The sequence below is a fragment of the Diospyros lotus genome, chromosome 14 (genome assembly GCF_014633365.1).
Source record: "Diospyros lotus cultivar Yz01 chromosome 14, ASM1463336v1, whole genome shotgun sequence".
Taxonomy (NCBI): domain Eukaryota; kingdom Viridiplantae; phylum Streptophyta; class Magnoliopsida; order Ericales; family Ebenaceae; genus Diospyros; species Diospyros lotus.
Window position 1 is genome coordinate 8,798,744 of NC_068351.1, and position 72,089 is coordinate 8,870,832.

Genomic DNA, 72,089 nt, shown 5'->3' on the forward strand with positions numbered 1-72,089 from the left:
TTATCGCAGAACCTTTATTTTATATTTTTAAGTTTTATTTCATCTCTTTTATTGATATATATATGTGTATACATACATATATATTTAATAATTTATCGAGTTAAACATGTTTCAACTCTACTCAAAAAATGAATTCATCATTTTTTGTATTATACACTAATACCCAAATATCGATTAGCTTAACTGAAGATCATTTTTTTTTTTTTTTACAATAATTCCTCAAGAATCGATTTTGAAGAATTAATTGCTACAGGATTTGTTTTTTCCTAATCACTCAAGTCTCATAAATTATAGTAATTATACTAATATCTAAATTTTCAAATAAATCATTAGATCATTCATTTAAAGATTTTTCTTTCAAAATTTATACTCTAAAATCTTAAACAATTTTGGCAATCTCATAAATATAAAGATTTTCAATTTATTCGTTCAATTGATTTTCCTTATGATTTAACATTTCAAATTTTGTAAAATTTTGAGATGTTATATGTTTGGCCCTTTAAAAAGTAAGAAGACCAGATTTTTTCACACAAATATCTAAAAGTACAATGTGTTATTTGACTATTTAAAAGTATGAGAGCTAATTTAGCTCCCAAACCAAAGTTTAGGGGCTAAGGGCTTATTTGGTATTACCAATGATATATTATTAATTCTTTAATATGTTGCGTTGTAAAAGTAATATCGATAAAATATATAGTGTTTGATAAAGTGCATTGTGTTTGTTAATATTAAAAGAAAATAAAAAGTGTTTGGTTAATATTTTGTTATTATATTTTATATGTTAGTAAAATGAATAAAAAAGATACTATGATATTAAATAACTACTTTGAAAAGTAATATAATTATCAAGAAAATAATTAATGTATATAAAAGTAAATAACCTATTAATGATTGTGTGTCTCATTAAAATTATGTTTTTTTTTTTATAAAATTATAAAGGTTCCTTGGCACAACTCTTAACCAAATTACTGGATCGGGATCATAAAATGGGAAATTGACACGATCCAGTTCCTTCCCAATTAGTCCAAGCCATTTTTTTCTCTTGTTTTTAATATGAATTTGAAAGAAAATATACATATATACATGAGAGTCCATACAAAACCAACTTAATTTTATTACTTATTTTTCTTTTCACGACACAATATTTAAAATTTGGGTTTAATAATAAGATATTATATGAATAATTCAGTTTTCAATTTTGGATCGAGATCGAACTGGATTGAAAACGAAATCCTTTCAAATCTTGGACAGAAGACTGAATAGTAATGTGCATAATCTTATACCAAACTGCAGGTTATTTCAGTTTGATTAATTTTTGGTTTAAACTGGGATTTGAACACTCATAGAAAAAGTACTTGTGCTTTAAAAGACATAACAATGTTTTACTAAATATTATTTTTTTTAAAAATACTAATAAAAACTTTTTGTGCTTAAAAAATATATAATACTAAAGAGGTTCTAATTTAGTACTTTGCCTTAGAATTATACAAGGTTAACTATCTAACTCTCATCTAACTGACCAACTAACTCTACTAACTTTCTAATAATTTTCTATAAATAACAACTAATGATGTAACGCCCGTATATGGTAATTAAATTAATTTTGGGGTAATTGGATTTAAAAGAATTATTAAAATAAGTTGTTGGGATTAAATAAAAATTTAATTATATGATTTTATGGAAATAAGAAGTTAGGATAATTAATTGTGTTATTTTAGGAATTTTTGGGATTTAAAAAAAAAATTAAAATAAATCGAGTTGTGTGATTTTTAGAAGTTTTGGGCATAACTGTAATTAAATTAGGGGGCGAAAGTGTGATTTTCGAAAGTTGGAGGGAGGCTGGCGTGAATCGCGGAAGAGGGAAAAAGTCACCTTAAATATAAGTTAAAACCTATATAGGTTGAATGAGCATGCGGGCGCGAGCCGTCGCGCGCGAGGCAGGCATAGGCGAGGTCGAGGGATCGAAACGCGGGGGTGGGGGCAGCTATGCGCGAGGGTTGATTTTTAATCAGCCAAGCACCCCAAAACGACGTCGTTTCGGGGTGAAGGCGGTGGCCGCGCGCTGGCCACCCATTTTGGCCGCGATTTAAAGCCCGATTTCGGGCATTCCTTTTGCTCAATCAGTGAGCAAATTTTGACAGAAAGAATAGCAGCTCGCGAGGAAATCTGAGAATTTTGGGGCTTAAAAAATTGGATTAAACTCCGTTTAATTCCTGATTTAATTATCCGGGTATGTAATTAAACTAGTAATTAATATTCTCTGCGGTTGAAATTTTATTTGGAGCCCAATTTTATTAATTTTGTCAATAAATGGAATATTGCAGTTGGTATAACTTTGACCGTGTTTGGTCAAATTGAGCTTAAGGCTATCTCCGGAAAGGCAAGTTCTATATGCCCTCATTGTCGATTCTTTCGATGTCAATTTATTTGGCCTCCCTTCGTTAGATTTGGCTGTTAATAAATTATGGAATTTAAACGGTGTGTTTAATAATTTAATTTATTAACCTGGTTTCGAGGGTATTAATTGTTGGTTGCCTACGGGGGTTTGTATCACCCCCAATCCTATGGGAATGATGTCGTACTCACCCAGGGCTAGGTTCTTAGCTGTCGGGTATTATTATGGATTTTCGGTTATTTATTGGCTAGAGCGGTTGGGCAGTGGGGGCAAGGGTTAGCCGTTCGGTGACGGTGAAACTGTTATATGGTCTATTTTAGGTCGTCAGATGGTCTCTCCTGGTCACTAACCGCTGACCGGTATCAGGCACTGCTAACCTACTCTACCGTTATGTGATTATAGCATGCCTGATTATTTCATTTTTGTTGCATGGTTTGGTATGCACATGGGTTCGGGCTGCATGATGGGATCATCATGATTTGGTTATGCTTGATCACGGACATTTTAGATTGGTCAGGTTGCATCCAGCACGGGCATATGCATCGCGTGTGATTTACTACGTGGGCGGAGCATGGCTTGATGCCTGGATGTATGGGCGCCTTGTATCACGTTGGTGCTCATTACGCCTTGCATTTTATATGCATTGCATGGTTACTGGTAGTTATTAGTTCTCGGACGGGAGTACCGTTCCGAGTGAGCCTTTGGCTCGGCTGTCGGAAGTACTGGCAGGGATACGGGTGACGAGAGTACCGACCCGGGACAGTGCGCACAGGTTTGTGGTGATTTATGTTGCCTTTCAGGGCAGCGGCAGGTTGGTATGGGACTTGGGTGCCAAGTGTTTTATGTGGGCCCCAAGGACCGGTATATGTTTTATTATGCGGCACTGTTGCGTTGTTGCGTCACATGACTTGTGTGTACATGTGGGTTTATATTTGGGGTGATCTCCTCTTTTGTTTCGTTTACAGCCTTCCTTTTCATATAAACTTGCTGAGTCTTGCGACTCACCTTGCTTTCCATCATTCCAGGTAAGGGTAAAGCAAAAGTCGAGGGTGAGGATCGCGCTACCTAGCAGCCAGCCGTGTCGGTAGGGTGTACAGTTAGCTGCCCCCGTTTTCTCTGATTTTTTGTTAGGAGTTCTGACTCTCATTTTTGACTGTGCTCGGTTGTTCCTTGTATTATTTATCGTTGGCACAGGTGTCTGTATATTTTTATATACTCCTTGACTGCTGTTCCAGCAGGGTACTTGTAGGCGTGCATGTATATTGTTTTGCTTCCACTATTGTATTTTTCGTATGTATGCATGCCAGGGTATTTTTGTCTTGTGTTTGTTTCTCTTCTCTTATGTAGGCGCTCTCGTTCGGATAGACCGGGCGGTTGGGATATCCGGGCGGGGGTGCCTACAATGTTGGTATCAGAGCGTCATTGAGTCAATTTGGGGGACAAGTAACTGTACACCAAGGCTGTTAGGTAGAGTTAGAGTGTTAGGTCGTGTCCTTAATTTCGAAATACGTTCTAATTAATTTTGATTGTTAAGGACTCATGGACGCACGACGTGGGCGAGGTCGTGGTAGACCGCCAGCACGAGGTAGAGGACACCTTGTCCCTACTCCTGAGGTACAGGAGACAAATACAGGAGATAAGAGACAGCCAGGGCCTCCGGACATGCAGGAGACATTGGCAGGTCTTCTACGGGCCGTGGACGTACTGGCGGCATCTCAGTTACGTCAGAAGCGCAGTCATGATGGTAGCTACGGCCCAAGCGTCACATTCAGGTACTCCGAGAGATGGGAACAGTTCTGGTGCTGCATTGCTTAAAGACTTTATGGCCCTATGTCTACCGGAGTTTAGTGGAGGCGTCGATACGACAGAGGCCGAGGATTGGCTACTGGCTGTGGAGAAGCATATACGATCTATAGGCTGTGCAGAGGCCCATAGAGTTCGACTGGGAACCTTCCTGTTGCGAGGAGACGCCGAGCAATGGTGGGAGACCACCAGACAATGATATGGTGATGGGGGGCCCGACATGGGCACAGTTTGTCGCGGCATTCAATGAGACTTATATACCGGGTTGGGTCAGAGAGTAGAAGGTGTTCGAGTTTGTTGACTTACAGCAGGGAAGGCGTTTGCGGTGACAGCCGCCGAGGCAGCTGAGGGCAGTGATACGGTACAAGGTATACTTTCTCTTCATGGCCACGATGTACGTGCTTTATTTGATACAGGTTCTACCCATTCATTCATAGCACCCCATTTGTTGCATAAGATCCCAATCCCGTGTGCCCCCTTACCATATGATTTATCTGTTTCAACACCGGGAGGGATGGTATTGTTGGGGAGTGAGATGGTCAGGGATTGCGAGATAGGGATTCATGACCAAGTATTTTTAGGAGATCTTATTGTTTTGGCGATTCAGGATTTTGACTTACTGTTGGGTATGGATTGGCTCTCACGGCACTATGCTCGAGTTGATTGTCGTCGGAAGGTAATTTCATTTGAGCATCCGAGGAGACCAGTTGTTACATACCGGGGTGTGAAGCCAGTGGTGACTACGCCGATGATATCGATTATGCACGCCGAGAGACTTATTCGACGTGGGTGTGAAGCCTATTTTGCATTTGTGACCGTGATAGCTGGGGAGAAGAAGGAGTTGGCTGCCTATCCTGTGGTGCGAGACTATCCAGATATGTTCCCAGATGAGTTACCGGGACTACCGCCGCACCGGGAGATTGATTTTGCAGTCGATCTGTTGTCAGGTACGCAGCCTATTTCCAAGACTCCTTACCGTATGGCTGCTAATGAATTAAAAGAACTTAAGGTGCAGTTGCAAGATCTTTTGGAGAGGGGGTTTATTCGACCGAGCACATCGCCATGGGGGGCTCCAGTATTATTTTTGAGTAAGAAAGACGGGTCTATGCGACTGTGTATAGACTACCGGCAGCTTAATCAGGTAACAATTAAGAATAAGTACCCCTTACCCCGTGTGGATGATTTACTAGATCAATTGCGTGGTGCATCAGTATTTTCCAAAATAGATTTGCGGTCAGGTTATCATCAGGTGCGAGTCAGAGATGAGGATATTGCGAAGACCGCATTTCGTACACGTTACGGCCATTATGAGTTTGTGGTCATGCCATTTGGGCTGACCAATGCACCTGCGGTATTTATGGATCTGATGAATAGAGTATTCAAGGAATATTTGGACTCTTTTGTCATAGTTTTCATTGATGACATCTTAATTTACTCACCGAGCCTTGAGATACACGAGGTACATCTGAGCGTGGTTCTGCAGAAGCTCAGAGAGGAGCAGTTATATGCCAAGTTTTCGAAATGTGAGTTTTGGCAGACCCGAGTTGTTTTCTTGGGACACGTGGTCTCAGGTGAGGGTATCTCAGTAGACCCAGAAAAGACTAGAGCCGTGATGGATTGGCCGAGACCGATGACAGTGACGGAGATTCGGAGTTTTCTTGGCCTTGCCGGTTATTATCGACGATTCATAGAAGGCTTTGCACGGCTTGCATCACCCATGACGAAGTTGACGAGGAAAGGCGTCAGATTTATTTGGGACGAGTCTTGTGAGAGGTCTTTCCAGGAGTTGAAACGGCGTTTGACTTCGGCGCCAGTACTAACGATACCCAGGTGTGGTGAGTTATTTACTGTATATAGCGATGCCTCATATGCAGGGTTGGGATGTGTTTTGATGCAGGACGGCCGAGTGAATGCTTATGCATCCAGACAGTTGAAGAGGCACGAGGAGAATTACCCTACACATGATCTGGAGTTAGCGGCCGTAGTGTTTGCTTTGAAGATTTGGAGGCATTATCTTTATGGTGAGAGAGTCCAGATTTACACTGATCACAAGAGCCTTAAGTACCTCTTTTCACAGAAGGAACTCAATATGAGACAACGCCGTTGGTTAGAGCTGCTTAAAGATTATGATTGCGAGATCCTCTATCATCCAGGTAAAGCCAATGTAGTTGCAGATGCATTGAGTCGTCGTGGAGCATCAGCTGCAACTATGATGGTGCAGGAGTGGTTCTTATTGGAGCAGATGAGTGATCTTACTATCTCAATGGCATCAGATAATCCTACACTCTATTGTGCTGCCATGAGTATCCATTCAGATCTTGAGGATCAGATTCGCGATCGACAACGACAGGATGTGGAGCTTGACGCGATTATGGCTGATATGGAGAGATTTGGTCCATTGGGGTACAGCCAGAGGGACGATGGTTTGCTATTGTTTCGTGGGCGGATTTGCGTGCCGAGTGATAGTGATATTAGGCAGAGGATCCTAGAGGAAGCTCATCGTTCTCCCTATACTATCCACCCTGGGGCGACGAAGATGTATCAGGGCTTACGGCGCCAATATTGGTGGAGCGGCATAAAGAGGAGCGTAGCAGAGTTTGTATCTCGATGTTTAGTGTGTCAGCAAGTCAAAGCTGAGCACCAGAGGCCCGCGGGATTGTTACGACCTTTATCTGTGCCGGAGTGGAAATGGGAGCGCATAGCTATGGATTTTGTCTCAGGATTGCCACGATCTATTCGGGGATTCGATTCGATATGGGTGATTATCGATCGATTGACCAAATCAGCGCACTTTCTACCTGTCAAGAAGACCTATCCTATTCATCGACTGGCCACATTATACATTGACGAGGTGGTGAGACTGCACGGAGTCCCAGCTAGCATTGTGTCAGACAGGGATCCTCGATTTACCTCACGATTTTGGGAGGCGTTGCAGAGTGCTATGGGGACCCAGTTGACTTTCAGTACAGCTTTCCATCCTCAGACTGACGGGCAGTCGGAGCAGACCATACGGACTTTGGAAGATATGCTCCGCGCCTGTGTATTGGATTTCTATGGGAGCTGGGATGACCATTTGTCGCTAGTGGAGTTTGCCTACAATAATAGCTTCCAGGCCAGTATTGGGATGGCACCATTTGAGGCGTTGTACGGGCGACCATGTAGATCACTGCTTTGTTGGACCGAGATTGGGGAGCGAGCATTGCTTGGACCGGAGTTGGTAGAGTAGACATCAGAGAAGATCCAGTTGATTCAGGCTAGGATGAAGGCAGCTCAGGACCGTCAGAAGAGTTATGCTGACAGACGACGCCGGGATTTGGAGTTTGAGGTGGGTGATCATGTTTTTCTTCGGGTTATGCCGAAGAGGGGTGTTCGACGCTTTGGAGTATCTGGCAAGTTAAGTCCTCGCTATGTGGGACCGTTTGAGATATTTGAGCGAGTCGGACCGTTGGCTTATCGATTAGCTTTACCCCCTCAGTTAGCCCACGTACATGATGTCTTTCATGTTTCTATGCTTCGTAAGTATGTGGTAGATCCCGGGCATGTTATTGATTATCATCCTCTCGTGGTGCAAGAGGATGCGTCATATACCGAGTTGCCTGCTAGCATTGTGGATCAGAAAGAAAAAGTGCTCCGTAACCGTACGATTCCCTATGTGAAGGTCCAGTGGCAGCGACATACCCCTGAGGAGGCTACTTGGGAGCTAGAGGAGGAGATGAGGCAACTTCATCCTCAGTTGTTTGCCTAGCCAGGTACGAATTTCGAGGACGAAATTCTTTTTAGGGGGGGAGGATTTGTAACGCCCGTATATGGTAATAAAATTAATTTTGGGGTAATTGGATTTAAAAGAATTATTAAAATAAGTTGTTGGGATTAAATAAAAATTTAATTATATGATTTTATGGAAATAAGAAGTTAGGATAATTAATTGTGTTATTTTAGGAATTTCTGGGATTTAAAAAAAAATTAAAATAAATCGAGTTGTGTGATTTTTAGAAGTTTTGGGCATAACTGTAATTAAATTAGGGGGCGAAAGTGTGATTTTTGAAAGTTGGAGGGAGGCTAGCGTGAATCGCGGAAGAGGGAAAAAGTCACCTTAAATATAAGTTAAAACCTATATAGGTTGAATGAGCATGCGGGCGCGAGCGATCGCGCGCGAGGCAGGCATAGGCGAGGTCGAGGGATCGAAACGCGGGGGTGGGGGCAGCTGTGCGCGAGGGCTGATTTTTAATCAGCCAAGCACCCCAAAACGAGGTCGTTTCGGGGTGAAGGCGGTGGCCGCCTAGTGCTGCCACGTGGTCGCGCGCTGGCCACCCATTTTGGCCAATTTTGGCCGCGATTTAAAGCCCGATTTCGGGCATTCCTTTTGCTCAATCAGTGAGCAAATTTTGACAGAAAGAACAGCAGCTCGCGAGGAAATCTGAGAATTTTGGGGCTTCAAAAATTGGATTAAACTCCGTTTAATCCCTGATTTAATTATCCGGGTATGTAATTAAACTAGTAATTAATATTCTCTGCGGTTGAAATTTTATTTGGAGCCCAATTTTATTAATTTTGTCAATAAATGGAATATTGCAGTTGGTATAACTTTGACCGTGTTTGGTCAAATTGAGCTTAAGGCTATCTCCGGAAAGGCAAGTTCTATATACCCTCATTGTCGATTCTTTCGATGTCAATTTATTTGGCCTCCTTTCGTTAGATTTGGCTGTTAATAAATTATGGAATTTAAACGGTGTGTTTAATAATTTAATTTATTAACCTGGTTTCGAGGGTATTAATTGTTGGTTGCCTACGGGGGTTTGTATCACCCCCAATCCTATGGGAATGATGTCGTACTCACCCGGGGCTAGGTTCTTAGCTGTCGGGTATTATTATGGATTTTCGGTTATTTATTGGCTAGAGCGGTTGGGCAGTGGGGGCAAGGGTTAGCCGTTCGGTGACGGTGAAACTGTTGTATGGTCTATTTCAGGCCGTCAGATGGTCTCTCCTGGTCACTAACCGCTGACCGGTGTCAGGCACTGCTAACCTACTCTACCGTTATGTGATTATAGCATTCCTGATTATTTCATTTTTGTTGCATGGTTTGGTATGCACATGGGTTCGGGCTGCATGATGGGATCATCATGATTTGGTTATGCTTGATCACGGACATTTTAGATTGGTCAGGTTGCATCCAGCACGGGCATATGCATCGCGTGTGATTTACTACGTGGGCGGAGCATGGCTTGATGCCTGGATATATGGGCGCCTTGTATCACGTTGGTGCTCATTACGCCTTGCATTTTATATGCATTGCATGGTTACTGGTAGTTATTAGTTCTCGGACGGGAGTACCGTTCCGAGTGAGCCTTTGGCTCGGCTGTCGGGAGTACCGGCAGGGATACGGGTGACGGGAGTACCGACCCGGGACAGTGCGCACAGGTTTGTGGTGATTTATGTTGTCTTTCAGGGCAGCGGCAGGTTGGTATGGGACTTGGGTGCTAGGTGTTTTATGTGGGCCCCAAGGACCGGTATATGTTTTATTATGCGGCACTGTTGCGTTGTTGCGTCACATGACTTGTGTGTACATGTGGGTTTATATTTGGGGTGATCTCCTCTTTTGTTTCGTTTACAGCCTTCCTTTTCATATAAACTTGCTGAGTCTTGCGACTCACCTTGCGTTCCATCATTCCAGGTAAGGGTAAAGCAAAAGTCGAGGGTGAGGACCGCGCTACCTAGCAGCCAGCCGTGTCGGTAGGGTGTACAGTTAGCTGCCCCCGTTTTCTCTGATGTTTTGTTAGGAGTTCTGACTCTCATTTTTGACTGTGCCCGGTTGTTCCTTGTATTATTTATCGTTGGCACATGTGTCTGTATATTTTTATATACTCCTTAACTGCTGTTCCAGCAGGGTACTTGTAGGCGTGCATGTATATTGTTTTGCTTCCATATTTTTCGTATGTATGCATGCCAGGGTATTTTTGTCTTGTGTTTGTTTCTCTTCTCTTATGTAGGCGCTCTCGTTCGGATAGACCGGGCGGTTGGGATATCCGGGCGGGGGTGCCTACAAATGATAGCTCATCAAGTAATTTCCTTGGCAACACAGTTAATATTTTCCTCAGTTGTAATATTAGATTCTTGATACTCCCCCTCAAGAGGAGCATGAATATCAAGAATACTCATATTGTACAAAAGAACATACTTAGCCAAAATCACCCCTATAAAAACCTTTTCTCTAATAAAATGGAAGTCAAGTTCAATGTGTTTTGCAGATTCATGAAATTCAGGGTTTTTACTTATATATAATGCTGATTGATTGTTACAGTGAAGCACAACTAATGAAGTGCAATTAACCTGCAAATCAATAAGCAAAGACAACGACCAAACAATTCACAATAGGTAATAGCCATAACCCAACATTCTGCTTTAGCTGAACTTTGAGCTAGTAGAGATTGCTTCTTAGAATGCCAACTTACTAAAGAATTTCCAGGAAATATACAATACCCTGTGATGGATCTTCTAGTGTCAGGACACTCTGCCTAATCACTATCAAAATAAGCTACGAGATTAGTAGATGAAGTAGCAGACAGAAACAATCCTTATCCCGGTGATCCCTTCAAATACTTAATAACTATGTAGGCAGCTCGTAAATCAATCTCAGATGGCTTATCCATTAATTCAGACAATACTTGAACTGCATACAGGGGCGAATTTACAACTAAGTGAGGGTGGGCAATTCCCCTAACCCCCCCCCCCCCAAAAAAAAAAAAAAAAAAAAACTTCTAAAATTACCTGTATTGCCCTTATTTTTTGTGTATAAATTACCATATATTCTAATATTCCCCCCCCCCCCTAAAATAAAAAAGATGAGTAATGACAATTAAGATGAGAGAGAGAACCAAAAAAAAAAAGAAGAAAAGAGAAGATAAATACAATTTGGATAAAAAAAAAAGTAAAAAATAATAATTTTTTCAATAATTTAGGAATATGAAGAGGCAAACCCACTTTATACACATATATATATGTAGATGAATCTAGGTATGCCTATTCAAATACAAGTTTATGATAATTTTAGTATGTTATAAAAAAAATTAATAGGCAAATTTAGATTTTTATCCTTTCGACTCAAGGTCCTTGTTAATTGTGAAGCTCCAAATGGTGTCGTCTCTCTTTGCTGACTGGATGGCCACGTGCAGCAACTGCGTGTTGCCATCTGGCAGCCACTGGATGGCTGCACGTGGCAACCATCAGCTGGCGCCTGATCATGCTCCCTCATCCTTTGCCCGATCATCTCCTGCTCTCTTACTCCTCTGCCGTTTTCTGTTGGGATTATAATCGTGCTTGCACGATTTGATCTGGTCCATTAATCCTCACTTTTTTGAGGCGCAATCCCAGCCGCTCTTGATCGCTTTTAATTGCTGCCTTGAGATATGAACTTGAGAGAGGCAAAAGAAAAAGACGGAAGGAAAATCAGAAAGGGTTTTTTCTATCGGGTTGGTTCTTGCGGGTTGAAGGCTCTCGCCTTCTGGCTAGGGTTCTTTCTGGTTTGTTCCCGAATTCTTTTTCTGTACATGTCAGTATAGTTTTAGTGGTTCGATAGGTTTGCCTTTAATCTGTATTAAGTGATTGATCGGCAGTTTTGTGTTCTCGAACCATTGATTGTTTGAGGGTTTTGTTTGAGGGCTTATGAGAGTGTAATCCGATTTTCATCTCATAGTGCAGTGAGTTCTTCTCTCTCGAGCTCAATGTGGATGTAGCCTCAGTTTGAGGTGAACCACGGTAAAAACTCTCGTGTCTCTGTTCTTATTTTTGTTTCTCTGCATTTATATTTTTTTGATTCCAGCACTGTGAATGTTTGTTTCACTTAGACCATCAAATATTTTGTGATTGCTTAAGAAAAACCCTAAGTTTTCGTCGAGTCTCAACAGTGGTATCAGAGCCACTTTAAGTTTGGCTCCTAAGGTTTTTCCTGGAAGGTCAATCGTTCTTCAATATTTAGGGTTCTCTGATAGAGTCCGTGTCAACGGGTGTTTGCTGTATTGATTCATTTCAGTGAATAAAGCCCTTTTAGGTTACCTTCGTGCAATACGAAGATGAACTCTACCCGATTTAAGATCGGTATATTTGATGGAAAATGAGACTTTGGAAGCTGGAAGAAAAAGATGAGAGTATTACTCTCTCATCATAAAGTGCTTATAGCACTTGAGATAGACGATCGCAAATGGTCAGTAGACTAGCTTGCAAGAACAGAGGAAATCAGAGAGGAAGCTTTTAATTTGATCTTCCTCCATCTAGGTGACAGTGTGATCCGCAAAGTGGATGGTATGACTACTCCCTTAGAGCTATGGAATAAATTAGATGCTTTATTTTCTGTCATTACTGCACCTAACTTAGTATATCTGAAAGGCATGTTATTTAATTATAAAATGAGTACATCTAAGACAATGGATGAGAATATAGATGAATTCACTAAACTTGCATTGCTACTTAGGGGTATTGATCAAGCTTTAGGAGACTCGAGTGAAGCTATGATTTTATTAAATGCATTGCCTGATGATTATGATGTTGTTAAACATGCATTAAGATATACTGGCATAGTACCTACATTAGACCTTGTTATTTCAGGCATTAAGGCTAGAGAACTAGAATTGGGAACATCTAAGAAATCTGGAAATAACCTATTTGTAAAGAGTAAGAATGAGAAAAAACACATTGCAAATAATAATGATCAAACCATTGGGTCAGGGCAAAAGGGTAAGAAGAAAGATAAAAAGGGTAAGCAGAAATGGAAATGCTATCACTGTGGGAAGGAAGGACACATCAAAAAATACTGTTATGACTTTATCAAGAAACAAAAACAAAGGGGAAATATAAATGCTAATCCAAATAATTCAAATTGCCTAGCTGAGGTACTTACTGTTTCAAATGTTTCTATTGATAATGAATGGATCATGGATTCCAGTTGTTCTTTTCATATGTGTCCTAACATTGATTGGTTTCACAAATTTGATAAAAGAGAATCAGGAACAGTGTTTATGGGTAATAACCAGTCTTGTAGGATTAGAGGTATAGGAAACATATCTCTCAGATTGCATGACAACAAAATTAGAACATTAACTGATGTAAGATATGTTCCTGATCTAAAAAAGAATCTAATATCTCTTGGCACATTAGATGAACTATGGTTCTCCTATAAGGCAGAAAATGGATCCATGCATGTGTTTAAGGGAGATAATCTAATTCTAACTAGAGTTAAGAAAAATGGATTATATGTGTTGGATGGCTGTTATTTTCCTTCTGATATTATTAATTCTGCATGCATAGTAAAATCTGATAAAATAGAATTATGGCACTTGAGACTTGGCCATATGAGCCTAAAAGGTCTTAAGGCACTGTCCAACCAAGGCTACCTTGGTTCAGTGCCAGTGGGGTCCCTCGACTTTTGTGAGCCATGTGTCCTAGGCAAGCAACACAGGCTGGGTTTTCATAAGGGAACCCACTTGGCGAAGGTATGCCTAGAGTATATACATGCTGACTTATGAGGGCCTTCTCAGGTCCCTACTCATGGTGGTAACAGATACTTTCTCTCTATTATTGTAGTGACCCATGATTAAGAATTAAATTAATTATTGATGCAGTGTGATAATATAATTTAAAGAAAATATTAAAATAATTTGTTGTGATTTAATAAAATTTAATTATGTGATTTTAAGGAAATAAGAAATTAAAATAATTAATTAATCTGTATTAGGAATTTCTGGAATTACAGGAAAATTAAAAGAAATTCAATAGTGAGATTTTTAAAAATTTCGGGAGTTAATATAATTAATTAAGTGGGCGTTAGTGCAATTAAAGGAAGTTGGAAGAGGGCTGGCGCATTTTCCGCAAAAGGGGCCGAAGACCCCTTTAAATTTAATAGGGGGCACCATAGGGGTAAAGGCGGGCGCGGGCGCGAGCGGTCGCGCGCGAGGGCAGCTGTGGGCGAGGCGCGGGATCAAATCCGCGGGTGAGCATGCGCGCGAGGCGGTGAAATTCGGCTGATTTTAATTTTGCCCAGGCGTCCAAAAACGACACCGTTTCGTCTATGGCGGTGGCCTCCAGCGGCCACCCGCGCGCTGCCACGTGGCCGCGCCTCAGCCGTTGCTTTTTGCCTCTTTTTAAAGCCCAAATCGGGCGTTTTTCATGCTGGTTCGAACAGTGAGCAATTACAGAAATTCCAGTGCTCGCGTGAACGTGAAAATGGATGATTTTGGTGCTTAAATCCAGATTAATTCAAGTTTAATTCAAGTTTTAATTACCCAGGTATGTAGAGCAGTTAGTAATTAATATTCTGTACGGTCAGAATTTCATTTTGCGTCCAATTTTGTTAATTTTAGCAATTAATTGGGATATTGCAGTTTGTATAAATTTTACCGTGTTGAGTCGAAACGAGCCTAAGGATATCTCTGTTAAGGCAAGTTCTTTTCACCCACCTCGTCGTTACTTTCGTTATCAAATTATTTGACCTCCCTTCGTCTGTTTCGGCTCGTTTATTAATTATAGAATTTTGAGTCATTTGATTTAAATTTAATTTATGAAGGTGGCTTCGAGGATTTTATTAGTGTGAATTAATTTAAAATAAATGCGAGACTCGTTGGGATTTTAATTGTGGTGCGCCTATGTGGGATTTTAGGCTGTTAAATTATTTATATTACGCGGTTAGATTTAATTAATGCGAGCCATAGATTTATTAATCGCTATTAAACGTTTTACTTCGCAGCGGGAGTGCAAGAAAGAGAAGAAACGACCGTGTAAAGGCAAGCTCCTAACCCTCTTCTCGTGTTCTTTAATTCCCGTGGAAGACCCCGTGATTTCCTGTATTTTATCACCTCCCTTACTTTAATTCGGCACCTTGCCTTATTGGTTGAACTATTATTCATTTGTTTTAATTTAAATTAAATCTGAGGCTTCTATAATTTTATTCATTGTGAGCCTACGGGGGTTTGTACCGCCCCCATTCCTTCCGGAATGATGCTGAACCCAGTTGGGGAACTAGGTTCCTAGTCGTGCGGGCTTACTTACAGTTTTTCTCAGATTTATTTATGGTTCGGTTAGAGCTATTGAGCAGTGGGGTAGGGGTCGGTTGTTGGTGACGTTGGGGTAGACTATGGTACGGCCCTGATGTGGACCGTCGGGTGGACACCCCTAGTCACTGGCCGTTGACCGATGCCGGGCACTGCTGACTAGCTCTGCCGGTATGTGATTTACTACATGATTAGATACATTGCAATACTGTTCATGATTTGATATGCACATGGGTACGGGATGCATATTGGGATATCCATTTATTGAGAATGCTTGGACACGGTCATTCTAGTTTGGTTAGGTTGCATCCAGCGCGAGCATATGCATGGCGTGTGGTTTACTATGTGGGCGGAGAATGGCCTGATGCCTGGATGTATGGGCGCCTTGTATCACGTTGATGCTCACTACGCCATTGCATTTCTATGTGCATTGCATGGATACTGGTAGTATTTAGTTCTCGGACGGGAGTACCGTTCCGAGGGAGCCTATGGCTCGGTTGTCGGGAGTACCGACGGATACAGGTGACGGGAGTACCGGCCTGGGACAGCGCGCGCAGGTTTGTGGAGACATTTGTTGCCTTTCAGGGCAGCGGCAGGTTGGTATGGGACTTGGGTGCCAAGTGTCTTATGTGGGCCCCAAGGACCGGTATGTGCTTTTATTTTGTTATGCTATTGAGCTGTTGTGTTGTAGCGTCTCATGGCTTGTGTGTACCTGGGGGTTTATTTTGGGAAGAGTTTTTTGGTTATACTCAGCCTACAGCCTTTCTTTTCCTTATGCTTGCTGAGTCTCTCGACTCACCTTGCTTTCCATCATTCCAGGTAGTGGCGGCGTGGGCCATAGCAAGGGAGTCAGCTTTAACGGCAGAGTCGGTGTGGTGTACAGGCAGTCTCGTCAATCCCTGTCAACTCTGATGATTGTGTAGGGTCTACTCTATTATTTTCTACTGTGCCAGGTGTTTTCTCGAGTCTTGTGTATTTCGGCACAGGAGTTTGTGTTTGTTTATTTATCTTGTGACCGCTGTGTTAGCGGGGTACCCGTAGTGCATGCATGTGTTTTTCTTCGCTTCCGTTGCTCTCATCTTTGAGTATGCATGCCGGGGTGGTTTTTGTCTGGTGTCTCATTCTTTTCTCCTCCCGTAGGTGCTCCCGTTCAGGTAGTCCTGGTGGTTGGGGATATCCGGGCGGGGGTGCTTACAATTATTGATGATTTCACTAGGAAGGTTTGGGTTTTTCTTTTAAAATCTAAAGACCAGACCCTAGAGAAGTTTAAGACTTGGAAGAACTTAATTGAAAATCAAATAGATAGAAAGATTAAAACCTTAAGGACAGACAATGGTCTAGAATTCTGTAACAAAGAGTTTGATGAATTCTGTAATATCCAAGGTATTCTTAGGCATAGGACTGTGAGGTATACACCCCAACAAAATGGGGTAGCTGAGAGGATGAACCGAACTCTTCTTTAAAAAGTTAGATACCTCTTGTTCACCTATAATATGCCAAAGTCTTTTTGGGGGGAGGCCTTGTCTACAGCAACCTATTTGGTAAATAGAAGCCCTTCCACTGCCTTAAATCTAAAATGCCCTGAAGAAAAATGGACCAGTAGAAAAATAAATCTAGATTACCTAAGGGTGTTTGGTTGTGAAGCATATGCTCACAAATCAGATGGTAAGTTAGATGCTAGGTCCATTAAGTGTGTGTTCATTGGTTACCAAGAGGGGACCAAAGGCTTTAGATTATGGGAAAGACAATCTGGTGGGATAAAAATTATTATTAGCAGAGATGTCATTTTTAATGAAGCCATTTTCCCTTGTAAAATCATAAATCCTGAAGAAACCAATAATAATAATAGTAACCCAGATGATTTCATTATTCTATGAGGGTCTCAAATTGAGGTGGAGTAAGCAGAAGGTTCTCTTCCAGCTGCTCCAACAGAATCCAACCTAGAAGATGTTCCAAACCCTTATGAAAACCAAACCTCTGATCATGATGATGATCAAGAGGAACAAGAAAGAGAATCTGAGATTGAGGTGGAGCATTTCAGCCCCACCCAAGATCTCAGTGATTATCACCTAGCCCGAGATAGAAGCAGGAGGGTTTCTAGACCCCCTGCCAGGTATGCCTATTCGGATCTAGTGTTTTGTGCCCTTGTGGTAGGTCTGGAATTAAGGAGCAGTGAGCCTTCTACATATGAGGAGGCTGTCAGCTCTAAAGTGTTAAGTGGCAGCAGGCCATGGATGAGGAAATGGCCTCACTTAAAATTAATGGCACCTGGGAGTTGGTGCCTAGACCTCAAAAACAGAAGTTAATCCAGTGTAAATGGTTGTATAAGTTAAAGGAAGGCATAACTCTCACTGACTCTATTAGGTATAAAGCAAGATTAGTGGCAAAGGGGTTTACTCAGAGAGAAGGTGTAACATCCCGCTCGAGCGATAGGAAGATCCGGAACAACTAATCCTGATGGGCCTACACGAACTTCCCAGGGGGTCACCCATCCCTGGATTACCCCAGGTCAAGCACGCTTAACTTGGGAGTTCTTTGCCAACATTCAGCCCAAAAGGTATCCAGCTAGTGTTGTTTCATTTCTTACACTATCCTCGATATATACTAACTTCTCTGGGCTCTCGGGGTATTACATTCTCCCCCCCTTAAGCACATGACGTCCCCGTCATGCGACCTTACAACCGGTCCCAGATCTCCCCCCTTGCATGGCCGATGTGGGATTCGCCTAAGGTGCCTACACGCACCCCCCATAGGGGCCTCACACTTCCCTCGGGACTCAGCCTCCTCGCTGAGGTTTGCCCCACCACCGTGCTCAGAGGTTCGGGGGTCGGCTCTGATACCACCTGTAACATCCCGCTCGAGCGATAGGAAGATCCGGAACAACTAATCCTGATGGGCCTACACGAACTTCCCAGGGGGTCACCCATCCCTGGATTACCCCAGGTCAAGCACGCTTAACTTGGGAGTTCTTTGCCAACATTCAGCCCAAAAGGTATCCAGCTAGTGTTGTTTCCTTTCTTACACTATTCTCGATATATACTAACTTTTCTGGGCTCTCGGGGTATTACAGAAGGAATAGACTACACTGAAATTTTCTCCCCTATAGTAAAATTCAAAACCATTCGCATGATGCTGTCTGTGGTTGTTCAATTTGATCTTGAATTAGAACAATTAGATGTTAAAACAGCTTTTTTACATGGAGATTTAGAGGAGAAAATTTACATGATACAACCTGCTGGATATATTGACTCAAACAAACCTGAGCATGTCTGTTTACTAAAGAAATCCCTTTATGGCTTAAAACAATCCCCAAGACAATGGTATAAAAAGTTTGATAATTTTGTCTTAGGAATTGGGTTTGTAAGGAGTAAATATGATAACTGTTTCTATTTTATTCTCTCAAATGATCCCATTTATCTATTGTTATATGTTGATGACATTTTGTTAATTAGCAAGTCTAAGTCAAAGATAAATGAATTAAAACAGATGCTCAACACAAGTTTTGACATGAAAGACTTAGGTTCAGCTAAGAAAATTCTAGGAATGACAATAGAAAGGGATAGAAAAATTTCATCTTAAAGGTTCATCAAAATGACTACTTGATGAAATCTGTGAAAAGGTTTGGCATGCAAAATTGCAAGCCAGTGAGTGTCCTATTAGCTGGACATTTTGTCTTAACTAAATCTCAATGCCCTTCGTCCAACTCTGAAATCATTAAAATAGAAAGTGTACCATATGCTAATGCTATTGGAACCATCATGTATGCTATGATTAGCACAAGGCCTGATTTAGCCTATGCCATTTCAACCCTCAGCAGATTCATGTCCAACCCAGGTAAACCTCACTGGGATGCTCTTAAATATTTATTGAGATATATACATGGATCAGTTAATGTTGGATTAAGTTACAAGAAAAGATTTAATTCTCTTGATCTTGTTGGGTATGTAGATTCTGACTTTGCAGGGGATAGAGACTCTCGTAAGTCCACTACTGCTTTATATTTCACCTTAGGTGGAAATTGCATCAACTGGAAATCACAGCTGCAGCCTCTGGTTGCTTTGTCTTCCACTGAGGCTGAATATGTAGCAGTAACTGATGCTGTTAAAGAGGCAGTGTGGCTTCAAGGTATCCTCCAGGAAATCCAACTGCTCCAAGGTAAGGCTGTGGTATACTCAGACAGTCAAAGTGCGATTCACTTAACCAAAAATCCAGTCTATCATGAATGCACCAAGCACGTGGATGTCAGGTATCATTATATTAGAGATTTGGTTGCTAATGGCACTATATCTATACTTAAAGTGACTACAGAAAATAACCCTGCTGATATGGGTACAAAGTTGCTAAATGCAACAAAGTTCAAGCATTGCTTGGACCTGTTGCATGTGGGTGTTGGTTGATCTTATCAACCAGAGCCATGAAAGAGAGAATTGTAGCATGCTGTATTTTTGTTATGATGTTTGGATTTCATTTTTTCTGTTTGGTGCTTCAAGGTGGAGATTGTTAATTGTGAAGCTCCAAACGGTGTCGTCTCTCTTTGCTGACTGGATGGCCACGTGCAGCAACCGCGTGCTGCCATTTGGCAGCCGCTGGATGGCTGCACGTGGCAACCATCAGCTGACCCTCAGCTGGCACCTGATCATGCTCCCTCATCCTTTGCCCGATCATCTCCTGCTCTCCTGCTCCTCTGCCGTTTTCTGTTGGGATTATAATCGTGCTTGCACGATTTGATCTGGTCCATTAATCCTCACTTTTTTGAGGCGCAATCCCAGCCGCTCTTGATCGCTTTTAATTGCTGCCTCGAGATGTGAACTTGAGAGAGGCAAAAGAAAAAGACGGAAGGAAAATCAGAAAGGGTTTTTTCTATCGGGTTGGTTCTTGCGGGTTGAAGGCTCTCGCCTTCTGGCTAGGGTTCTTTCTGGTTTGTTCCCGAATTCTTTTTCTGTACATGTCTGTATAGTTTTAGTGGTTCGATAGGTTTGCCTTTAATCTGTATTAAGTGATTGATCGGCAGTTTTGTGTTCTCGAACCATTGATTGTTTGAGGGTTTTGTTTGAGGGCTTATGAGAGTGTAATCCAATTTTCATCTCATAGTGCAGTGAGCTCTTCTCTCTCGAGCTCAACGTGGATGTAGCCTCAGTTTGATGAGGTGAACCACGGTAAAAACTCTTGTGTCTCTGTTCTTATTTTTGTTTCTCTGTGTTTATATTTTTTTGATTCCAGCACTGTGAATGTTTGTTTCACTTAGACCATCAAATATTTTGTGATTACTTAAGAAAAACCCTAAGTTTTCGTCGAGTCTCAACAGTCCTAATTCTACCACTGACTACATATATCATGTCTCGCCTTGTGAATGTAAGATAAAGAAACTTTCCCACCAATTGCCTATAATGTGAAGGATCTGACAATACTGCATCATTACTCCATTTAGACAATCTATGGTTATGATTTATGGGTTACTAGAGATTGCCTTTGCTCATAAATGACCATATTCTTCAAGTAAATCCAAGGCATATTTCATTTGACAAAGAGAAATACCCTTTTGAGACCTTGCAATCTATACCTAGGAAATATTTGAGGTTTCCTAAATTTTTAAGTTGAAACAGAGACCTTAAATATTCATTTAGAACATCAATTACAAGTCGTGAAGTTCCTGTATTAACTATGTCATTTACATAGATCAACAAAGCAAGAAAATCCCCAGAAGACTAAATTTTAGTGAATAAAGAGTAATCTAACTTGGACTGTCTACAGCCATAAGATAACAAACAACTTGTGGACTTAGCATTCCACTGTTTGGAAGCTCATTCTAACCCGTATAAAGACTTTTGCAGCTTGCATAACAACTAATTACCAGAAGATTGATTACTAAAAGAACTTGTATCAACACACTCCCTATTAGACTTTCATTCTATTCTATTTTGTATTCTTTAGTTGTTGCTGTATTTTTAGTTGCTGTATTAGAATTTCTTTATGTAGTGAACTGAACGGTGACGTTTTTAGCATACTATATTGTATTAGTTTTTAGGCATATTTAAAGAGCAGCTGAGGCCCCACAGTAGGTCAAGGAAGCATTTATCAAATTACCTTTTCTCTGCTTTCATTTCAAGATGGTATCAGAGCACCCTAGGGTTTCTTATTGCTTCTGGGTCTGCTTCTATTGGTGTTATCCATTGATCTTGTCGCCGTGTGTGTTTCTTCCTCAGTGACGGTGCAAATCTCTTCTTGTTCAGAGATTTGCTGATTTCTTTCATTCATTGGCGATTCTCTTTGTTCGACAAACCGTGATCGATTTGTTGTTTCTAGTCGCAATTAATCTTGCGATTTTTCTTTGTGTGATTGTTCCTTCTTCGATCTCTTCCTGTTTCGCGTTTCAATTTGTTGCTTACAGATTTCCGATCTATGGCGACAGAAAATTTCTCTTCAACTTCATCGAGGATTAACTCCGCCATCGATGATGGTTCGAGTCCATTTTTTTTACATCATTCAGATAGTCCTGGTCTCTCTTTGGTTTCTCAGCCTTTGACGGGCGATAATTACGCCTCTTGGAGTCGATCGATGATGATTGCCCTATCTGTGAAGAACAAGTTAGGGTTTATAGATGGCGCGATTCAGCGTCCATCAGGTGATGTCTCTCTTCTAAGTGCTTGGATTAGAAATAACAATATGGTTATCTCTTGGATTCTTAATGCTGTTTCTAAGGAAATCTCGGCTAGCATCATTTACTTTGAATCGGCCCAAGATGTTTGGAATGACTTAAAGGAGAGATTTCAGCAAGGTAATGGGCCGCGAATCTTTCAATTGAGGCGTGAGTTAATGAACCTTACTCAAGGTTCACTATCAGTAAGTGCCTACTTCACCAAATTAAAGTCTGTATGGGATGAATTGGAAAACTATAGACCTGTTTGTACTTGTAATACCTGCACTTGTGGTGGTGCTAGGGCTCTTACTGATTTTCATCAAGTTGAATATGTTATGTCGTTTCTTATGGGCTTACATGACTCCTTCTCTCAAGTAAGAGGTCAATTGTTATTGATGGACCCCCTTCCCCCTATAAATAAGGTGTTTGCATTAATCTCACAAGAGGAGAAACAACGAATTGTAATGAAAAATATGGGAGATCCAATTTTGTTTCATGTTAAACATGACTACAATAATGCTAGTCAAGGTAGGTTCCAGAAGAAGGATAAGCCATTGTGCACACATTGTGGGTTACACGGACACACAGTTGAGAAATGCTATAAACTACATGGGTATCCCCCGGGGTATAAAGTGAAATCAAAGAACCCTAATGGACAATATTTCTTGAAGTCTACTAATCAACCCAGTCATAACATTGTAAGTCAGGTCTCTGAGAATACTACAAGTACTCCAGGCGTGGGAGATTTTGTGCAATCTTTGAGTTCTGTTCAGTACCAGCAGCTCTTGGGTATGTTGAATGACCACATTGGTGCATCTAAAGATAGAGCTGAATCTGATGTTCATCAAAATCAAGCATCAGGTATTTGTCTCAGTCTTTCTCTTAATCCTTTAATTGGCCAGTCACAATATTGGATTATAGATTCAGGGGCCACCAGTCATGTCTGTTTTAATAGATCATGTTTTCATGAAATGAGACCTATCAAGGATATATTTGTTACCCTTCCGGATCAATCTCGATTATCAGTCCCCTATATAGGCACTGTGCGATTAAGTGATCATATGATATTGGAAAACGTTATGTATGTGCCCCAGTTCAAGTTTAACTTGATATCTGTAAGTGCATTGGTCAAAATGGCTAATGTGCGTCTTCATTTCTTCTCTAATTCATGTGACATTCAGGATGTCCACCTTTCGAAGATGATTGGCAGGGCTAGCCTACATGGGGGATTATATGTGCTTGATGCAACTTTTTTGAATTGTTCTTCTACTTCTCATGCCATTGTGGCTCATATTGTAAGTAAACATACTTGGCATAGTCGGCTTGGCCATGTTTCTTTTCAAAAACTAGATAAACTGAAGAGTTTGTTGAAATATAAAGATGCTGAAAATGTGCCTTGTTCTGTGTGTCCCTTGGCTAAACAAAGAAGACTATCTTTTGTCTCTAATAATAATCTTTCTCAGCATGCTTTTGATCTCATTCATTGTGATACATGGGGACCCTATCATGTGCCCACTCATGCTGGTTACAAGTATTTCCTTACTATTGTTGATGATTGCACACGCTTCACTTGGGTATTCTTGATGAGACATAAATCAGAAGCTAAGAATATTATTCCAAGATTCTTTTCTATGGTTGAAACTCAATTTAATAAGAAGGTAAAGAAGTTTAGATCAGATAATGCCCCAGAGTTAAGTTTTCATGATTTCTTCAATGAAAGGGGGGTGGTGCATCAATTTTCTTGCGTTGAACGACCTGAACAGAATTCAGTGGTAGAACGTAAGCATCAACACCTTCTTAGTGTCGCTAGGGCATTACTTTTCCATTCTAAAGTTCCTATTCAGTTTTGGGGAGAATGCATCCTCACTGCTGCTTTCTTGATAAATAGGACACCAGCCTCTTTATTGGGATATCAATCTCCTTATCAGCTTTTATATCAGTCACATGTCGATTACTCCTATTTTAGAGTGTTTGGTTGTCTTTGTTTTGCCTCCACTCTACCTTCTCATAGATCCAAATTTACACCAAGGGCTACTGCTTGTATATTCTTGGGCTATCCTCCTGGGGTTAAAGGTTACAAACTTTATGACATTGCCTCTAAGAAATTTTTTTTCTCTAGGGATGTTGTCTTCCATGAACAGGTTTTTCCTTTCCACTCTCTTGATCCTTCTCCTATCATTGTGGACCCCTTCCCAGATTTGGTTTTACCCCAGCCTGGACATGATGTTCTTTCTCCTCCTTCCTTGGTTTCTGGTTCTTCTATACCTGATTCTGTTTCTTTTGAACCTGCTGTTCGCAAATCTACCAGGGTCACTCGGCCTCCTTCCTATCTTCAGAATTACCATTGTCATTTGCTCACTCAAATTCCTACACCTCCTACTCCTTCTTCCTATCCCTTAGACAATTTTATTTCTTATTCTGCACTGTCTTCTTCTCATCGACAGTATATGCTCAATATCTCCTCCAATTTTGAGCCCCAATTTTATCATCAGGCAGTGTCCTATGCTCATTGGCGGGATGCCATGAATGCAGAATTGGATGCTATGCATTCTACTCATACTTGGTCTGTTATTCCTTTACCTCCAGACAAACATACCATTGGGTGTAAGTGGGTGTATAAGATCAAGTATAAATCTGATGGTTCCATAGAACGGTATAAGGCTCGTTTGGTAGCAAAGGGATATACTCAACAAGAGGGGTTAGATTTTTTTGATACTTTTTCCCCAGTTGCTAAGTTGGTTACTGTCAAGGTTCTCTTAGCTCTAGCTGCTGTTCACAGTTGGCCCCTTATTCAGCTTGATGTCAATAATGTTTTTCTTCATGGGGATCTTTTTGAAGAAGTTTATATGGATCTTCCACTTGGGTATCAGCCTAAGGTAACTGCTGCTCCTCCAGGGGCAAGACTAGCGTGTAAGCTTCATAAGTCCATTTATGGGTTAAAGCAAGCTTCTAGGCAATGGTTTGCCAAATTTTCTAATGCTCTTATCCAGTATGGTTTTCTCCAATCTAAGTCTGATTATTCCCTTTTTACAATGGGTACTGGTTCTTCTTTTGTTGCATTGCTGGTTTATGTTGACGATATTATCCTTACTGGGTCTGATTCTGAAGCTATTGCCTCCCTTAAGGATTTTCTTAATAGTCAATTTAAACTCAAAGACCTTGGGCGTCTGAAATATTTCATTGGTCTTGAAATTGCTCGGTCCTCTAGAGGTCTTTACCTGTCTCAGCGTCATTATGCCCTCCAGATCCTTGAGGATACAGGTTTTTTGTCTAGCAAACCTGCTTTGGTTCCAATGATTCCAAATGTTAAACTTACTGCTGCTGATGGTGATTTACTAGAAGATGCTTCAGCATACAGACGACTTCTAGGTCGCCTACTTTACCTTACTATCTCACGCCCTGACATTACTTACACTGTTCACAAGCTAAGCCAATATGTCTCACAGCCTCGTAAGCCACATCTTGATGCTGTCCATCATTTGTTGAGGTATATAAAATCTTCCCCTGGACAAGGTTTGTTCTTCTCTACTTCATCTTCTTTGCAAATCAGGGCGTTCTCTGATGCTGATTGGGGTTCTTGCTTAGATACTCGGCGCTCAGTTACAGGTTTTTGTATCTTTCTTGGTGATTCACTGATTTCTTGGCGAGCTAAGAAGCAAACAACAGTTTCCCGATCTTTTGCTGAGGCTGAATACCGAGCACTCGCTGCTACAGCCAGTGAGATCGTTTGGTTGTATCAGCTTCTTGCTGATTTTCAGGTTTCTTCTCTCACCCCTGCTCTTTTATTTTGTGATAACCAGGCTGCCGTTCACATTGCTTCGAACCCGGTCTTCCATGAGCGGACAAAACACATCGAGTTGGACTGCCATTTTGTTCGGGATAAGCTAGCTGCAGGTGTCTTCAAATTGCTGCCCATACGTTCTGCTCATCAATTAGCAGATCTATTCACCAAGCCATTGCCCGCACCTCAATTGTCCCATTTACTGTCCAAGATGGCTGTTATGAATATCCACAGTCCATCTTGAGGGGGCGTATTAGACTTTCATTCTATTCTATTTTGTATTCTTTAGTTGTTGCTGTATTTTTAGTTGCTGTATTAGAATTTCTTTATGTAGTGAACTGAACGGTGACGTTTTTAGCATACTATATTGTATTAGTTTTTAGGCATATTTAAAGAGCAGCTGAGGCCCCACAGTAGGTCAAGGAAGCATTTATCAAATTACCTTTTCTCTGCTTTCATTTCAAGACTCCCCTTGAGTTCATAACCTTGAGGTATAAATCCATGTACACAATTTCCACAAAATCACCATTAAGAAAAAACATTATCCATATCAATCTGACATAAAAACCAACCTCGAATAGTTTCTAAAGAAAGAAACACTTTCACAGTAGTTTGTTTAGCTACTAGATTAAATGTCTCTTGAAAATCAAAGCCAGCCCTCTGATTGTAACCCTTAACCACTAAACAAGCTTACACCTTTGGAAACTACCATCAATATTGAGTTTAACTTTATACACCCACTTCTAGGCAATAGCATGATGATCAGGGCGTAGGTGTACAACAAACCAAGTGTTATTATTTTCTAAGGCTGCAAGTTTAGTTTTCATAACTTCTTGCAATGAACATGTTTAGTTAACTGCTTGGGAATAAGAGGTAGGTTCTGAAATTTTGAATAGATATGGACGAGGGTTTAAGTGAATGTTGATAAGATTCTAAATACTTAGGTAACTTCCCATTTGCTTCGCTGGCCGGCTTTTACGAAAATTTTTCGTTATCACTAAACAATGATTTTTTTTAAAAGTATTGTCACATAAATTAAACTAGAGAATAAAATGAAAAATAATTTTAGATAAAATATTTTACATCAAAACATAGAAAATTTTGAGACTAAAGTGATGTTTGTTTGTTTATCTATTTATTTTATCACTTTGGTTATTCTACCTTGTAATATGGGCCCATTAAGAACAAAAAAAAAAAAAGTCCTATTATTGAACATAAAGCTAACCCATCATGGGGTGTCAACTTTATCTCAACTTAGGAACCAAAGTAGCGTAGCGTTCCGACCGCGCCATTCATGATCATGGGGTCTCATCAACATGCACTCAAGCTTGCTTTATTTCTTTAAATCCATCATCTTCAATATAAAACTCGAATAAATTAATCTTTTTTCTATGAGAAAATATGTTAAACCAGCTGTACTCAACCGAGGCAAGAGGAAGGGCCTGGAGGATCAGACAAAGATCATTACTTTGCTTTTTAATCATGTGCACTAATTATATATTTCTTTAGCTTCTTTAATTTTAGTACATGGAAACTTAGCACGTATAATTAAGAAGCTAAGTAATAAGAAGTATGAATTCTTCTTTCTCCTTGCTGCAAAATGGCAAGCACAGGAAGCAACTCCACGACTACTAGTTTCATCATCACCAACTCTGAGGCTTTAAAGGCAACGTTAGATTGGAATAAGCATTCTTCGATGCCAATCCTCCGCGACTTCTTGAGGCAGCAATCGGGGAGTCTCACAGAAGTAGACGTGCAGGGCAACACAATCGTTCACTTTCTGGCCAGGAGTGGCAGAGCATCTGCCTTGAGAGAACTGCTAGAGGATGGCCTCTTGACAAGCCATCAGCAGCTCATGCAAGTGAATCTCAGAGGCGACACGGCCCTGCACGAAGCTGCGAGGTTTGGGCAGCGTAATGCTGCGGAAATCATGTTGACAAAGAACCCCAATCTGGCTTCTTCGCGCAATGATTTGGGCGAGACGCCTCTCTATGTCGCTGCTGCATGTGGAAAGAGGGAGGTTTTCAATCTTCTCAGGGTGCATGTCGGACTCGGAGATTTGATCAGAAGAAACGATGGCGGGACGATCTTGCACGCAGCTGTTCTTGGAGAGCATTACAGTGAGCTTTTACTTAATATGAAAGATAAAATTAATTAATCTTCTACTTAATGGTAGTTAACAATTAAACAGATATAAAATCATCCACGTAACCTAGCTATAGTAATTGTTCAGATATTCAAGAAAGAAAACAAATGAACTTGGTAGTAACCTATAGTAATTCAATCTGCAGATCTTGCTTTGGAGATATTGGAATTATATCCTCACCTTGCTAGAGCACAAGATGAAACGGGAGCAACTGCACTGAATTTGTTGGCCAACAAACCCGGATCCTTCAGAAGCGGCTCATTGTATTCGCTTGAAAACCTTGGAAGCAGGCCCTTCGTTCCTCTGCAGTTCATTCGTTGCCTAGCCTATCTTTGTAAGTGTTGCGCCTTTTCCAATCAGTGGAATTATTTTCAACAATTAGGAACAAATTTAAAATTACTAAAAATTCTTTTGTCAAAACTAAATGGGTTCATACATTTTCTTATATGCATCTGAGGAGGCATTCCATCTGTGGCCAAATTGCCTACAGCAGCTGGTGACGTGGAAGATCCACGTCAACATGGAGTTCTCTCCCAACCAAAGAGTTTTGTCAGGAAACTGATCTCAGGTTTGGCTCCGGGTTTTTTGTGTCTCCTTAGTAATTATGTATGTTATTCACTGAATTATGGTTATGTTATTTTTTTTCCTCGGTTAATTTAGGTTACGTTATTGATACATCATATATAAATGTAAATGTTATATGAAAAGGCCATCAGTATTATGTACTAATACCTTTTGTTCATGTAGTTACTTGACTTGCTCAGCTAATCCATTTAATTGACGAAAGTGTTCATCCTTCTTGCAGGCTATCGATGGATCATTCGAGGTTGGTCAGTTTTACTCTTCAATTATGATCTATTGTGCAATACATAATTTAGCTATTTGGTAAAAGGTAAATTACAGGCTGTCGAAGGAAATTACATTATTCTTGAACGGAAATGGGTAAACTTAAAAAAAAAAAAAAAAAACTGAAAACCTTTTGCTTAGCCTTAATTTTAGAACAAATTCTTAATTTTTAAAACTATATTAATGAGAAAGAGGAGGGGGAAGGACACTACTAATAGGAAGATTATGGGGTTGAAGGACTCGCCGGAGGATAGTGTGAAAAGGGCAATGGATTTCTGGAAGTTGCTTCATCCCCAGCACTGCCGGGAGTTCTGCCATGGCCGCGACTGCCTCTATTTTTTATTTTTTTTAATATTTTTGTATATATTTGTTTGGTTGGTCATATATGTATGCATATATATGTATATACACGTGAGATATATTCTTAAAAAAATTATATTTTTATAATTAAAATATTGATTGAGAGAGAGAGAGAGAAGAGGTGGCAACTGATCATCGTCAAATTCATTGATGCCACATCTAACATTTAGTAGTAAAATGTAATAGAATATATTACAACCATGTTCTGCCATTGAAACTAAAAAATGTTGTATTTTACAACAATAGAGAGAGAGAGTTGCATATTGTTGGGGCTTTGGTTGTCAGTCGTGGTCCATGTATGTGGGCTATTGGGAAGAATATCTTTTTGTGTGGTCATCTAGTCTTTTTTTTTTTTTTTCCTTGTCGAAGGGATTTCTGGGCCAAGGTTTTTCTCTTGAAGGAAAAGAATTGCCATTTGTTGAGATAAAACATTAATCCTCTTAGATCAATAGAACTACAGAAAGCATGCACAGATCTACAGCCAAGCGAAGGACTTAATTTCTTTTTTTCCTCTCCTTTTTCATGAAGCTGTGATCTGTTGCCCTAGTGGAGTGGCAGACATAAAGCAGCACCATGCGTTTGCACTGCTGCTTGCAAAAAGGTTGATACTACTGGAGGAAGATTGGAGCCATTACACATATGGTGATTGTTTACCCAAACTACGTAAACACCAGCTGGTTCCAACCAAAGACCAATTGCAAGTATGCAATGAAGGATCGACAATTCTTGAGTCTGCAGCTGTGACTGGGAGAGACTCAAGAATGATAAATAGAATAATCCAAAACCCGCTAATTCAGGCAGTCAAACATGGCATCCATGAGTTGGTAGAGGAAATCATTCGAAAGTTTCCAGATGCTGCATTCTTCGTTGATAAAGATGGGAAGAACATACTGCACCTAGTAGTGGAGTGCAAGGATAGGAAACTGTATGACTATTTGAAGCCGAAAGTCCACAAGGATGAGATGTTGGCAGCCATGGACAACCGGGGAAACACCGTATTACATCTTGCTACCTTAGAGGGAAGCAGTCCCAGCATTATTCATGGGCACATGAACCAGATGGCATGGGACGTATGTTGGTTTAAGGTATGAATTAATGCTGCTAACTACATACAATATTAATGACTGATTGGATTAAGATCTCCCGAGCTAATGAAAAAGACCCACTAATCTTACTTACTTTTGACTGTCAAGAAAGATTTTCTTTAATTTCTCCTAAACATTATGTGGAAATAGAGTTTTAATTCTCTTTTTTTTTTTTTTTTCAATGATTCTCTTGTTGTTCCGCAGCGCATATGTTATGATGCTCCCCCTCATTTCTTGTATCACCGGAATGCTGATGGGAAGACGGCAAGAGAAATGTTTGAAGAAAGCCACTCCGGCCTTCGTGAAAAAGCGGAGAAAACTATCAAAGATATGAACAACGCATTGATGCTCGTTGCCGCTCTTGTAGGCACTGTGAATTATGCGACTATCTTCACCATCCCAGGAGGTTTCGTTGACGATCCCAATAGTAAAAACTTTGGTCGGCCATCTCTTTTTAGCACTCGAGATGGATGTGGCTGTGATCTGAGGTGGTTCTTGGGGTTCACCGGCTTGGCTCTCTTCTCCTCCTTATTCTCCTTAGCAACCATGGTTCTGATTCAGTTGTCCCGGTTTTGCAGCGATGATTTCTATTTATCATTGCCATTCAAATTTCTTGCTGCTCTATTTGCCCTGTTTTTCTCTGCACTTGCCACAATTCTTGCTTGCGTCAAAGCCTATAAAATCATAGATTTAGAAGTTAATCCAAATGTTTTCATGTGGCCAGCCATTAGCATGCTAACCCTTCTTGGCATAGACACACTGTGGCCAACCGTTGAATACATCTTATATGCTTTTTGTTGTGCATTTTCATCCAAGTCTATGCAAACACGACTTCAGTTGTAAATATTTTTTGTGAGTGAGACAATTATCTACAATGGTTTGTCAATGAGTTTTCAAAGTATTACGAGTTTGATTTAAGTCTTTAAATTGTCACAACTTAATTTTTTTACCTATCATTTATGAGATAGCTTTTAGATATATTATTTGGTTCTATATATGCAAGAGTCACATCTAATTAGAATTGTCAAACAAAAACACAGGTCAAACGGAGCCACCTCCCATTAGGCCTAAGAGCCCAATCCCATGACCCTTAATAAAAGTGTAATGCCCCATGTTATAATGTATTTTTGAGAATATATTATAGAAAATAAATTCGTGTTCTGTGATTATTTTCAGATTTTGGAAGACGTCATTGAGTCATTTAAATGTTTAATTGATATGCAAGTTAAGGTTATTACTTAAACCAAAAAGAGGATATGGGTAATTTAAATTGAAACATGAGCTATGTTAAGAGATTTCACAATAAGCCTATATGTTCAATCTCAAAAATGGTTAAACCGAAGAAAAAAAGGGGGTTGAAGAAAAAAAGGGGGTTGTTTGTCATGCTGGAGATCATTAGCGTGGGTTCAATTTTTTAGAAAGGATATTTGCTTTCTTCTGGAGAGGACTTTGATAATGTTATCAATGGATCCAAATTCAAATCTTAGTCAACCAGACACATCTCGTGATTTACCTGGTAGTAGCACTGAGTGACTGGGGTTGTAATCTCTAGACTAATCAAATGCAAGCCTAGAATTGGGTCATCAAAAAAAAAAAATTTTGGGAGTCATAGAATTATTTGGGTTTGTCCAATGGCAAGGCATAGACTCTGGCCAGAACTTTTAAGTTTCAGGTTTAATTTCATTTTTAATGATTCAATAATTTTTAATGTTTGAATTGGTTGTAATCTTGAGGGGTACCTTGTTCGCGTGAGAGAGAGAGAGAGAGAGAGAGAGAGAGAGCGCGTGCGTGTGTGTGCGTTAGGAAGTGACCATGAATGGTTAAATCTTAATTACTTGAGTGACCCTAAGTAGTCTTTTGATCTTAGTGGTAGTCTTTTTGATCTCATATCCTATTTCTTTTTAATTTATTTTTTGCTAAGAGGGGTACACTGGCAGATGAAAGAAAACAAACAAGATCTCAGAAAGAAAAACCAAACAAAACAAGGCTAAAACACAGACATTTAGAACACATAGAGGGATGTGAGGGGGATAAAGATGAATTCTAGAAAATCTCACTTTGGCACTCGAGGACGGAAGCTCATGGGCAGCTCTGTTACTTGCGACAGAAGAGAGAATACATCTAAGATGTAGGGTTTGATTGACCGGTGAGAATCCAAATCGTGATAGCAGATCGCTTTCCTAAGAGTCAGAGCATCAGTTTTGACGTGGCATCAACTGAAATTACTAGAATACCTCTACGCGTTGATAGTCTCACCTACCACGCAGATCACCAGAGAGACCGACACGTGGCAAGTCAACACTCCGGAGCGGAGCCCGGGAAATCCGGGCCAAACCGCAAGACCCGTTCCAGCTTGACCGGGATTCTCGGGAGTCGTGCCCGCTCATCTCGGGTACCCGAAAATGGTTTCGCCTATAAAAGACAAGGACTCTCGCTAGGTATAGACAGGTTCTACAGCTCTCTCATTTACTACTACTTGCTTTACTCTACTAATTTGAGCGTTGGAGTTCACCCCGGGGGATCTAAGCACCGGCCCTCCATTGTCTTGCAGGTCCTACACCCGAGGTCCGACATCCCCAAGTCCGAGGTTCCATTCTCGAGGTCCAATCGCAGAGGTGGCACGTGGTGATCGGTCCCAAAAACCATCATCAAGTTTCAAACATGATATGTTGCCATCCATGCATGTTGCGAAGCCATAAGAGCAGCTTCTCTTAGCGTTCTTGCTTCAGCCACCAGACATGAAGGCAATGAAAGACAGCCTCTGGATTTGGGGTGTTGGCAATGCAGAAGATAAGGAGATGAGGTGACTTATCGGCTCACCATTGGGATGGATTCCGATTCCTCTACTTTTGTCCTCTGTTTCAGCTTGCAGGAGTAATCTAGATAATAATGCTTCACTTCCAAGTTCCAAGGATAAACATGAACGGAGATAGGGGGATCCCTTCTTGTAGACCTAGCTGGAAAAAAACATTGCTTGGGGTTGTTAGTGAAAGATAACCGTAAAACATAGGGTTAGTGCAAACTAAATTCGATAACCAGATTAAACCAAAAAAAAATAAGAACACGAAGAACAGTAAATAAAACTTCATGTTGAATCGTTCAAAGTTCAGATCTGATATGTCCATTCATCACTTTGGTAACTCCAACAAATAAAGACTACAAAATTACAAAGAAACCCCCAAACCGACAACCAAGAAAACTCCCAACACCTATCGGCCAAAACAAAATGAAGCCCTCTCTCCCCAATAGAGCAAAGCCACACAAAATAGATCACCACAAAGGTAGATCGATCACAAAGACGATGGGTCAAAAACACAAAGCTAAGAGAGAAACCTTATCCGTAAAAAAGACTTAAGTCTCGAATATGTAAAGGTTGAGATCGACATCGAATGATTGCCCCTCGCACACAAGAAAATGTGGCCGCGAGAATAGAATGATAGATTAACCCACAAAAGACAAGAAGTCCCAATCACAATCAGATGAACATGGAAGGTGAGAGGAAACAATCGAATAATAGAAGGAAACACGAAAGGATGAGGTTTTAGCTGCAATAGAAGAGACACCCAAAAGGGTCAAAATACCTTTTTATATGAGGGCTAAGGACAATGGGCTTCTCCCATTTGAGCAAATGGGTTGGGCCCATTTTTCCTCCAAAGTGGGATTAGAGTTTGTGACCCGACTTCTAAAATAGATTGCCTAAAAGTGGTGATGGACACGGGTCTCCAAATTTTGGGCTGAAGTCTATAAAGAAAAATATCCACCAAAAAAAAAAAAAAATTCGTCACAACTTGAGCCTTATTAAGAAACATAAACCAACACGGGTATTCATTTATTGGGACAGAAAGAGATACCCACCCTACAATCTACATGCTGAGACATTGATTCACCCAGTGGACGAACTGCTTGGTCATGATCCAAATCAAGAAGGGACCATTCCAATTCCATTCAATCAAATGCCCCTCACATATCTACTTTGATTATCTATTCTGTTATTTAAAGAAACACCCATGGTGTACTCAATTTTTTTTCACATCTTAAAATGTCCTCTTTCAACTTTTGTATCCTAAAAATGTCCCTAAAAGTTATTTTTTAATCAGATATTATTTTTTATCTTATGTAAATTCAAATTTTATACTTTGAATTATTTAGAAGAAGAATCAAAGAATTCAAGATATCAATATTTGAAACTTTAAATTATTAAAAATTTTCACACAATCTCCATAATCTTCGTTAACATCATAAGGCGCCACAACCATTTGTTCTTTGCTTGCTCCTTCTCTTGGCAGGTTGTTTCCCTGTTAACACGCCAGGTTAAATTTATTTGACATTGGAGGTATTAGTCGAGAGGGATTTATTGGACCGCCCATAGATGGCATGAAAATTTGTTATGGACTATGCAGGCTGTGCGTCTTACCCTACAAGTATATGTTTATTACTCATGGCAAGAGCATAATAATTGATACTTCCGTGAAAGCGAGCGTTCCCCTGCTCAACTTATTTTTAGATCCAAACCTCTATTCAGATTTGTTTGGACTCTATGTGCGCTCATTGCTTTTCCCCATTTCTGGAGACTTCCATCTTCATGTTTAAACTAGTTTTTCTTTTCTTTTTTTTTTTTTCAGTTGCTACTGATTCTCTTTTTTGTGAGTGTGGCTTTTGCAGGGTTTCTAAAAAGGTTGTCTCGTGTCCTCTCCTTCTTTCGGTCTCACTCTGCGGCTTGTTTCTCTTTGATCAGTTTTCTCTTGCATCTTTTTTCTGGGGAATGGTGCTGGTCTCGATGGATGGGCTCCTCACTATTTTGGTCAGTTTTTCCTTTCTCGCGATTCAGCCATGGAATGCTTAGGATGCGGTTGTGGGTCAGCCTCCATTTCCCACACAAGTTTCACCCTTGGTTGGCGGTTCTTCAGAGTTCTTTCCAATGGTCCCCATCCCTTTGCTGTGTAGGTTCGCTTGTTGTCGAGCTCCCAGGCTTTTTCCTTTTCATTTCTAGCTTTGTTTTCTCTCCGCTCCGCTTCGTTTTTTTGAGACGGTTGAGGGTTTGGTTCCTTTTCTAGTGTGAGTGTTGATATGTTTTTATGTGTTTTGCTAAGTTTGCCCCATTTATATTTTGTGCCTTTTTTTTGTTAATACATTTTCATTTACAGGAAAAGAAAAACATCATAATTTTACTTTTACTTACCTTGTTGATTAATTACATAATTAAATATGTAAAAATTATAAAACTTTTCATTAAATTTATTGTGTTAATAATTAATTATTTTACAAAATATATGTGAACCTATATTTATATAATCTTATAAGATTAAATAATAAATATATATAATGGTTGGTTGATATTAAACAAAATGTCTGGCCGTGAATAAAATTAATGACTATGATTGCTTTAATTAATGGATTGAAAAGCATCATTTTATAGGGTATAAGGAAGGAATTTACAGCCCCACCTTTGCAACATAAAGTACGTATATAGACATGATGGGGTAAATTTATTATAATGGATTAAAAATTTAATTAAAGTGCCAAAGTAGTAGGTAATGATGAAGCTATATAGTATTATAATACATAATAATTTAGTTTATGTGGTGGACCGCAATATCAATTGTATAAAGGATGAGATTTTAGTTGTTTAAGCAATACCGGACATACATTTGCTTAATGGTGGCAATTGCTACGAATACAAGGTATTGAGATTTCTTTTAATCTCACGAATTGAAGCATTAATCTTCTTATATATGGGAGAAGGTAAAAGTTAGAGTCTCAACCCTATTGAAAGCGAAGAAAACCGGAGAGGAAATAGGAAAGAAAAGGAGAATTTAAAGGAATGGAGAATAAGCATCGTTTTCTTGTAATATTTTTTTACATAAAATGTTAGATTGCAAGTGCTTTAGCTTGACAAAATGTCTAAATGGCCATGCTTGTGTTGGTGTTAGGTTTTCTTGAGAAATGCATGTTGAATTTGCAACCTATAATTGTTTTAGTTTATTGTATCTAATGTTGTGCAAATGTTATGATCATGTCATAATTGCATGTAACGCATTTTATAAATACATAATAAATAGAATTAATGTGTTATTTGTGTCGTATTATTTAATGATGATGTGATAATAAATTATTAGAGATATGGACTCTAATTATGGGAGATGTTAGTCCTATATTTCCAATGATCTATTATTATATCAGTATCAAATAACACAAGCAAGTAATCTATAATAGATTTACCCATGGAAAAGTTCCCTTTTGCGTCCTAAGAAAAGGTCAATTGCTTGTATGTTGACAACTTGGGAGGGTTTAGTTGTATTTTATGTTGTTTTAGTGATATATTATTTCTAAAGAAGGCATGTCATTTGTTTCACATGTGAAATCAACTAATAATTTATACTATGATTATGATTCATTTTTTTATGCACTATTGTCTTTAATTATATATGTCATTAGATGTAAATAAGATAATGAAATTAAAAAAATCCACTAGAGGTTAAAAGGCAAACAAATTTTTGTTAAGCCCTCAAATTGGGTATTTATGAAAAAATATTATTTATTGACTGCACTTTATGTCAGTTATGTATTTATTTATTTAGTAACATCCTCATAGGGGCGAACCTTATAAAAAGGACTAAGGTCATCCTTGGCCCTGTTAGGCCAACTAAATGGGCCGGCCATGCAATTTTTGAAAAGAATTGTTTATAATTATTTTAAAATAAAAAATTATAAAATGTGAATAAAAATTATTTATGACATATTTATAATTATTTATAAAAGTTAAAATATTATGCAACCATATTAAAAGTTGGCATTTTTATTTTGAATTTTAAATTGTAAATCAGGAAATTTTGTTAAGATGTCATGTCTTTAAAAATATTGGATTATAAAGTGGGGAGAAATTCCACATTTCAAACAGGGAACTCCTGAAGTAGAGAAAGCATTGCAATTTAAAAAAAAAAGGGGGGGGGGGGGGGCGCAAATAAGAGACCACGCAACAGCAATCGTCTCTCAAGCTTTTTTTAGTCTTTTGAAGCTAAACTCGAGAGCAAGTCAGCAAAGCATTTGAAGTCAAAACAGAGAGCTAACATCAGGCATTCCCCAGGAAATCATGTCCTATAAACAGAAGGGTGATGTAAGCTAAGAAACTGTCCCTCATACCTGTAACTTAGGAAAGACGAATTCTTACAGATTCAATTGTAAAATAATCTATCAAATCATACCATGAAATTATTATTTCTAAAAGTCACCATTTTGCCAACACATCCATGAGTTCCGTTTTGTTCACCCCTTTAACGGAGTGATCATCACCCTCACTATTTTTGCGAGTGAGGGTAAAAAATAACGAAACGGTAATTATTATCTCTATGTCATTCCGTTATTTTTCACCCTCAATCACAAAAGTAGTGAGGGCGATAGTCATCCCGTTAGGGTGAACAAAATCGCACTGCACATCCATCGCTGAATTTGCTTCTCTAAGAGCATGCAATTAAGAAAATAACCGACCTCAAGGACTTGGTAAGGGAACTCAACTGGAAAAACATTTTCGAAGATTTTCATGAATTACAATTTTGTAAGGGATAAGATACTCATCTATAACAGCATTTGTTAAATCTGATTTTTAATGATGTTAGTGCACTCCTTCAAATCGATACTTGAATTAATGAAGAAGTTTTAGTTAAGACATTTAAAATTGCAAGTAATTCGACTTCATTTGAATCTAACTCATAAGATAAACAAAAAGACATAAAAATCTACACTCATGGTCCCTAAGAACACCCCCAACACCTGGAGGGCTTGGTTTTCCAAGAGATGACCCTAAACACCTGGCCCTTACCAATTCTCTCATTTCTACTGGTGGTTTGGGTCTCACTCATCGATGGCTTTGAGGAATTTTCCAATATTGATGCGGTCACTTTTGGGATTCGAGTATCTAATAGTTTCTAGAACCTCTTTAATTAGAAAGCGACACCCTATTTGTTGGATATCTTTTATAGTGAACCCTGATGCTTAATTTTTGTCTATCCAAAAGAAAGGTGTGTGTTTATATATGTCGTCACCTAAGATGAGTAGCTTTAATTAGGCGCCCTCATTTTTTTTTTGCATGCATGTTGTTGTGGTGGTTTTTTGTAGTCTGGGCAGCCATTTTTGGAAGATCCGGTTCTGCTCAAATCTGATTTTTTTTACTATGGGTCTGTAGCTTCAACACGAAGCAATCAAGGGTTGAGCAGGAAGATGCCAATGTTCTGCCCCTACATGCTTATATCTTGTTTGCCGTCTTCAATGTGTGTGGTTTACCTATTGATATTTGTTGGGTAGGGTTGATTGATTGCTATGTACGTTTTTAGGTCAAGGCTATTTGTCTTAGGTGTATGGCATGGCCATGTTCATGCTCATTTGAGCCTTAACATGAGCACAATTCAGTGCATCTGGTCCAAGCGTGTCCCTCCATTTTCATTTCCATTTCTAGTTTCTCCTGGTTTGTAGTTTTTTTTTTTTTTTATTTAGTATCATTAATTAGATATTTGGGAGGCCATGTTGTACTTTATGTGTGCCCTTGATATTCTGGGCTTAATTAAGCTAGTTAATCTCGGTGAGTGTTCATCCTTAACTTAGGTGGTTACATATTCTCTAAGTTTTCTCGTGTATTTGAAAGTTATAAACAAAATTTATTGAATTATTATTTTTAATATATATTTCTATATACTTAAAGTAAATCCAACACAACAAACTTAAAAGTGTATTTATATATCCATGCGTACGATTCTTGTATTAGGCTCTCCATGACCATGTGTGTGCATTAACTAGAATGAGCATAGGAGATTTGGCAATTATCTTAACTTTGTTATTGCCACAAGCAAACTGTAACTGATTGAATTCAAAAGACAGTAAATTAAAATATTCCAGAGTTGATTTTCTGTTTGTTTTCTAATAATTTTATTTTCATTTGATTGAATAAAAATAAAGAAGGGATCATGGCCATGGGTGTTGAATAAGCAAGATGGACAAAAAGATGTTCTAAGCAGACTTTAGATCTCTTAATTAATGAGAATCATCAAAAGAAAGGTGCAAAAATGAATGATTTCATATTGATTTTTAAACTTTGTAGAATTCCCTCCGCCATTCACTGTCACTTCACTTGTCTTAACTTTTTTCTCCCAAATTCAATTGTACATAAAACATCACTAATTTCATAAGAGTGTACAAAGTCTATATACACAAATTATTTTCATTTTTTTATTTTTTTTATTATCAAACAAAAAAGGAAAACCCCCATGCCATGAACACTTATTGGCCGACAATAAATTTGGAGTATCTAGTCGCTTATCTGGATTCGCTTACGGTAATCTCATCTGTGAATTTTTTACATGGACAACCTACTCAATCATCCATATTCCTTGAGTAAAACCTATATTAAGAATCTCATTTGATAAAAGTAATTATAGCCTTCTATCACACCTTTCTTTTTTTTATTTTAGTTAAGAGTAATGTCTTAACTTTTTATTTAACCTCTGAACAAATAACCCATTATGATACATTTCTATATTATATATTAGACACATAACTAATTAATCCATCATCTTCACAAGAATCTTCAAATATAAAACTCCCATATATAAATTAACATTTTCTACTAATCAAAGATCATTACCTTGCTTCATAAGCACTTGTTCTTTTCTTTGATCCAACACTAACCCGGGCTTAATTTACTCTCATTTTGTTTCTTTTTAGTAAATAAAAACTTAGAATATTCAATTAAGACGCTATATATAAGTAGGAATGATCTTCGTCCCCTTACTAAGCTGCAAAATGGCAAGCTTAGGCGCCAACTTCACAAGTCCAAGTTTCGCTGCACTCAACTCTGCAGCTATAAGAGCAACACTAGATTGGCATAAAGACACTTCAATGCCAATCCTCCGGGACTTCTTGAGGCAGCAACCGCAAAATCTTTTTGAAGTAGACGTGCAAGGTAACACAATCGTTCACTTTCTGGCCATGAGTGGCCGAGCATCGGCCTTGAAGGAGCTGCTTCAAGATGGCCTCTTGACAAGCCAGCAGCTCATGCAACTGAATCACAGATGCGACACGGCCCTGCACGGAGCAGCGAGGTTTGGGCAGCGCAATGCTGCAGAAATAATGTTGAAGGAGAACCCGAATCTGGCCTTTGTGCGCAACAATTTGGGAGAGACGCCTCTCTACGTCTCTGCTGCTTATGGAAACATGGACGTCTTCAATATTCTCAGGGTGCATGGCGGAGACTTGATCAGGAGGAACGATGGCCGGACGATCTTGCACGCAGCCGTTAATGGACAACATTACAGTAAGCTTTAATTTTAAATGAAAATATTAATGATCAATGTAATTAACCTATTAATTAATACTCATATGTATGTTCAAGAAAGAAAAGAAAATTATCTGGTAGCTGGAAAACTGAGTTTTATTAATTAACTAACTTTTTCTATCTGATCAAACAGGTCTTGCTTTGGAGTTATTGGAATTTTATCCTAATCTTGCAGCAGCACATGATGAGAAGGGAACCACTGCACTGAATTTGTTGGCCACCAAACCCAAATCCTTCAAAAGTGGATCATTGTATTCTCTTAAGAATCTTGGAAGCAGGCCCTTCGTTCCTCTCCAGTTCATTCGCTGCATGGCCTATCTTTGTAAGTATCGAGTGTTGTTCCTTTCCATTTTCTAATCTATCATATAACTCACAAAATAAGAATTATCTTCAACGAAATTACTTTAAATGTTAACTTGGGTCGAAAATGTTTCTTAGTTTTATATGCATACTAATCAATCAGGCATTCCATCTGTCGCTAAATGGCCAAAAACAACTGCTGATTTGGAGGATCAACGTCGTCAAAATGGAGTTCTCATCACCTTCCAACCAAAAAGTTTGTCCGCCACAAAATTGATGATCTCAGGTTTCAAAACAGATTCCACATAATCAATAAAGTCTATTTTCGTAAAATCATTTGTTTGAAAACAAATTTTGTATTTTTTTTTTTTTTGTAGTTACTTACCCTAGCTAGCTAATTGTGCAACTAATCCATCCATTAATTTCTGAAAGTTCTTGCAGGTTATCATTGGATCATCCGAGGTTGGTTAGTTTTACTCTTCAATAATAAATTCAAAAAATTATGATACTATATCAAGACAGAATAATTTTAAAAAAAATTATTATATCACAATGTGATTTCTTTTTAATTAATATACAATTGGCTCGAGAAAAGTGAAAGTCCATGATTCTCTATTAATATAATTTTTATTAATCAATTTAACTAATGTGTGTAGTGTTTACTATTTTTCTTGTTATACTTACAAAGACAAAAAGTAAAGGGAAAAGAAAAGAAAAGAGAAAAACAAACACACAAAACAACACTACCCTCTTTGATGAACAAAACTACACACAAAGCCCAAATGCACAGATCTACAATCAAGCCAGCGACAGGGTCACAGGGAGGACGTATTTTTGTTTCTAACTTCCTCTAATCTTTTTAATTATGAAGCTGTCTATTGCCTTAGAGGAGTCGATGATATAAAGCAACACCATGCATTTGCAATACTACTGGCAAAAAAGTTGTTGACTCTACAAGAAGATTGGAGCCATTACACATACGGCGATTGTTCCCCTAAACTACGTAAACACCAGGCTCCAACAGAAGACCAACTTCACATAAGCCATGAAGGATCCATGATTTTAGACTCGGCAATATTCAACACAAGAATGATGAATAGAATGCAAAACCCGCTAATCCAAGCGGTGAATCGCAGCATCCATGAGATGGTAGAGGAAATCCTTGGAAAGTTTCCAGATGCTGCATTCTTCATTGATAAGAATGGGAAGAACATACTGCACATAGCGGTGGAATGTAAAGATAGGAAAATGTATGACTATTTGAAGTCAAAAGTCCACAAGGAGGAGATGTTGGCGGCCATGGACAGCCAAGGAAACACCATATTGCATCTTGCTACCAGAGAGGGAAGCAGTCCCAACATTATTCATGGACACATGAACCAGATGGCGTGGGACATATGCTGGTTTAAGGTATGAATTTATTCTAATTGATGAATCAAATGACAAGTATTTTTGCCACAAATATATGGCGGCAAATTTTCTTGATTAATCCACTAGTGTTACCTTTTTCTTTCATATGATTAAATTTCTTATGTTCATGTAGCTAGCCTTCAACACGTGGGACAAATTAAAACACGTATATCATTAAACATTTATATGACAAAACCTAGATAGTTGATTTGTTTTGTTAAGTTGTTTTTCTTCTTGTCGATTCATAGCGCATCTGGTATGATGCTCCCCCTCATTTCTTATATCATCGGAATGCTGATGGGAAGACAGCAAGTGAAATATTTGAAGAAAACCACTCCAGCCTTCGTGAAAAAGCAGAGAAAACTCTGAAAGATATGAATAGCGCGCTTATGCTGGTCGCCACTCTTGTGGGCACTGTCAATTACGCCACACTCTTCACCATCCCCGGAGGTTTCGTAGACGATCCCAACAGTGAAAACTTTGGCCGACCATCACTTTTTAGCTCCCGAGAAGGCTGTGGCTGTGACCTGAGGTGGTTCTTAGGGTTCACCGGCTTGGCTCTCTTCTCCTCCTTGTTCTCCTTAGCAACCATGCTTCTAATTCAGTTGTCCCGGTTTTGCAGCAGTGACTTCTACTTGTCATTGCCATTCAGATTTCTTGCTGCTCTAGTTGCGCTGTTTTTCTCTGCAGTGGCCACCATTCTTGCCTGCGTCAAAGCCTATAAAATCATAGAATTAGAAGTTAATCCTAATCTTTTCATGTGGCCTGCCATTAGCATCCTAACCCTTCTTGCCATAGACATAGTCTACCCAACCACTGAGTACATGATTTACGCTCTTCGTTGTGCATTTTCGTTTATCGGCAAGGAAAATGTATCCCCTCTTCTTTAACCCCCGTTTTCACCAATAATTTGTTTGTTTATTTTTTCACAACAAAATCTATGCAAGCGTGACTTCCATTATAAATATTGAGACAATAACATATCTAGAAATAAGGAGATTTTTAAATTGTTTAACATGGGTTTCATTTATCTTTTGTTCTGCTAAGTGAACATTAATTAAAGAAATAGATAGGCAGCCAAGGATTTTACAAGAAAATGATTCTTGGGGGCTGCATAGAATCAACAAACAAGAGAAAAATGCTAACTACTCTTTGATATGGGGTTTATTTTGTATTGGGAAAAATATGTTGTTTATTAGATATAGAATAAATAATATTGTCGGTGCCTAAATTTTATGTTTTGTAACAAATTAAACAATTGCCCTGCTGGGCAAAAAACAATAAACAAGCCACACACACGGCCTTGATACCACTGAAATTCTTTAGACCCAACAATAGAGACTCAATCAGAAGCATAAACCAAAAATAACAGAAATCATGCACACAACAAAGAAAAATGGGGGAAGAGAAAATAACACAAAGAGATTTATCGTAGTTTACCCTTAAATGGGCTACATCCACATTGAGCTTCGATGAAGGAGAGCACACAGCACTATTGGAGTAAATAGGATTTACGATACTCAAAATGTACACGTTTCACAACCACTCTCTATACACAAAATGGTCCTTCTAACAAAATCGCTCCATAACCATTCAAAATAGAGATCAGAAGCTTACCCTAAAGAACCAAAGAGAAGAACATAAAGAAGACGAAGGGCAGAACAACCCAAAAATGATTAGCCCCTCAATAACCCACTTCTTACCTCTTTCTCTCATTCTCTCTATCTAACAAATCTCGAGGCACTGTGCAATAAATAAGAGACGCACAATGGAAATGGAAGGCTGGGGTTGCACCAAATAAAGGCAGCATCGACGACCAGCATTGCTTATTGTAAAGGACAAAACCATCAATGAGAAAACAGGCACGATCTCAGGCAATTGTCGAGCAACAATTCACCGACACGTGGACGGCAGATTGATGCTGACCCTCAGTCCTGATACGGTGTCGTTATGCTTTACCATCAACAATCTCCACCTTGAAGCATTAACGATGAGAGTGTTCAAACCCCAACTAGTGCAACACGCTTCAATCCTTACCTTCACTGCTCATGTTGGTTTGGATTAACCAACTTCAACATGCAACAGGCCTAAGCAGTGCTTGAACTTAGCTGCAATCACTACCTTTGTTCCCATGTAGGCTGGATTGTTCTCAGTAGGCACTTTAAGGATTGTACAGCTCCACCAATTACCAGATCTCTTACAAAATGATACTTTGCATTCACATGTTTAGTTCTTTGATGATAAATAGGATTTTTACATAAGTGAATAACACTTTGGCTATTAGAAAATTTGTAGGAGATGGATTTCCCTTAAGAGATCTTGAAGCCAAAGGGCTTCCTTAAAAGCATCAGTAACAACCACATATTCTACCTCAGTGGAAGACAGAGTAACCAAAGACTACAACCGAAACATCCAACTGATGCAGTTGCCTCCTAAGGTGAAGAAGAAGGCTATAGTAGACATACAGGAATCCCTATCCTTTGCAAAATCTAAGTCTACGAATCCCACTAAGTCAAGAGTATCACCTATTTTCTCAAAATTTAAACCAACACTTAAGGAACCATTAATATATTTCAACACATATTTTAAAGCCTCCCAATGAATTTTCCCAAGATTAGACATAAACCTACTAAGTAGAGATATAGAATATGCAAGGTCTGGTCTGGTACTTATCATTGAGTACATTATGGTTTCAATCACATTAGCATATGGTATGTTTTCCATTTTAAGAATTTCATATTTAGAAGATGGATATTGAAATTTAGACAAAATAAAATGTAATACCCCATGTTTGTATGAAGTTGCCACACAATTTAGATAAGTTTAAAATACTGAAAAATTAGCTTGATAGCAGTTATAAGTACTGAATCGACTGCAGGGAATGCCTCAGAGTGAAATTGTCTAAAGAAAATCATATGGTCTCGATGAGCGTCCCGAGATAAAATTTATGGTATCGAAAGAAATCAGATCAGGAACAATTTTCAATACAACTAAAATTATAGTATAAAATTTAAATGTGTAATTTCTTTATTTTTATAGTATAATATATAGTTATATAATTATATATATATGTATGTGTTGTATGTGCGTGAGTGGTGGTAGCCATGCCCTAAAAACTCCCATTCTCTGTAAGATTCAAGCCATGCCTCTACCAACTGATGGCTGCCAGTGGAGTGTTCTTCACGCCAAGAGGGATGGGCAAGGCAAGTTGAGGGGTGCTTCGGCTATAAAAAGGAGGAGGAGGAGAGTGAAGAGGCAGGGGAGCGAGCTTGGCCGAGAAAAGAGGAAAAGTAGGGAGATTGAGATAGAGCTTGCGGCGGAGAGAAACAGTCGAGAGAGAAAGAGAGAGAAAGCGAGAGAGCTCGTGAGAGCTTGGGCCGAATTCGGCCATGGCAGTCAGTTGGAGCAGCTATGGCCGCGATCTGCAAGACGTGCAGAAGAGCCGGGGGCTGGCTCAATTAGTTAAGGCGACTAGAGGATGCAAAGGTGGTTAAGGCGAGGACGTGTGGTGGTGGGTAGTCGGAGGCGGCCGCGGCAAGTGGCCAGCAGCCATGGACGCCTGGAAGAAGGCGAGCCAGTGAGCAAGGGCGGAGTAGCAACGCGGGTGGTCGGTAGAGGTGAGTTGCGGGCGGGCTGCGATGGCAACCGGCGACGAAGGTGTTGGCCGTGGTGGCGGCTGGCGACAGTAAGGCCGGCAAGTGGAGGGGCCGCGGGCATGCGCAGGTAGTATGAAGCAAGGGAGCAAGAAGAAGAAAGGAGAAGAAATGTAACGGCCCGCCTCTCGGAGCCTCCCCGTGCACAAAAAGGATCTGTGAGAAGGTCATTACTAAAATGATACCGAACAATAACACAACTACAACTCACACACAACCCTTATTTAAGTCATAATCTCTTATATATATATATATATATATAACTTCTCATAATCGTCATTACATAGCTGATCACTGTTAGCCCATTTGGCTCACATAATACACATATATCTCAAACATCAAACATTAACCTTAACACAAGTACAATGACACCCAGGATCTAGTTTCGGGAAAGCTCTGCACCTACTATCAAGACTCGACGATCAGGACCCAACTCCGATGAACGCACCTGCGATCTCAAGACATGCTGACCTAGAATGATGGAAAGCAATGTGAGTCGCGAGACTCAGCAAGCTCTAGAAAGAAAGGCTACTGGTTATGGATAGGACTCTTCCCAACATCCCATGCAATTCATGCAAATGCAACCACACCATGTCATGATCCATACGTGCCTTACTTCTAAATGCATAACATAAAACCAACTGCACATAAAGGGTTCTTGGGGCCCATATAAGCCACATATTGGCACCCAAGTCCCGCATACAAACCTGTTGTAACCTAACATAGGCTACCATTTCATCATTCAATAGGACCCGCATTTTCCTGACCATGGTCGGCTTTTCCTGACATTCAACGTTGGCTTTTCCTAATACTCATTACATACTCTTCTAGATACCCATCATACTTTCGCAATCTTGGTCTTCCCTCGGGCCACCCCCGAGCTAATCTCTAAGCTGAGCCGAAACTCCCTCGGGCCTTCCCAAAGCTAATTTCTAAGGTCTTTCCTTGAGCTTGCATCCTTACCATGTAATGCAACAAATAGGAAATGCAATGGCTTCTGTAGCATAAACGTGATGGCAAGGCCCCTATAAACCAAGCATCAAGTCATGTTACGCCCACATAGGAATACACACATGCGACATGTTCTAAATGCACATGATCGCCTAAGATATCCAAATTGGCTCTTAAACCAACCGAGTCATGCAAATGCTCACGCATCCCGTCACACACAAAGCATGTTCCCACGTGGATGCAACCCAGTCCCTATGCAGCACACACATCATGGTATGCACAAGCCAAGGCAGGAATCTGGCAGTACCAGCTCTTCTAGCCTGTCTAGCGCTTATCATAACAGCCGATGACTGGCGCCCATACATCCAGCCATCAACTGCCATGACCTACGATCGACAGTCAGTAGCTTGTACCCCATGCCCTTAGACACTCTTATTGACACAATTAACTTTATATTTTCTGAACTTAACATTACACAACATTTCTCCATAACTCTTCACATACATAACCACATAACATCATGTTACCATTCCCATTCCTTCTCATTTGCAAAAAACCATCTCAACATACATAATAAACTTTTAACATATTTCCATAATATCATATCATTTTCTAAGAACCTAGTCCTAGTGGGTTCGACATTATTCCCAAGGGAAGCGGAGCGATACGAAGCTCCGTAACGGTCGAAATGAAAGACACCAAGACATCATCGTTTAGCTCATTCCATTAATAATAAACTCATTAATAAAATAAAAGTCATAAAGTGGTTACCACGCGGATTATTATTATTTATGCGTGGAATTGAGTCACGGTGAGGGAGGGTTTAAAATAAGAAAAATAATGAAGACTTTCGCAGGAAATGAAGAACACGAGGGGAGGGTTAGGAGCTTGCCTGAAATCGACTGATTCCTGCCTCTTTTGAGCTCCTGTTGCAAAGTAAAATGTTCTATATAAAATAACAAGTTAACGGTTCAATTAATTAATTTTAACCGCATAATCAACATAATCTAACCGTATAAATTCTATAACTTCAACATATAACATTTATGCTAATTTTACTCACTTACCGAAATATTTTTGGACACTAAATAATGCCAAAATTCTCTATTTTTCCCTATAATTTCTCCATTTTCTTCCTTTGTGCGTGGCCTCCTTCTCTCTCCCGCTTCAGCTGCTCGAATTGGCTTTAAAATGTCAAAAAAATGGCCAAAATTGGCCTTAAAACGAAGCTGGACGAAGAAGCATGGGGCGCAAGCGAGATGGGCGGCCTAGAGGCTGCCACATGGGGCGTCTGCAGCAGCACACGACTGCTACCACCCCAACCCGAAATGATGTCGTTTCAGGCTGGCTTTGCTGAATAAAATCAGTATTTTCCTCTAGCCTCGCCCGCACACCCCCGCGAATTGATCCCCCGTCCAGCCGCTGGTTGCCCTTGCGCGCGACCGCTCACGCCCACACTCACCTTCAACATACATACGCCTTCCATTAAATTTAAGATGAATTGTGGCCACTTCCGCTATTCACATTTCAGCACCCTTAACTTCCTTTAATTGCACATACGCCCAATCTTCTATTTCCTTCTTATTTCACTTACACCCTAAAACTTTCAAAAATTCACTAAATTTAATTTATTTTATTATTTTCCTACATACTCTTCAATAAATAACTATTTTTCTCCAAATATTCTAAAATATCCTCAAATAAATATGAATTATTATTATTATTATTATTATTATTATTATTATTATTATTATTATTATTATTATTATTATTATTATTATTATTATTATTATTTCTTAAATCTCAAAATACACAACAATGACCTCAAACACCAGTATTAATAATTATTATCTAATTTTCAAATTTCAAGATATTACAAGAAAAAAAGGGAAAAAAAAGAAAGGAAAAGAAAAAGAAAAATAGAAAAAAATAGAGAAAATGCTAGAAAAATCCCAAAAAATAAGAAGTGGATATTTATTAATATTTCAGAGATTTTGGGCGAAAAAATGGATCGGGCACACATTTTGAGGATATGACACGCAAATCGAGGAAGTTTAATAGGCCAAGTTAAGATAAGTAAAATTTCCTAGAAAATTTTAGAAATTTCAAAAATATTATTCTATGAATTTTCACAGTAAAATATTTGAGAAATATTTAGTTTGGATTTATTGAGGAAAAATAGGAAGAAATAAAAAGAAAAATAAAGAAAAATACAAGAAATTATGAAAAAATAGGTTTTGATGCCTATTTAAATAAATATGGTAATTAGGATGCTTGAAGCTTAAAGTTGAAGTGACTTGTTCAAATTTTGATGTTGACACGCAAATCGAAGCGATGCACGAATTTTAAGATAGGCGCGAATATTAAGGTAGCCCGATAAACTTGAGAAGGTAAGTGGTACTTCCCAACTGGATTTAGTTTTATGAAAAATGTTTGGTTTGTAAGTGGTTCAATCCAAACCCAATTTAAGTAAATAATTTTGTCATGTTGTCATATCTTGTTATGAAGATGTCATGTAGATTGCATTTACATGTTGTGAAATGCATATATATACACATTGATGTCATTGATCACGCACATTGTATCCGTAAGGAGTATGAACTGGCATCACTGCTTTACCAAGGGTGCCCCCATACGCCTTCGAAAGAGGTGGCCGCAAAAATGGTGAGTAGCATGAAAGGTGCAGTTGACCTTTAGATAAAGTAAGACATTGCATACATGCATGATAAAATATTTTATTCCCTTACTTAGATGATTTATCATCTAACTTAGGCTTTGCCCTTGGAATATTCAAACGTTCTAGGTGGAGATTGTACCAGATACAAGGATGAATGAGGCATGAACTGGCACTTAGCAGAGTGCATGATGAATTGTATGTATGTTATGTAGTCCATGTATTTAAGTTCTGCTACTTTGAATTCTGAACGTTTTGAATAATGATGTATAACCCTATTTAAGGTTAATGTTAGTTGAGAACTTATGTTTTGTATTAAGTTATGTTGAGGAACGATGATGCAAGAATTGAATTTTGATTAATATTAAGATATCAGGTTAGATCCTTGCTTCCGCATTTGATGTGTATAATAATTCTCTTTTGAGAAATTGTATGAAAATTCTGGGACGAATACGAGGAATGATGTGGTTTAGGATTAGTTTGAAAGAAAAAATTTATTATCCCAGAATTGTCCCAAATTATAATACACCCGAGAAAGTGAGATGTTATATAAAATGTCCTACTAAGGGAACATTAATAGGCTTACACTCAGCTATGCCAAATTTTTGTACAATTTTAAACAAGTAGTCATGCTGGTGTATTTTCAAACTATTTTTACTCTTATTTCTCTCAACTATCATTCTCAAAATTTTCTTAGTAGGTCCTAAGTCTTTCATGTCAAAATTAGTATTTAACAAAGATTGTAATTCACATATTTTAGACTTAGACTTGCTAATTAACAAAATATCATCTATATACAAAATGAGATAAATAGGGATATCAGAGAGTATATAGTAAAAACAACTATCATATTTACTTCAAGTAAAACTAATCTCAGTAGTAAAATTATCAATTTTTTTGTAGCATTACCTAGGAGATTGTTTTAATCCATATAATGATTTTTTAAGTAAACAGACTATTCAATATGATGAATGTGAATATATCCAACAGGTTGTTCCATATAAAAGAGTTCATCAAGATCATCATGTAGAAATGCGGTTTTGACATCTAATTGTTCAAGTTTTAAGTCAAAATGCACAACAATAGCAAGCATCATGCAAATAGTTTTGAATTTAACCACAGATGAAAAAATTTCAGTATAGTATATTCTTTCCATTTGTGAAAAAACCCTTAGCTACTAATCTTGCTTTGTATCTCAAAAGGTCAGATGGAGACATACCTTCTTTAAGCTTGATCAACCACTTACATTCGCCTTTAAAGATGTTATCTCATCATCCATGGCTTGTTGCCCTTAGAGCAGTCATGAGAGTTGACAACCTCCTCATAGTAGGATGGCTCACTGTTTCTCATCTTCATACCTGTTATTAAAACACAAAAAACTAAGTCTAAGTATGCATATCTAGCAGGAGGTCTAATAGTCCTCCTAGTTCGGTCACGGGGTAATTGTTAATTGTTAAGGTCTTGTTGATGAGTGTCATGCTTCTCAGCCTCAGGGTCATCAGCTTGGGCCTCATGATCACTTCCTTGATTAGAGGTTTGCTCTTGGGTTGGGGAATCAATTTGCATGTTAGGAACTTCAAAGATGGGAGCAGCAGGAAGATCCTGTTGCTCTACCTCAATTTGGGTATTACTGTAACACCCCGCCTTCCCGAGCCGATACGTAACGTAAGATTCTGGGGATATATTTTTTTTTCCAATGAACGGAAACTCAAAACAAAATCGTTCCCTGAAGATCCTATTACACCTTCTCAGTATATCAACTATGAACCATCAATAAACTAAGACAAGTACATCATCTCAAATGCCGAAGCTAGATCGAAACCTCAATAGACACAATCGAAACCACTTTATTCATAATATAAAGTCGAACCAACGTTTACATGACGTCATCAAAATTAACAGTATAATTGAAAACGACATAAAGTAAACTATCCATTAATCGCTGTCACTCCTCAGTGATCCCTTTCCCTTTCGCACCACTGCCTTCACCTGAAACGTTTGAATATTCTAGGAACATAGTCCAAATTAGATGATGAATCATCTAAATGAGAGTTCAAAAACACATTTTTCATAAATGAATGCAAGACATGAAATAAATCAATACACCCAATAAGCCTTAGCCCAAGAGAATCCCTAACGCTAACCCTACCACGGGAAAAGAGGAATCTCTCTTAAAAGCTATGCCATCATACCGACTCGACGACACGACGCGATTTTAGCTTAAAAGGGGCAAGCCAACGTATCTCTCCAACATCTTGGGAACAATCGTTACTAACTCCCGGCCTAGGAAGGTCACATCAACGCAGGAACCTGGCTCACCACATCTACGTCGGAGATTACGTTCGTACTCTAAGCATCCTGGAACCACCACACAATCCCAACTCCAAAATTTCACATGGACCACCTTGTCATCCTAGTGCAACTTCCCTGACCAAACGGCCTAACACGAAAACCAAGGCGGCTATCCCGGCATACTCACTAGCACGAGATACCCCTATTATTCTGTCATGCCTTTGGAGAATTATGGCTACACTATCTAGACAACATCCTAAGCTGACATCCCACATGAACAACACAATATGGACCACGTAGTCATCCTAGTGCAATTTTCCTGACTAAACGGTCTGGCACGAAAACCAAGGCGGCTATCCTGACATGCAGACCAGCATCAGATACCCCTATTATTCCGTCATGCCCTTGGAGAATTATGGCTACACTAGCCAGCCAACATCCTAAGCTGACATTCCATACCAACCGACAAAACGCAAAACTATGCCACATTTCACAAATGAATGCATAATATAAACAACAATTTATAAAATGCAATGCACAAATACAAACGTTTAGGGACGGACCTTCCTCTTAAAACCAACCGTTACCGGTTATCATTTGCATGCAACAAAACCATTTTGTATGAATTCACAACACATTTAAGGAACAAAAACACCAAGTTTTTAGGGTAGAAATACCCACAATAAATCAAGTTTTGGTAATGAACAACTCACAATAAGTCAAGTTTTGGGGGGTGAACACTCACAGTAAACAAGTTTGGGGGAGAACCACTCACATCGACGTATTTGAATCGCCTCGATCCCCGTGCATCACCTCAATTTGCATGCCAAATCACAAACACTTGTATTTATACTCAACCTCGAGCCACAATATTCCTTAAACACCATATTTAATTAAGGAAGCATCAAAATCCATTTTCCTCAAAATCCAATTTCAAAATAATTATCTCCTCAAACATTTTTCTAAATATTTCAACATGATAAATCCTAAAATAAATCAATAAAAATTCTGAAATAAAAATTACTGAAAACCCCCTATCCACGCGCCCTATGCGTGGCTGTGAGTGAAAGCTGGCGTGTGCAGCCACGCGCCACCGTCTTCTTCATTTCTCTGGTCGCTGACGGATGCTCCGATGGCCACGAAAAGGGTACCCCCTTGAAGCCCACTCAAAGTCGATCGTGATGCCACCGGTTTCAAGCCGAACCACCATCGGAAAGGCCACCAAACGACCAGTTGCAGGTCCGGCAAGCGGACCGCTTCGAATTTTCTGCCAAGCTTCTAACAACCTTTAAACGTGCTCATTTTGACCCCAAATGCTTCAGAATCCGTCTCCTTGATGCAAGGATCAAAAGCCCTCTATCCTTTGCCTTCAAATCTCACCAAAACGCGAGCAATTTGTGTGTAAATATTCGGCTAAACCCTTGCCCTTTTATAGGCGATTTCTGGCTAAAATCTGGTCAACCAGCGGCCAATCCTTGGGTACCAAGTTTCCTCACGCCGTATACAACCTCCCCCAACTCCTTCCTGTTCGTCCCATCGCCGAGATCAACCTCCACGTGCAGTGGATTTGCGATGGCCGAATTCCATGGTGCGTTCACATTGTAATTTTTGCTAAATTGCATTTTCACCCCCTAGATTCTTCCAATGTCATTTCTACCATTTGCATATCACCCCTGATCTTTCCAATACAACCATTAAGGCCCACAAGTCTTGTACTATTCATTTCATCCTCAAAATTTCCAAAAATCTATCATCTTGACCTCCTTCAAGTAAAATTAGAAAATTACACTTAGGCCCGGCTGGTTGATTTGACCTTAAATCCATTCGTTTCAACCCAAAATCACTCAAGGATTATTCTATACATAAAATATTGGTCCTCAACATGCTCCGTTGACCTTCCGAATGTCTCCTACGACGATTCAATTTTCACAGCTCGGTCGACAGTTGTACCGAAAATTGTTCCCAATCCCACTTCTTTTGATTCATAAAATCAAAACTTGTATTACTCTTCCTCACTATACCATTTTCCTTAATCATCTAGGGTCCGGGGTACTCCCTTCGGTTGATTCGGTTGCTTAAGACTGTGATAGCGTACCCTATAATCTCATTTTTTTTCAAAAATTTCATTTATGCCCTTCATTAAATGTCATTTATAACTTCAAGGAATTCCTGGGTATTACAATTACCACCTATTACACATTCATTAGGGGTGCTAGGTTTGGGGTCATCTTCATTGTTACTAAATTTGCATGGAAAAACTGATTCATTGAATATTACATCCCTACTTATAATTATTTTAACTCTTAGATAAGTTAAGTTCAATTTTCTCCTAGTCTATGTTTCCCCAGGGCCCCTGAGTTTGGTCACTGTCGATGAGCTCCTATTCACTAAGTGAGCTGCAGTAGATAAAGCTTCTCCCCCAAAAAGTTTTAGGCATTCCAATAATAAATAAAAGGCACCTGACATTTTCCAATAGGGTTCTATTCATCCTCTCAGCAACTTCATTTTGCTGAGGGGTGTTCCTTGCTGTTCTATGCCTAAGTATGTCTTAGATGTTCCAAAATTCATCAAACTCCCTATTGCAAAACTCCAATCCATTGTATGTTCTTAGAATTTTAATCTTTCTATCAATTTGATTTTCAACTAAGGTCTTCCATGTTTTAAATTTTTCTAAGGTCTGATTCTTAGTTTTTAGTAAAAATACCCAAACTTTTCTAGTAAAATCATCAACAATGGATAAGAAATACATGTTACCACCGTGAGAGGGGATTTGGGAGTGACCCCAAAGGTTTGTATGCAAGTACTCCAGGCATGCCTTCGCCAGGTAAGTTCCCTTTTGGGAAGCTCAGCCTGTGTTGTTTGCCTAGAGTATAAGGTTCATAGAAGCCTAAGGAGTCTGAAGACACTGGACCAAAGTAACCTTAGTTTGATAGTGCTTGCAGCCTTTTCTGGCTCATATGACCAAATCTCAAGTGCCAAAGATCTATTCTATCAGATTTAGCTACACATGCAGATGATTTATGATAATAACCATTCAAGACATATAATCCATGCTTCTTAGTACCAATAAGAATCAGGTCATCATTTTTTAACACATGCATGAAACCATTTTCAGTTTTATAAGAAAACCCTAATTCATCCAATATAGTAGAGAGATCAAATTTCTTTCTAAACGAGGCACACATCTCACATCAGTTAACAGTCTGATTTTGTTATCATGTAATTTCAAAGAGATATCACATATGCCTTGAATACTACATGAATGATTATTTCTCGTATAAACAGTTCCAGTATCTCTAGTGTTAAAGTTTTGAAACCATTCAATGTTTGGACACATATGAAAAGAGCACCCTGAATCCATTATCCATTCATTAATAGTAGAAGAATATGATACATTTAAAACTTCAGCTAAAGCATTAGAGCTACTAGCAACTACAGTCACATTTCCTCTTGTTTCTGTTTTTTAATCAAATCATAACAGTATTTCTTAATGTGTCCTTCATTCCCACAGTGATAACATTTCCTTTTACCTTGCTTTTGTTTTCCCTAATATTTCTTTTTGTTTACCCTTAGGTCCCGAACCCCCATTCTGATCAGTGTTAAAAACATTGCGCCTTTTTTCGAACTTTCCCTTAACAAACAAATTATTACTAGGCCTTTTAGAAGTATGTAATTCTAATTCCCTATCCTTAATTCCAAATATTACAAGTTCTAAAGTAGGCACAATACCAATATACTGTAAAGCATGTTTAACCACATTATAATCATAAGGTAATGAATTTAACAATATCATTGCCTCGCTAGTATCACCTAGGGCTTGATCAATACCCCTTAACAACAATGTAAGTTTAGTAAATTCATCTATATTTTCATCTAGAGATTTTGATACGTTCATTTTAAAATTGAACAACATGTCTTTCAAATAAACTAAATTAGGAGCAAAAACAACAGCATATAAAGATTCAAGTCTATTCTAAAGATCAAGAGGGTTAGTCATACCGTCTACCTTTCTGATCACAGTATCCCCCAGATGGAAGAATATTAAATTGAATGCATCTTCCCTCATCTCATTGGTCCTAGCAATTTGCTCATTGGACCATTTTCAATCATCCGGCTCCAGTGCAATAAGGACTTTGTGATGAGAGAGTAAAACTATCATCTACTTTTTCCAACTACCGAAATCTCCTTTCCTATCAAATGTTCGATTTCAAATCGGGTTGTTATCATCCTCTGCTTGCATGAAGGTATCCTAAGAAAACCCTAGACACTGACTGAGATACACAGTAAACACCCACTGATTGAGACTCTTCAGAAAACCCTGAAAATTTAGACAAGACAATTGGCACGAAGAATACCCTAAACACTACAAAAAAAAAAAAAAGGGTTTTTCTGCGACGGTTTTTCAACTGCTGCAAAATATGATTTTTACGACGATTTATCCAACATTTTGCTACGGTTTTAAACAATCGCGGCAAAATTCAAGACTAAAAAAATAAAAAATTAAATTTAGCGACGATTTTGTCAAAATTGCCACAAAATTTAGTAATAAAAAAATTCAAAAATAAATTTTGCGGCGACTTTAATCAACTGCTGCAAAATTCAGTAATGAAAAAATAAAAAATTAAATTTAAAAAAATTAATAATTTAAAAATTAAATTAAATTAAATTTTACAAAATAATCTAAATTTTTTATTTTTTAATCAATTAATTTATTTATATTAATTAATTTATTTAATTCAATTCAATTAAATAATTTATTTATTTTAAATTTATCAATTAATTTATTTAATTTAATTAATTCGTTTAAAACATTTTATGTTCAATTAATTAATTTAATATGTTAACTCTTTTTTAGGTGTTTTGAGAGTTCAATTAATTAATTTAATTTAATTCAATTCAATAAAAAATAAAATTAATTTTTATTTTATTTAATTTGGGGTCAAGTATAATTTCAAAAACTTGAGTTTGTGGATGCAAAAGTAATTCTGAAAAATAGTGGTTTGATTACTTTATAATTAATATATGCGAGTATATTACAAGTTAGCTTTACGGATCAGATGACTTCGCACCCGCACGCGCATACAGCCAGTCACGGGATCGAAACTTTGGGAAGGCATTTGATGAAATAAATTCCAGCAAGCGCGATGGGCGGGTGGACGCACGTGTAGGCGTGCAGGGGAGGAGCAGTGGCACGTGCGAGCGAGCAGGGGCTGGCCTCGCGTGCGAGCACTATTTTTGCCCGCATGCAGGAGACAGGGGCAGTTTCAAAATCGTCGCAAAAAATTACCAAAACTGCCGTTAAATTATTTTTTATAATTTAATTTAATATTAAATTCAATTAATTTTAGCGGCGCTTTTAAAATCGCTAAATTTTAAAAACCTCCGCTAATTGCGGTAGTTTCCAAACCACCGCTAAAAATATTACTTAGAGGCGGTTATACCAACGGTTGCTAAACACAGTCGCTAAATGCTGCGCGACGACTATATCTGTGGCGGTTTTGAAAATTGCCATTAAACGCTAGTTTTTTTATAATGAAATTTGAACACACCAACTCTGAGATGATCAAAAAACCTTAAACAGTACGTATCAAAGAAATGATTCTGATATCACTTGTTAGGTAACAAATAGTAAACAAGCCACACACACACATGGCCTTAATACCATTGAAATCCTTTAGACCCAACAACAAAGACTCAATCGGAAGCATAAACCACAAACAACAAAAGTCATGCACACAACAAAGAAAAATGGGGGAGGAAAAAATAACACAGAGAGATTTACCGTGATTCACCCTTAAATGGGCTACATCCACGTTGAGCTCCAGTAAAGGAGAGCTGTAATACCCAAGAAATTGGGATTATTTGAGAATAAGTGTTTTATTATAAAAACAAAATTTCGAGAAAGATTGGTATCTAAATAGCCCAAAAAATTGATCGAATCGACTACAAGGAGTGCCCTGGAGCCGAGATATCTAAGGAAAATGATACGGCATTAACGAGCATCTTGAAAAATGATTTTTAGTATCGAGAGAAATCGGATCAGAGATAATTTTTGGTACAGCTTCGGATTGGGCTAAAAAATCGAATTATCCTAAAGGACTTCTGAAAAGTCAACGAATCCTCAATAGAGTCAAATTGGGCCTAATAATCAACCCTTAAGTGGTTTCGAGGCAAAACAATGAGGTCTTGCAGGCAAAGCATAAGACCGGGCCAAAATATAATTTTTAAAATTTCCCAAGAAATGTCGAAATGATGTATTTCTAGGAACCTCGGGAGTCAACCGAGAAATTTAAAACATAAGGATCACAACAGTGATGTTGGGAAACCCAGGGGCCTTGTGGAAAGGGCCAAAAAATGCAATTCAAGAATGAGATGGGGTGAAAGTGTAATTTTAAAAAGAGCTTGGAAGACATGGTCAACCAAATATAAATAAGATCGGGGGGTGGCGGGGTAGGGAGGGGACACGTCGGTCGGGATTTAAAATAAATTAAAAAAATATAAATAAATAATAAAATATATACTGAAATATAATATTTTATGATATAATATAAAATATAAAATTTTGTATTATAAAATTAAATAATAAAAAGTACATATTATTTATTTTAATATTTAATTTTAAAATATTAAAATATAATATTTTATTTTAAAAAATTAAAATATAAAGCAATATAAATACTAATAAAAGTAAATATTTTATTTATAAAATATAAATATAAAAATTTTAAAATATAATAAAATATAAATACACAAATAAATTAAATATAGAATTAAAAATTATACTTCTCGTTGATCAAGATTATTTCATTGAATCTTTATGCCCCTTTATTTATGTTTTTTAATTTACACTATAAATATTGAAGACACTTGATATTAATTGTTAGATTTTTAATTTCAGTTTTACTTGATACGACATGTCAAGTATTGTCAAATGTTTGATCACTGGTTGTGCTAATATTGACGTTCTGTTGTTGTACTTTTTGTACATTAGTTTTAATGATGAAAAACATATACTAGTTTAATCCCTAAGTTATGTGTCAAGTGTGTGGTTTTCAATATGTATCAATTTCAATATCATGTATCACTATATGAAAATGAAAACCCTGTTTTGACTAAGTCTGGAAGGTTAGCACCTTATAAGGAGACATATAAAAAAGAGTTTTCTTTTTGAAAAATTATCTCCTGGTAATTTGATATCTAACATTCATTAGTACTAAAACGATTTTTAATGAATTTTTCATCAAATAGAAAGTATATATTTTGGAGGTGGTTAAATCGCAAAATCATAAGTTTGTACTAAAACCCAAAATCTACTTTCTTATTTTTTGGATTTTGATTTTCTAGATATTTTTATTGAATTCAAATAGAGGGTACTTCGTTATTTACATTTATGTATTAAAGTAAATGGAAGGTAAAATATAAATAAAATAAAATGAGGACATTTACATAAACTAAATAAATATAAATAAGCTGTGATGTTTACATGCTGTGGATTGTGCTTTCAAGCAAATCATTCTGAATATCTGTCATGTTTCCATGCATGTTTCGAAACCCCTTTGAAAAGGTTTTCAATGTTTTCAAGTACATATTCTATTTCGAAACATCTATGCATTAGCATTTGTTTCAGATTTTGAACTATGTTTCGAAACCTATATATCATGTTTCAAAACCTCATTTCCAGAGAGGTATGTTTTGAAACCTATGATGGTATGTTTCGAAACCTCATCTCCAGAGATGTGTGTTTCGAAACCTATGACAGTATATTTCGAAATCTCTGACATTCTATCAGCAGATCATTTGAAAATCGAGATGTATTTGTTTTGTAATTTTGTTTCTATCAAAATCATTTGTTTAATGCATTCTCTATGCTATGAGATTCAAATTCAAATTTGAATGAGTGCTTTTAATTATTCAAAGTGGGAATAGATTATGTCTCCCACTCAATGCTGTCTCTAAGTGCAAGTACAGTTGGAAAGGTTGTATGTTTCGAAACATGATGAGTATGTTTCGAAACCTATGTGTAAAATTGTGATGTTTCAAAACCTATTATGTATGTTTCGAAACCTACTTTTATGTCTTGTCTCTAATGGCTATAAAACGGCCATATTTCTATCTTTTCGTATAAATATTAGGTATTTGAAGACAAGAAGAAATTGATAGAGAAACAACAAGCAAGAACAAGAAAGCACATACTAAAGACACATACACAAGCACAAGTGAGGTAAATACTTCTTGAAAAAGGTTTCAAAGAAGATCCATTCATTCATTCCTAGATGTGCATTATGGCGTGAAAAAGAATAAGCAAACTGAAATCCGAAGTCTCATCCTTCTAAGCTCTCCTATCATCAAACCAAGAGGTTTGTGCAGCCATTTGTAAGGCATTTCATTGCTATAAATTTATTGGGCTGTAAAGATAAGTTTCATTTATCTTATTAATATTGTAAGGTTTGAGTTGAGCCTAAAACTCATTGTGGTGTAAAGGTTTGAGTTGAGCCTAAAACTCATTGTGTCAAAGGTTCGAGTTTAGCCTTAAAACTCACTTGGTGTAAGGTTTGAGTTCAACCTAAAACTCACTTGGTGCTAGGTTTGAGTTGAGCCCATAAAAACTCACATTGTAAGGTTTTGGGGTGAATCGTGGTAAAACCCTTGTTGTGGTAATCACTAGTAAAAGTGGTTGGGATTGAAAATCCTTCAAGTGGGTAGGCTTGAAGGTAGTGGACTAGTTAGGGTGCCGAACTACTATACATTTTGTGTGCAAGTGTTCTTTAACTTTCGCTTATCATTATTGCCTATTGCACATGTTTTCATATGCTTTGTTATCAAAGTCTAAAACAAGGTTTTCATAAGCATAAGTTTATACATATACATAGAGAACATATCTTTGATATACAAATATCTTTGGTATACTCTTAAATATATAAATTGTAGTGACCCATAATTAAGAATTAAATTAATTATTGATGCAGTGTGATAATATAATTTAAAGAAAATATTAAAATAATTTGTTGTGATTTAATAAAATTTAATTATGTGATTTTAAGGAAATAAGAAATTAAAATAATTAATTAATTTGTATTAGGAATTTCTGGAATTACAGGAAAATTAAAAGAAATTCAATAGTGGGATTTTCAGAAATTTCGGGAGTTAATGTAATTAATTAAGTGGGCGTTAGTGCAATTAAAGGAAGTTGGAGGGGGGCTGGTGCATTTTCCGCAAAAGGGGCCGAAGACCCCTTTAAATTTAATGGGGGGCACCATAGGGGTAAAGGCGGGCGCGGGCGCGAGCAGTCGCGCGCGAGGGCAGCCGTGGGCGAGGCGCGGGATCGAATCCGCGGGCGAGCATGCGCGAGGCAGTGAAATTCGGCCGATTTTAATTCAGCCCAGGCGTCCAAAAACGACGCCGTTTCGTCTATGGCGGTGACCTCCAGCGGCCACCCGCGCGCTGCCACGTGGCCGCGCCTCAGCCGTTGCTTTTTGCCTCTTTTTAAAGCCCAAATCGGGCGTTTTTCATGCTGGTTCGAACAGTGAGCAATTATAGAAATTCCAGTGCTCGCGTGAACGTGAAAATAGATGATTTTGGTGCTTAAATCCAGGTTAATTCAGGTTTAATTCAAGTTTTAATTACTCAGGTATGTAGAGCAGCTAGTAATTAATATTCTGTACGGTCAGAATTTCATTTTGCGTCCAATTTTATTAATTTTGGCAATTAATTGGGATATTGCAGTTTGTATAAATTTTACCGTGTTGAGTCGAAACGAGCCTAAGGATATCTCTGTTAAGGCAAGTTCTTTTCACCCACCTCGTCATTACTTTCGGTGTCAAATTATTTGACCTCCCTTCGTCTGTTTCTGCCCATTTATTAATTATGGAATTTGGAGTCGTTTGATTTAAATTTAATTTATTAAGCTGGCTTTATTAGCGTGATTTAATTTAAAATAAATATGAGACTCGTTGAGATATTAATTGTGGTGCGCTTACGTGGGATTTTAGACGGCTAAATTAATTATATTACACGGTAGATTTATTTAATTAAAGCTGCGATTTTATTTATTGCCAGCGAATGTTTTACTTTGCAGCGGGTGCGTAAGAAAAGCAAGGAACTGCCGTGTAAAGGCAAGCTCTTAACCCTCTCTTCCTGATCTTTAATTCCCGTGGAAGACCCCGTAATTTCCTGTATTTTATCACCTCCCTTACTCTAATTCGGCACCTAACCTTATTTGTTAAATTATTATTCATTTGTTTTAATTTAAATTAAATCCGAGACTTCTAGAGTTTTATTTGTTGTGTGCCTACGGGGGTTTGACCGCCCCCACTCCTTTCGGGAATGATGCTGAACCAGTTTGGGGACTAGGTTTCTAGATGTGAGGGTTTAATTACGATTTTATTGGGTTTACTTACAGTTTTTCTCAAATTTATTTATGGTTCGGTTAGAGCTATCGAGCAGTGGGGCAAGGGTCGGTTGTTGGTGACGTTGGGGTAGACTATGGTACGGCCCTGATGTGGACTGTCGGGTGGACACCCCTAGTCACTGGCCGTTGACCGGTGCCGGGTACTGCTGACTAGCTCTGCTGGTATGTGATTTACTGCATGATTAGATACATTGTATTACTGTTCATGATTTGATATGCACATGGGTACGGGATGCATATTGGGATATCCATTTATTGAGTATGCTTGGACACGGACATTTTAGTTTGGTTAGGTTGCATCCAGCGCGAGCATATGCATGGCATGTGGTTTACTATGTGGGCGGAGCATGGCCTGATGCCTGGATGTATGGGCGCCTTGTATCACGTTGATGCTCACTACGCCATTGCATTTCTATGTGCATTGCATGGATACTGGTAGTATTTAGTTCTCGGACGGGAGTACCGTTCCGAGGGAGCCTATGGCTCGGTTGTCGGGAGTACCGACGGATACAGGTGACGGGAGTACCGGCCTGGGACAGCGCGCGCAGGTTTGTTACAGATATTTGTTGCCTTTCAGGGTAGCGGCAGGTTGGTATGGGACTTGGGTGCCAAGTGTCTTATGTGGGCCCCAAGGACCGGTATGTGCTTTTATTATGCTATACTGCTGTGTTGTAGCGTCTCATGCCTTGTGTGTACCTGGGGGTTTATTTTGGGGAGAGTTTTCTGGTTTTGTGTAGCCTTCAGCCTTTTCTTCCTTATGCTTGCTGAGTCTCTCGACTGACCTTGCTTTCCATCATTCCAGGTAGTAGCGGCGTGGGCCATGGCAAGGGAGTCAGCTTTAACAGCAGAGTCGGTGTGGTGTACAGACAGTCTCGTCAATCCCTGTCAACTCTGATGTCTGAGTAGGATTTACTCTACTATTTCGTACTGTGCCAGGTCTTTTCTCGAGTCTTGTGTATGTCGGCACAGGAGTTTGTGTTTATTTATTTATCTTGTGACCGTTGTGTTAGCGGGGTACCCGTAGTGCATGCATGTCTTGAGCTTTGCTTCCACTGTTCTTATTTTTTTGTGTATGCATGCCGGGGTGGTCTTTGTCTTGTGTTTATTACTTTTCTCCTCCCGTAGGCGCTCCCGTTCGGGTAGTCCGGGTGGTTAGGGATATCCGGGCGGGGGTGCTTACATAAATCATCTTTTTCAAATATTGTTATTTTGAAATACAAGGTAAAAGATTTCGAATCAAGCAAAACAGTGAAGTAGATTTCGAAATATACATTTCATATTTCGAAACTTGTAAAACAGTGAGTTATATTTCGAAACATATATTGTAGATTTCGAAACCTACTTAACAGAAAGGTTTATTTCGAAACATATAGTCTATATTTCGAAACTTAGTATTCTACCAACAATCAAAGTTTTAAATTTTAAAAATCTATACAAATCTCAATTCACCCCCCGTCTTGGGATATATTTGCCATCATTAGCAACCAACAGGTTCTTCATAAATTTTGGTCAATTGATTCATACATATAGAATTATAATATATTACAAACAAAAATAATCTTAATATGGGTATTACTCAAGAAACTTGGTGCATCAATTCCAATGAGAAAATAAATTTTTTCTAAGAATTTCTATATATTTTTTGAGAAGTGCTTCTTGATTTGTATAGAGAGCATATATCAAAATTAGTTTAAGTAATATTATGTCCTTTTGGATGCATTTGTCCATATGATCATTGATTAATATATTAATTTAATATTTTTTTCATATGTGTATATATATTTTTCTTCTAGGACGCGAATGATCCCACTGATCTATGCAATCTCATTTAAATTTTAAAATAATAAAAAAATTATTTTGAGATAATGATATGATCCAAATGTTTGTGATGGATTTCTTATATTGAATCTCTATTTATAAAATTATTGTAACGTTTATTGTTTGCGATGGATTTATTGTTCACATAGCATGTATCATATGTAATATCACATCTTAGTCTTTTAATCACCAGTATGTGCTGATTTATCAAATGCATTGAAGAAAATAAAAATAAAGTAAAATCAAAAAACTTAATTAAGAAATATGCCTGGTTGGTTTCAAATAATTAAATAGGTATTCTTAAATATTAATTTATTATTGAGAAAATTAATGATACCTCAACAGATGAGTTTTTTAAATTTTCTATATGATGCATGGTTTCATTTGGACCATAAAATTATTCAATAAAAAATTATTATATGAAAACTTGTATTCAATTATTTATAATATTTTTGTCACGTAATCATATTTTGATTAAATAGCAACCTCAGTTTACATAAATAATGTTGTGAAAATTTTATTTATGTTGTGGACTGCCCATATATTTAATACACAATTAATTTGGTGGAAAGATTTATATATATACACTAAAAAAATTTAATAAAATTTGTAATTTTATTTAATTTTTTATTTTTTAGCTACAAAAATGTTTCGTCGCTAAATAATTTGTAGCCTTGTAGCATATATAAAAATAGAGTGTGGAGAGTAAAGTTATGGACTTATAACATTTTATAAAATAAACATAGTTTTGACCCTTCTTCAGTTAAATATTGTTGTTAATTTGTTTTGATCTTTAAGTCTAGCATTAATAGTGGAGTGATGATCCAAACGATACTCTCGAGATGTTTTTGTATATTATAGAAGTTTTATTTATATTTCTTTAAATAATTTAAATTTTAAAATTTCTTAAATAATTTAAATTTTTTTATTATTTAACGACGGAATATTTCAAGCTAAATATTCCTAATTTTATTTAATTTTTTTAATTATTTGGAAATTGAATAACGAATTTAATTTTAAATTAATTTTTTTGATTATTTAACGATGGAATATCGAGTGGCTAAATAAATTTAAATTTATTTTTATTTTTTAATTATTTAGTGATGAAATATCAGTCGCTAAATAATTATTATTTTAATTTTAATTTTAAATTATTTAGCGATGGCTTAACTTGTCACTAAATAAACTTAATTTTAATTTTAATTTTTTAAATAATTTAGCAATGGGTCTACTTGTCCCTAAATAAATTTTATTTTATTTTTTATTTTTTAAATTATTTAGCTTAATTATTTAGCGACGAGTAATCCCGTCGCTAAATTATTTTAATTTATTTTTTTTCATTATTTAGCGACGGGATTTCCCATCGCTAAATAATTTCATTTTATTTTTTATTTTTTAAATATTTAGTGACAGGTAATCTGTCGCTAAATAATTTTATTTTATTTTTATTTTTTAAATTATTTATTGTCGGGTTTATCTATCGCTAAATATATTTCATTTTATTTTTTATTTTTTTAATTATTTAGTGACAGGTTAAACCGTCGCTAAATAAATTTAATTTATTATTTTTTTAAAATTATTTAGGGATGGGTTTACCTGCTGCTAAATAAATTTGATTTTATTTCTTAATTTTTTATTTATCGCTAAATAAATTTTATTTTATTTTATTTAATTATTTAACGACAGAAAATTCTATCCTTAAAAAATTTTATTTTATTTTTTATTTTATTTAATTATTTAGCGATGGGTAATTCCATCCTTAAATAATTTAATTATTTTAAATTATCTAGTGACGAGTTACCCGTTGCTAAATAAATTTTATTTTATTTTTTATTATTTTAATTATTTAGCGATGGTTCAAACCATCGCTAAATAATTTCATTTTACGTTTATTTTTTAAATTATTTAGTGATGGTAATCCCATCACTAAATAATTTTATTTTATTTTTATTTTTTAAATTATTTAGTTACGAGTTTACTCGTCACTAAATAATTTAATCTTATTTTTATTTTTTAAATTATTTAGGGACAGGTGAACCCTTCGTTAAATAAATTTTATTTTAATTTTAGCGATGGTTCAAACCGTAGCTAAATAATTTCATTTTATTTTTATTTTTTAAATTGTTTAGTGATAGTAATCCTGTCGTTAAATAATTTTTTTATTTTTTTATTTTTTAAATTATTGAGCTACAGGTTTACTCGTCACTAAATAAATTTTATTTTCTTTTATTATTATTTTTTAAATTATTTAGCGACAAGTGAACTCGTCGCTAAATAATTTTTTTTAAAACTATTTAGTGATGGTTTTTCATCACTAAATAATTTTTATTTTATTTTTTAGATTTTTTAATTATACCTAAATAAATTTTATTCTTTTTTATTTTTTTAATTATTACTAAATAAATTTTAATTTATTTTTTTAATTATCACTAAATAATTTATTTTTTTATTGTTTAAATTATTTAGTGATGGGTGAACCTAAATAAATTTTATTTTTATTTTTTATTTTTTTAATTATATAGCAACGAGTAATGTTGTCGCTAAATAATTTTTTATTTTTTAAATTATTTAGTGACTATTATTCGTCACTAAATAAATTTTATTTTATTTTTTAATTTTTTTAATTATCTTCAAATAAATTTTATTTTATTTTTAGTTTTTTAAATATTTAGCGACGGGACCTGTCGTTAAATAATTTTATTCTTTTTTTAATTTTTTTAATTATTGTTAAATAAATTTTATTTTTTTTATTTTTTAGCAATAGGTAATCCATCATTAAATAATTTTATTTTATTTTTTATTTTTAAATTATTTAGTGACAAGTTTTTCCATCACTAAATAAATTTTATTTTATTTTTTAATTTTTTTAATTATCGCTAAGTAAATTTTATTTTATTTTTATTTTTTATATTATTTAGCGACCGGTCGTTAAATAAATTTTATTTTATTTTTTAATTATCGCTAAATAAATTTTATTTTAATTTTAGTTTTTTAAATATTTAGCCACGGGCTAAATAATTTTATGTTATTTTTTAATTTTTTTAGTTATTGTTAAATAAATTTTATTTTATTTTTTATTTTGTTTTATTATTTAGCGACGGGTAATCCGTCACTAAATAATTTCATTTTAGTTTTTATTTTTAAATTATTTAGCGACGAGTTTTTTCATCGCTAAATAAATTTATTTTTATTTTTATTTTATTTAATTATTTAGCGACGGGTAATCCAGTAGCTAAATTTAACAATTTAATAAAAAATATTAAAAATATTTAGTTACAGAATATTTCGTCACTAATTGTGTCACTAAATATAACAGAAAATTAAAAATTTGATGATGAAATTTCCGTCATAAATCCGTCTCTAAAATTTAGCAATGGAATTTTCGTTGTAAATACATCTCTAAATAGTGACGAAAAAATTCCATCACTAAATCTGTCACTAATTAATAGATTTTTATAGTGTTGATTGTGTTCGAGATGCTTGGTTGTTACTTTGAGAAATGAGTCTCCATGTATTTAAGCATTTGATGATACGATGGTATAGATTCTTATGTTATGATTAAATGAATTCAGTTATGTATCATATCAAGTTTCGATTTTAAGTTTATGCATTTATGATGATTACCTGTCTTAACTTATTGATTCATGTTTAGTATGCTGAAAAAGTAGAATAAGATTGTAGAGAAATTATTTATATTAAAAAAAAATATTCTCGAAATTCCTAAGTTATTTAATACTCGAAAAAATAGTATGTTACAAGAGCACATTATACTATCGGAGTAAATAGGATTTACAACACTCAAAATGTACAACTCTTACAACCATTCTCTATACACAAAATGGTTCTTCTAACAAAATCGCCACATAACCATACAAAATAGAGATCAAAAACTTAACCTCAAGAACTATAGAGAATAACATGAAGAAGATGAAAAGCAGAACAACCCAAAAATGATTAACCCCTCACTAACCCATTTCTTCTCTCTTTTTCTCACTCTTTCTATCTAACAAATCTCGCAATAAATAAGAAACGCGTGATGGAAATGAAAGGCTAGGAACACATCGGATAAAGGCAACATTGACGACCAACATTACTTATCGTAAAGGACAAAACCATCAATGACAAAATGAGCACAATCTTGGATAGTTGCTGAACAGCAATTCGCCGATATATGAACAACAGATTGATGCTGACCCTCCAGCCCTAATATGGTGTCGTTATGCTTCACCATCAACATGCCCATTGTCCATTAAAGAAATAATATATATTTATTTTTGTTTAATAATTGTCAATTACCCATAAGTAGTATAAATTACAAAAAAAAAAAAAATAACCTAAATATATAGGAGTAGAAAATTAAAATTTATCATTAGATTAAATATTTAAACTCCTTAATTAAATAAAAAATGCAAGAATCAATGATGTCATGACAATACAGTCCTATGATATAAAAATTAAAAAAAGATAAATTGAATATTTTGAGTTAAAGCTAACTACCTCATAATATATATGTTGTTCTATGTAGTTAAGAAACCTTAAAATCATTTTTTTTTATTTTTCACTAAAATAACTACTTAAATATTACCCAATTGCTTCATTTGGACCCCTACCTTTCTGGGCATTTCAAGTGGATTTTATGAACTAGGCTAGCATTGGATTTTTATTTCATTATTTATATAATACATGATCTGAGCATCAAATATTTGGAGTATGAAAAAGAAAAATAAAAAAACTAACAAATCAGTATGTTATTGTCTCCTTGGACCCCGATTCTCTTCCAATGATATTTTATTGCTGTAATATTCTTACTTGATTAAATTATAAATGAAATTTATCTTTAATTTTTAATATTTTATAAACAAATAATTGTTTATTAAATAAAATTGTACCACCTAAAACCTAGAGAGAACAACTTAGGCCCCTAAAATTTAAATTTAAGACATCAAACTCATTAATAGTGCCACCTATTATTAATTGTTAATCATACGTACCCAGCTATTTCATTACTATTGTAAAGAGTACTTTGATAAGATTAAGTGGTGGCAATGAACTACTGTTAATTCCGAATAATAATCCCAAAGCCTACTAAAATGGGTGGATCAATAAAGCAAATTTTTTTTGTTAAATAGTATTAATTTTGTTTACTTTTGCAGTGATGTTGGTGGACATTATTCCAAGTGCTGCAACCCACTTAATTATTCCATGATTTACTAATTTAGTGAGTGAAGGAATTATTTTATCCCCTCACATTATATAAATAAAATTCTTTAATAAAAGCTCACTAAAATTAAGAAAAGTAGTGTTATTGTCACATGATTTTAAATTTTTTTTCTTGATAAAAAGAAAAAAAAAATTGAGTTAACAAAGGACACGACATGTGACTCCACGAAATTAGGACATTATCCGTTTAGAGAATCAAAACAAAACTGTATTAGAAATCTTATAAGAAAAATAGTATCGCCCTATCTAAACACTTAATGGAATAAACAAAATTTGAGCTGATCAGTATCTCTAAACAATTGCTAATTAATTACAAAGAAATAAATAATTAACTACTTGTGTACTATGCAAGGGAAATTCTATTGACAGCCCGAAAAATTACTCTTCATAGCCCGCGTCCCATCAAATTTTCTAAAAATTGTAAAGTATCTATTTTACCTCACAACCAATCCTCTCCTTCGATCACCTCTCGTCGCCAGCCATCGTCTCACATCTTTTTCTCTCTCCCGCATTATATATACACACAAACACATACAATCATTCAACCAACACACATATACATATACATATATATATATATATACAGAGCATGGCCGCAGCCATGCAACCAGCAACCGCGTGCACACACACACACAAACCAACAAGCACACGCGCGCGCGCGCACACACATATATATATATATACACACAGCATGACCGCAGCCATGAAACCCAACACACACACACACATATACATATATATATACACGAACACACACATATATATATATACACACACTCACACACACAAAAGCATGGCTGCGGCCATGGCAATCGCGGCCATGAAAACCTCCATACCTCGCAATGCAGGGGTTTCAGCAACCCCCGCACCGCGAGGTGCGGAGATTTCAACAAGCCCCACATCTCGCGATGCAGGAGTTTCAGAAACTCCCACACTGCAAGATGCGGGGAATGCCCACACCTCACGGTGTGGGAATGTCAGAAATCCCCGCACCGCGAGGTGCAGGGATTTCAGCAATCTCCGCATTGCGAGGTACGGAGGTCTTCATGGCCGTAGCTGCCATGGCCGCGGCCATGTTTTTGTGTGTGTGTATATATATAGGTGTGTGTGAGTGTGTGTATATATATGTGTGTGTGTTTGTGTATATATATATGTGTGTGTGTTGGATTTTATGGCCGCGGCCATGCTATGCGTATATATATATATATGTGTGTGTGTGCGTTTGCTGGTTTGTGTGTGTGTGTGCGATTGCCGGTTGCATGGCTGCGGCCATACTCTGTATATATATATATATATGTATGTATGTGTTTGTGTGTATATAATGCGGGAGAGAAAAAGATATGCGAGACGATGATCTGATGAGAGGTGATTGGAGGAGAGGTTGGGTGCAGGGGTAAAATAAGTATTTTAAAATTTATAAAAAATTTAATATGACGCGAACTGTGAAGAGAATTTTTCGAGCTGTCAATGGAATTTCCAACTATGCAATTGTCTCAGCTGATTTGGGATTAAGCAACGGGCACCACATAAGACATGAGCAAGCCCGGAGAGTGAAAGGGAGGACAGAGCCGTAAATTCAGAGGTAACCCATCTCCACCTCATTAATTAATTAATTAATAGAACTAAATTGGCCAGATGTCATGTCGTAGCTTTAATTTTTGTTTAATGATGATGGCATGTCAAAGCAGAAAATTGAAAATTGAGGATCAACGGAGGCAGCGTTGAATGGCTTGTCGGTGGCTGTCTGGGGAGGAGCGAATGGATGGGAAGCATTCATGTCGAAGGAAGAAGAAGATAAAAATATGAAGAATATCTTATAGAGAATTGATGTGTTGTTCACATGGGGCAGTTTTATGTTGCCCACGCAGGCAGGCCACCGTTCGAAAGAAGATAAGAATATAAATATTTTTATAGAGAATTAATATGTTACTAGAGTTAAAAATTCTTATGCTATTTGACGTGGGCCAAACCCCCTCCTAATCCCCACATACATACATACATTATATATATATATATGAAAATAATTTTATATTATTTTTAATATTACTATAATTATTATCTAAATAAATTATTAATTTTGGTATGCTCAGTTAGTGTTATGGTTATAATTACAATTACAGTTGCTTTAATAATTACAATTGTAACTATAATTAATAATTTTTTTAATTAAATTTATACTTATTTCGTATTTTTTTAATCATGTCTGTCAAATAGAGATGTAATTAAATCGATCAAATTACTTAGAGAGACTTGACATGATTTATTTGAGATGGAGAAGAGTGAAATGGAGGTTTAATTGGAGGGAGTTTTTATTCTCTTGTTGGCTGGGCTAAGTTAGTATCGGATAATATAAATGGTTCAATATTTTTAATTTTTTTATTTTTTAATCTGTTTGATTTGAGCATTTATTCAATCGACTTGGTTTAGTTTAAAAAAAAAAATCAACCTGTTCAGTTTAAATAATTCAATCAATCCAGTTACATCTCTATCTAATTGAAAAGATTAGAACTAATAATTTATAATAATATTTAAAAAATATAAAATTATTTATACATATATGTATGTGGGGATACGAGGATAATTGGAGTAATACTATTTATTTATATTGGAGATGAATCTCTAATCTAGATAAACGATACACAAAAAGTATCAACACTTATACCTTTTCATTACTTAATAAAAATGTATCATTCAATCTAAATAAATAATACTACTCTAAATAATTTGGGGCGGGGAAGAAGGGGGAACATAAGAATGCCCGGTGAACGGTGGAAGCTAGGTGAATTTCAGGTCACCCTCCATTTTGCCTTGAGCTGCCAACCCTCACACTCACACCTCTAAAATTAGCAATAAATAAATTTGGGGCTAAAATTATTAAAATTTAGAAATTTAATTTTTTTGTAATTTTATTTTTGACTAAAAATTTTTTAATATTATTTTTCAACCAAAAAAG

The 72,089-nt window shown here is 37.2% G+C and overlaps 2 protein-coding genes across 2 annotated transcripts; both read left to right on the forward strand.

Annotated features, from left to right (window-relative positions):
• The first annotated feature begins 27,175 nt into the window (after positions 1–27,175).
• On the forward strand, positions 27,176–31,007 carry LOC127789715 (uncharacterized). Its single transcript, XM_052318669.1, has 6 exons — positions 27,176–27,772; positions 27,944–28,132; positions 28,259–28,366; positions 28,604–28,624; positions 29,533–30,089; positions 30,294–31,007. Exons 1-6 carry the CDS (start codon positions 27,253–27,255, stop codon positions 30,930–30,932), a joined length of 2,034 nt encoding a protein of 677 aa, XP_052174629.1. The 5' UTR covers positions 27,176–27,252; the 3' UTR covers positions 30,933–31,007.
• An 8,871-nt stretch (positions 31,008–39,878) lies between these two features.
• LOC127790888 (uncharacterized) lies at positions 39,879–43,010 on the forward strand. Its single transcript, XM_052320617.1, has 6 exons — positions 39,879–40,389; positions 40,544–40,732; positions 40,874–40,996; positions 41,152–41,172; positions 41,582–42,120; positions 42,369–43,010. The coding sequence occupies exons 1-6, from the start codon at positions 39,879–39,881 to the stop codon at positions 43,008–43,010; spliced, it is 2,025 nt and encodes a 674-aa protein (XP_052176577.1).
• Positions 43,011–72,089: the final 29,079 nt, after the last annotated feature.

What these genes read in the sequence shown, in the direction of transcription:
- LOC127789715 (XM_052318669.1), top strand. Translation starts at nt 27,253, where the DNA reads ATGGCAAGCACAGGAAGCAACTCCACGACTACTAGTTTCATCATCACC. An exon ending in TGTCAGGAAACTGATCTCAG is followed by an intron (nt 28,367 to 28,603) that starts GTTTGGCTCCGG and finishes TCCTTCTTGCAG; the next exon opens with GCTATCGATGGATCATTCGA. An exon ending in CTATCGATGGATCATTCGAG is followed by an intron (nt 28,625 to 29,532) that starts GTTGGTCAGTTT and finishes TTTTTCATGAAG; the next exon opens with CTGTGATCTGTTGCCCTAGT.
- LOC127790888 (XM_052320617.1), top strand. Translation starts at nt 39,879, where the DNA reads ATGGCAAGCTTAGGCGCCAACTTCACAAGTCCAAGTTTCGCTGCACTC. An exon ending in TCGCTGCATGGCCTATCTTT is followed by an intron (nt 40,733 to 40,873) that starts GTAAGTATCGAG and finishes CTAATCAATCAG; the next exon opens with GCATTCCATCTGTCGCTAAA. An exon ending in CACAAAATTGATGATCTCAG is followed by an intron (nt 40,997 to 41,151) that starts GTTTCAAAACAG and finishes AAGTTCTTGCAG; the next exon opens with GTTATCATTGGATCATCCGA.